We start from the raw sequence: 72,089 nt of genomic DNA on the forward strand, positions 1-72,089 counted from the left end.
ACCTGCCTCGCTTGATTTACTGATGGTTCATACGACAGGCGTCCGATGACTAACTGCAGTTAAATTATTTTACGCACAGACGCACGGTTATGTAGTCAGGTGGTCTAAATAAGAAAATTAAATACTCTCCATAGGATTATATTATATTATTAAAGTTTTAATTAAAATTAATGGGTAGGTACGTTTATTTTCAGAAGGTAAGCTTTAAATAGTTGCCTAGTATGAAGTATTTGTCACTAATTCGTTACTACGATGCAGTTCTCAGGATTAGTTGTTTTAATGCGAAAAAATATAAAATACTTATAGATATAATCATGGCCCACAAAGGGGTGGCTGACAGAGATCTAGCCTGGGGGCCGGGGCTCAGGAAGGGCCCGGCGTGGCGAATCGACCAGATAAGTGATTTAAACACACATCAAAAATTCTCTCGAATAGTAAAAAAAGTCGCCTGGCTATTTATCTTCAATATTAGTATTATTTTATATCACGTAGTTGTACGATACAATGTTTGATTGTGTATCGATACTCGACAACTTCATAATTCAAATAGATGAATTCAAATATACAAAAAACACTAAATATAGGTACACATTAATTTTTCCGCGTACACCATTTGCAAAACGTTACTGTAGAGCGTCACACTGCCTTTATCTTTAGCGATAGGTAGGGGGCTCTTCAAAGATCCTAGCCTGGTGGCCTGCTTCAGGATGTGGGGGCCATGGATATAATATATATTGGATGCCTTTATTTTACATTGTATAGAGATAGAATAGGCTGTTTAATTTAAATTTTAAATTTTATTTTAAGTTTATTTTAAATTTTAAACTAAATTAAATAATAACGTAAACAAAATACACCCGAGACTATTTGATTGTTTCCATTAAATACACCTTGAGAGGTGAGTTGTATCCTGAATTGTAAACTGACCACTGTATACAAAGAGGAATACAATTATTTAAAATAAAATTCCCAGAGAGACAACAAAGGCTAATCATGACATTCGCAGGCCGCCATTTCAGCTTTATGTGTTGCCATGCTGCCCGGCAAACAAATAATAATAAATATAAGTTATTTTAATGGTAGCGGTTGATCCAGTTTTCGATTTCAACGGGTAAGGAAACTAAAATTAACATTGAATTCAATGCGGGAGATCTTGGAAATGTAGAACCGGCTTGCACGAGAAGTTTGCGTTGATAAAAATCGTCAATTGCGTGAGTATTATTTTTCTTTCTCACCATCAACAAAATAATCTAATATAAATGGGTATTAAGCACCTCTATAAATATTTCTATTCCTCTCTAGGTTATAGGTACTCAGTACAATAACTATATAATATCTCTCAACTTTACTGTTTGCTTACCATTTATTCAAAAAAATAAAAAAGTGCCTCTTAAGTAGTTTGGTGTCTTCTATCTTAAATACCACTTTCTAAGAGAAACAGGCAAGAGATCGTTATATGATGACTAGATGCAGGTAATGGTTATATCTTTCTCAATTCGTATCGCATCAAAAACTCCATTTAAAGATATTCAGCTTCCTCCCATACTTATATGAAACTAAAACAAAAAATCGATATTAAACGTCCTTATCTATACTGATTTTCTTTCACCATGTCCGTCCCTTAGTTGGAGCATATGGACTCCACACGGCGCCTTCATAAATCCCTGTCGCTCACAAATGTCATGCCAGTATCCCCTAGCACCATTTATATTCTCTGTAAATGGTATTTAGTGGCCTTCCATAAGAAAAAGCAACTCAGTTGTTTTAGGGGGTCTAGGGAGACTCGGCGCCGGGACAACTGGGCGCCACGCAATCGAATGATTTCGAAAATAAATGGACGTTCGTGAATTAGAGATACTTTTAAAATATATCTTTAATATTATTATTTATATTTAAATTATATAATTATTTAAATATGCACACGTAAATAATGGTTTAATTGTGAATATGTTTATGTTCCAACGATGCGCGAGTTTTTTTTATTTTTATATAAAGCTTCAGGCATGATAATTCTCAATCCGCAATAAAAAAACATTATGTTAAGAGCAAAATTATTAAAACTACTAAGTATTAGATAGAAACTGATTAAGTATACTTTCTGTATAAAACGTCTATTTATTTCATTCGACAGTGCGGCAACCAATTGTCTTGGCACCCAATTTTCCTGGCGCCCAATTATCCTATTCTCGTTTTAGGGACATTGTTATTATGTATATTGTAAATTTACAATCGAAAAATATTGAAATGAGTGAGAGTGTGTGAGAAATAAGTAACATATATAAAGAGTAATGCAATGGTGACAAGTCGATTGTATGAAATTATTCCAAAAATTGTCTTTAAATATGTATGAAAATCATGGGCAGCAAAATAATAAAGGTAACAAAAATAATGAACTGTATGTAGAATGATCTGACAGTGTAAGCGACTCATTTAGGTGTTGTTCACCAATACTATTTCAAAGTGATTAAATTTTGACGTGACCGTAATGTCAGAAGATTCTGTCCCTCCTCTACATAGTCAGTTATCCACTTTTTAGATAACGAATTGTCGTGCAATTTTTTGTAAAACACAGTGAGCTATTTGTGAAATATTATTGTCTGTTTACTCATTCCTTGGCTGTTCAATTCGATAGTATTCACTCCTATACAACAGTTGGTTATATACTCATATATGCGTCCATACTTTGCGAGTGTTATGAGATCCAAACCACTAAGCATAATATATTGTATGCCTTCTCCGGAGGCGTTTCATCCAAACACCATTTCAAAATACTAGGCTATTGCATGGATTGATGCCTTACTGGCGTTATTGTGACCTATATAATTAGTTTCTTATTTTATTTACGTGGTTTTGTTTTCTAATGTCTTTTTCTTTTTCAACCAAATATCACTATATAATTATAAATGGTCATAAATAATACTGAATCACTATCATGTATTATGGAGCGCCCAAGACAAGTTCTGAAAAGGAGGAGTCAAATCTAATTTAACCGCAAGCTCCAAGACAATGGACGTTGGTATGGCGTCCCACAAGATACGGATATCGCAGTGAAATAATAATATACATAATAACGACTATGAAGAAATCCACACGTCGCGTTGAGATGGTCTAGTCACCAAGTGACCTTGCACGGGTTTTAAACCGCGGGCTATATTTAATTAAATTTAATTCATGCATAATTATTGGTTTTATTATCGGCATAATCTTTGATCAAATACAACCCTTTAAGGAGAAATTATTGAAAAAAAATAATCCGTTATTTATTTGAAATTTTCATAAACAACACGGATATAAAATAATATATTATATTGTCACGTTCTCACGTGGCGATTTTCATCGTTCAACTGTATGTTGAATGTTTAACAAGGAATGGAAATTAAAGTTCTCACATATCAATAGTCGCAGTCAAGATGACGTCTGGTGAATTTATTAGTTCGCGTGTCTCCCTAATTTTTGATACTGTGACGAAATAAAGAAAATATTACTAAAAACGCATTAAAAATAGCGTATATTATAAACTAAACCAGTATCAAATAATGTGTGCAAGTTGAGATAAGTTTGACGTGCCAATGCGAGTTGCTATCGCCTTGGTTACTCGGATAAGTTACCAATTGACTTGAATGTTGAACGACCGAAGGTAGAATGGAACTCGACTTTGTTGAAATATGGTCCCCATTTATCAATAAAATTGTCTTTCAACTGTCATTCAACGTTAATAATTGTTGAACGACGAATATCCCTACTTTAGAACACGATATAAGGGAGCAAAAAATGCCAGCCTGTGATAGAAGAGTGGTAATGTGTTCGCTTATGAAATCTTGGGGTTTGGATGTGAATCCTGGGGTTTTTAATGTGCGTTTGAATCTTGAACATGTACCTAATATGTTAGGCAAGTGACCAACATCCATTATTGAGTAATAAATCCAATATCGTCCAATATCCGAATATCTAAGATGCATTCTGCAGTTTTTTTAAATAATTATTATTCAGTGCTGACCGATAACTTGGAGTGACTGATAGACTTGAGCTTGCTAATAATTTTAATTAACTATTTCTACCTGCCTACACCGAACCTGCGTTAGTTAATTAAAATGATTAGCAAGTTCAAGTAAGTTACAATAGAAAATATTGGAATGTTCCGTGACGTCGGTTAGTAATTAAAGTAAAAAATAGTTTATTTATGTAAAAATAGGTAAAATTTGTCGCAATTAAGCATGGCAGTCGTAGCATAGTGCAACAGAAAAAGATTTTTTCTATTGGCTATAATTATTTTCTCATGAGTGTTTTCAGAATTATGTAGGTATGTTCAATTTATTATAAAAGCAACGATTGTTTCCCAATTACCTTTTTAACGCCAACATATAAGTTTTGCGATGATCCGTGACCTTTCTTATTACCGTAAAGTAGATTAGTCAGTTTTTCACTTTAACTGTTTCAATATTTAGATTCGTTGGTAAGGTGTTGAAATATTAAGATGCAACCAAGTGTTTCCCCCAATATAAATCGATAAAGTGGATTCAAACAAGCCACAACTGCTAATACTTGCTGGTTACATATTGTTAAAGATATATAAGAGTGCTTTTGGCCACCTGAATAATGTCTTCAAAAGTGACCTTCCACTGTGCTTAAAGCGCAAAGTGTTTAACCAGTATGTGCTTTCCGTGATCACATATGCGTGTGAAACATAGACCCTAAGTAAAAGAGAGATCCAGAAACTTAGAGTAGCACAACGTGGCGTGGAGAGGTGCATGCTGGGCATAACGCGAAAGGACAAGAAGAGGAATGAGTGGATAAGGAAGCAGACGATGGTTTGCGATGTAATAGAGTTTATTAAAAGCCTTAAACGCAGATGGGCTGGACACATAGCTCAAAAAAGAGGCAATCGTATGCAGTTTTCTGTATCACACATCACCGTGAAATGTTGTATCGGAAATATATGGTCGTATATTAAAAACCGTCCAACTTCTTTGGGTCGTATATTACTGAGATAAAATTCGTGTCTAAATAAAACACGATTCTTGTCGGTTTACAGGAAGCCAGCTGCAAACAAATTTTGAGAATAGCCGATATACTGTATTATTTGTTAGGTTAGCTTGGGTTAGATTTTCATTCTTGAATTTTGCCAAAATCGGCTATGAAAATGCTTCACGAACAACGCGTAATTTCTTCATTTCGGTGCTATAGAGATGACCGTATAGTATACAGTAAATGGATAAATACATACATTTACAAGCAACCATTCTTGCCCGCCTGCTTATATACCTACTGATTTCTTTTATGGTGTTTCCGCATTATGCCCAACTTGCATCTTTCCATATCGACCGTGTTTAAGAAAAAGGGCGTAACCCATAGAGATCAAATTTTACAGAAGAAGCAAAAAACGTTTTTTGAATGATTTTGGTTCAATATTAATTAAAAAAATAGGCACATACATTGGGTGTATGATGATTGATGATTTGGTGTAATATCTTTTTGATCTACTAATAATTAAAGAAGTTATTACAGAAAAAACAATAAAATTGAAGGTAAATTATTTTTCCTTAAATTAAAACTATATAAAGCTCAATTAAAACCTGAATTTAAATAATAAATTGGCATTTATGGCTTACTTCCTTTTTACAAAACGTGTATTTAGGGTACATTACATTAAGGGTCTATGTTTCGCATTTTTAAAAAATAAGAACTAATAAATGGTTTTTGTTAATTTATTTACCATACCTAACCTATAAGCAGATGAAATTAGAACCTATATTATACACTGTATTTTAAAAAAAATACATATGGGTTATATATTATAATTAAGTTTCTTTTGAAATTTTAATTTAAATAATTCCCCTAAAGAAGAGGCACAATAATTATTAAGTATATAATTCTCTACGCGTTCTGTATGATAAACATAATCAACTACATTGACTATATTGCTCGCAGAGTGTCGACAATCTAGAAAAGCTGGTAGTCATCAAAACAGTCAATGCACGAAAAGGACATGTATGGATCCCGACTCGCTAGCATAACCACATGAAAGACATCACTTAAGGAACATAAAAAAATAGGGTATAATTGTAAAACTGTGTAGTTTTCGAGTGTAAAAAATTTAGTATACATTTATATGTTAATTTCAATATTTCCGTCTGTATTATAATATACTCGAATATTAAAGTTTGTCACGCAAATGCAACGCATATTAATATATCATCATCAGCCGGGGTCAATCCACTGCTGGATGAAGGCCTCCCCAAGCTTCTTCCAACTCTCTCGGTCCTGTGTCTTTCGCTGCCACGTATTTCCGCCGAACTTTACCAGTTCGTCACTTCAGCGGCTTTTAGTGTGACCCTGTGGCCGTTTTGTACCCCTTGGGTACCACTGGATAACGGCATTTGTCCAGCGGCCGTCCTTTCGGCGAGCAATATGCCCCGCCCATCTCCATTTCAGCTGTTCGGCAACGTCTATTACATCGCGTACTCCTGTCTGCTTCCTAACCCATTTGTTTCTCTTACGGTCCTTTCGCGTGATCCCAACATACACCTCTTCATGCCTCGCTGTGCGACCCTTAACCTTTGGACATCTATCGTGTTGAGGGTCCACGTCTCGCACACATTGATTGAACACCCTACGCTTAAGACATACTGGTAGGTCATTATTGAAGATACTATTCAGACGTCCGAAAGCACTCCATCCCAACATTAATATATAATATATATATATTATTGTCATTGAAAAATATGTCTTTAAACACAAGTGGGTGCTATCTAAGGGACACAAAATAAATGGGAACTGGCTTACCCTGCTGGATGTGGTATAATAATATGCTTAAGCGGATGATGAGTGTAGAAAAGGTATGGGATAAACTTATACATGTATAAAAAAAGAATATGTTAATTTCAATATTTCCATCTGCATACTTATTAAAGCTTGTCACGTAAACGCAACGCGCATTCAATATTGAGTATTTAAAGATTTTCAGAGGATTTTGTATTTCTTGTATTTAATGGCTTATTCATAATTAAGTCATAAACGAAAAGTCTCTATCTATAGTGACTGACTTTTAAATTTATATTTTATTAATCTACACTCTTCTTTATCTATGAAACTTAGAGTTGAGTATTATGAAGTCGACTCTAGTAGTCCAGTGCGTAAGACACTGGACATCTGGGGTCCCGGTTTCGATTTCCAGTTAGGTCACAATATATTTAAGTGTTTTTTGTTCAGTCTGAGAAAAAACCAGGCTAAAATCCAGAAAAAGCTTCATGGCGACAACTATACCTCTGACAGTCCCACTTATAGAAGACAGACTATCCGCATGGGAGGCGAACCTAGCTTTTGAGGGTCTCGAAGATTGGGTAAAGCCAGCAGAGCATCTTCCACCCAGAGCCAGTCTCTGGTACCGTATATGGAAAGTCCTAAATAGACTGAGAACTATGGTAGGGCGCACCCGAGACAACATGGTGAAGTGGGGGGGATTCTCCGATGACCAAACCTGCGAGTGCGATGAAATGCAAAGCATGGAGCACCTATTTGCCCAGTAAGCTGCAATTTTGACGAGATCCTACAAGCCGAGAAAAATGGTGTTGCCTTCGCTAACTTCTGGAGCGACACATTGTAGCTATTTAAGACCCGATACGATGACGAAGAAAGTCTGGGTGTTTATGATTGTTTCACTTTTATTACTAGTTACTACTATTTCACTATATTACTGTCATTAGTCCTCATGGCTTATTGTAGTGTTAAAAAGAATATACAAAATATATGAACATAGAAAATAAAGAATAGATATTCCAAACAGAGAACGTTGTAACCATCAACTGTGGAAATACGACTTCAATGTGGGATAGATTAATAATATAAAATTTATAAAGTGATGTAGTTCAAGATATGGACACCTGGGTGTTTTAGTTAACCAGTTCAATTAACCAATTAAAATTCCGCGCTGTGGACGAAATAAAAATGGAATAATACGGTGTTATGTATGCAAAATTAAAAAAAGCTTATATGTAACAAAATTGTTGAACAAGGCCGTTTGTTGATCCTCCGATGAGACGAGATGTTTGCCACGATGATTATTCAAAATGACATGCCGAGTACATATTGGCATACTCTACGCTGCGAGAGACGAACGAGTTACTTTCTAAAAAATATAATTTTGTATTTTTCAAAAATATCGTTTGTAGATAATTAAAATAACTTATTTATCTTCCTGGTGCTACAACCCTATTTGGGTATTGACCTCCTTCATCCATCCAAAGCCGTTTTCCTCCTGTTTAAGACGGCCAATGTCTTCCAACTCATATTATCCCCAATTGTATGACATCGACCAGGTATTCATCCGGTTTCCCTAATGTCAGTTTTTTTTTATTTTCATGCGTGACTCATCCATTCTGTGTTCATGACTCAGCCATATAATACCAGTTTCACACAGGACACTTGTGTGGCACCACTGGCGTGGCGAGATTCCGCATTTGCACATAATTGAATGGCTGCGTTCAGACGGCGACACACGAGTGCCGCGTTCATTTATATTATGTGAAATGCCACGCCAGTGGCTTGCCATAGCTGTCCCGTCCCATATGCAACGGGTCTAAGAGTCGTTTCACACTAGACACCGGTGTATCGAGAGGCTGCATTTACACATAAAGACACTCGTGTCTCGCCACGGAGACACCGTCCTATCAGCGGTTCTTTCCTCGAGCCACCGAGACACTTTTTATTACCGCATAAGCTCGCAGCTCCATTGTTTGTATTGTTAATATAAATAAAACAGTAAAAGAAATGTGACTCTTCAGAGACAAATAAGCTATTTGATGGGTGCAATAGCCACTGCAGTATCAAGTGGCTGGATACTTCAGTGTCTAAGCACCAGTGTCCCGTGTGAATCTGGTCTAAAGTGATCCAATTTGATCGAATGTACAATGTGCGTGCTCCCATACAAAGCGTACAGCGTTCGCGTCCACCTCAACTGTGTGTCATTGATGGGCCCGAAAATACCACGCAGCATGCTCCGCTAAAATGAGCCCAACAATGTACATGCTTTTAGTCATGCACCAGGTGTCCGAGTCATACATGGTCTAATTAGTGTTTTGTACAAGATGCGTTTCAAGTATCGGTTCAATGCCCTGGAACATAGCATCTTCAGTAGACTAAAGCGACATTTATTACGTATTACTACTGGAATAGCGAGGTGAGATATGGATAGAGAGACATGAGCCAGAATCCAGTAGTTGTCAAGCTCTTATTCGATTGTAATGTTATTGTTCATGTCTCAACAAACCGACTAGTATTAGAAATAAGACTGTAGAATCGAGGTGGAAGAGGCTAAATCCTACCGTTGTTTATTGAATTTATGTAAAAAAGGTCAACATCTTCAATCTGTGTAGTTGTCTCCGTTTTAATTTATATATTATGTGGACGATATCGTGAGCAATTGGGAATATAAATAAATAAACAATTCAATATTGATGTTATAAATGATGGACATCTATCTACTCTCGTGTTTTAAATAATACTAGCGCACCACGTCCATCAATGGTACCAATTATCACCGTCACCATCTCAGAATTTGCCTACCGGTAAATTAAAATAAATACGACATGATACTTTTAAAACTCACCTGCAAAAATATGAGGGGTGTTACCATTAACCATTATAATATTATTTTTTAAACTGTTTTTAATTTAGTGCATAAAATACAAGATTGAAAAATGTGGCATTTTTCAGAGAATATAATATTATGTAGATAAATTGGAATACTTTAGAAATATACCAATTAGCGCACCACTCAGATTAAGATGTTTATGTTTAAGTCCCATTCGCTAATTTATCTTCTTTAATATTAGTGTTTGTAATTACAAACCCCCCCCTGTCCCCCACGATGCCCGCGTGCCTTAAGCGTCGGGCTGTAGCGTCGTGGGTCCCAGGTTCGAATCCTGGGTCTGACAAGTACACATATTGTTTTTTCAATTTGTGTATGAGTCAGAGTATGGATCTAATAGGTTGAGCAAGTGGCTGGCATCCATTTGTCGTAAAAAAAATCGGTTAATACAAACCTCCACTCTGTGGAGGCCCATATGATTATATTAGGATCGGACATGGTCGAAAGAAGAATTACAAATTATGTACATTGTATAATTGTACTTCTATGTTAATTCTATTCTATTATTATTCTATCTATTACTGTTCTTCTATTCTATTACTATCTATATCTTCTATTCTATAATTGTACTTCTTTGCTAAAGATATTGAAGAAACCCTTCTTATATTAAAGGAAGCTTTCTATGATTTCTCTCAAAATCGTTCAAACATCTTTCAGTTTCTCGTAAGTGTTAATTTTCTATGCATTAAACTGATTAAACAATGAGCAAGCTTACTATTTTTTGGATGAAAATTATTAGACATAGGGACCATTTTGTTATTTAAATTTTTATTAAAGCTTTTACTAAGGATCGCCCATAGCATACATAAATTATTATGGTTTGGTTAGGCAGGGTTTAATTTAATTTTAAAAACTAACCAAAACCATATGAGTATTGTATCATTCATTCAATGAAAACAAATACGTGTGACTGACACCACTGACCACGATGGCCGCGCGGCTTAAGCGTCGGACTATAGCGTCGTGGGTCCCAGGTTCGAATCCTGGATCTGGCAAGTACACATATTGTTTTTCAATTTGTGTATGAGTCAGAGTATGGACCTAATAGGTTGAACAAGTTACTGACATCCATTTCTCGTAAAAAAAAATCTTTTAATACAAACCACTACTCTGTGGAGGCCCATATGATCTTATTAGGATCGGACATGGTCGAAAGAAAAAGAAGAAAAAGAAGTATTGAGGTGACGATATGATATTTTCAATTTGTGTGTGTCAGGGTATGGACCTAATAGGTTGAGCAAGTGGCTGACATCCATTTCTCGTAAAGCAAAATCTGTTAATACAAAACCTCCACCCCGTGGAGGCCCATATGATCCTATTAGGATCGGACATCGTCGTAAGAAAATAAAGAAGAAGACAAAGTTTACCGTGCACTATTTATGTCGAATCTTAACAGCCTACCTCCACCCTCGCCACTAGTAAGTAGTAATTAAAGATGTCATACGAACGACATTTGTGTCAGCAGTTTTATTGATTATGAGCACTCATCCTGAAAGAGATACACATGCGTTTGAATACTATATAGTACAAGAAGGTCAGTTTCGTTTTACGACATTATCAATAATTGGAACAACACAAAACACTTTCATGTGAAATTGACCCAACCTCGGTATTCGAACTCACTACCCAACGAATATAAGGCAAACCATAGTAGGCGGACAAAGCTTCATAAGAAACGTTTGTTGCCTTGTTAAAATAAGGTTGTATCTTTAAGAACTGTTATGCACCCTCGTATTATGACAGGAAATGCAATAATTATTTTGAGATCATATCATTATTTTTAATAAAACATTTTTTTTAATCAACGAATAAGACACAAGATTTCACAGTGTAACATTCTTATAGTGAATATACATAATTTGAAAACATCTCATGCATATACACACTAGAAAAATCCTTTTTGCAGAAAACTACTAGTTAAAATCGTCGCAATTATCTAAGGCGTCCGTAGTTTAATGGTAAAATATACTGGCGCGTATCCAGCAGATACAGGTTCAAGACCCGTCGGGCGTCTTATTTTTTTCTGCAAAAACGACTTTTTCTAGTGTGTATATGCTTGGGATGTTTTCAAATTATGTATATCTTATCATTAATTAATTATAATATTATTGTATTGGTTATGGAATCTGAAACGTGTATTCTGATATATATGATAATGAAGTTGTTTTTCTTCTTTATAGCGTAGTAAAAGATAAATTTCTTACTTAAAATGAACCAATTTGTAGATAACACAGAAATCGATTGGAAGTGACCACAGAACCTTGGAGAATGCAATAACTGTTTTGTTTCAAATACAATATGAAACGGATTAGGTACTTGCAGCTTCGTTGAAGTGATCCGCGAGGGCGGAGTCGTTCTGCAAAAAGAAACTGACGAAAAATTGAAGATAATATAAAGGATTACTTTTGACGCATTACCGCCCACCGTGGAGCAGACGTTGAATTGTTGGAATTTTCATCGACAGATGACAGGTTTGAATTTACTTCAAATGTGATTATTTTAATCAATAACAGTGTATAATATATGAATCCAGCGCATATGATTACATATATTTTTATCTCCTACATCCACCAAGTTGTAACATCATTTAAAACATTTACCGTAATATAGAAAAGAGAAAAGCTCTTCAACGGTGTACTGCGAGCTTTCTAGAAAATAAACATATAACTTTGAATTGCGTGAAATAGAAGAGTACCTATGCGAAGCTTTTAGTTTGAATTCTCCTATTATTTTGGTTCAGCCTACATATATGTGAAGAGACATTTTTTATAATTTCTATAAAAAAAAAACCAAGAACCGTGAAGTTTAATTACGGTAGAATAGTAAGTAGTAGTGAAGCAGTAGTGTGGTAGTAGCAGTATAATGTCGTTCAAGCCCATATTAACATAAATAGCAGTGAAACAATCACAGAAAAATACAGGCTTTAACAAAACTGCATACGTGCATTGGCCAATCACTGTAATGCCATAATACTCTTTTCTAAATAAATACATAATATATTAATATGAATTCACCGGAAATCAGACTGAAGCTTTCGGATAAAAAAACCAGTGGCTTACGCATTGGACTACGAGGACCGTTCAAGTTAATAATATTAACCCTCGTGAAAACCAAGTCATTATAGTCAATCGGATCCACAGAGGTTTTGACAGACTTGAACAGCTACATTTACTATCTTTTAACATATTATGTCCAGAGAATGTGGTATGTCTCATGTATTTCTCCACCCCGTGGACATGTTGGTCAGGTAATAAGTCGAAGTTTGTAAGCGAAACCATCATGTCTAACCAAGAACTAACTGGTGTAGTGATCAGAAGTCATTGAGGTGAATGGTGAAATTCATCGGTATCTGCTTTACCTCTTTGAGGAGCATCGTTGAAAAAGAAGCATTTTTTCAGGAATTCAAGGATTCAAGGATTCAGGAATTCAGGAAGAAGCATTTCAAGAGTCGATCCAACCAACTGTATTGTCCATCGGGTCGATAGAACTGATCACCATAAAGACCAATCTTGTTGCTTTAAAAAGAATTGCAGCATCATCCTGCGAACGTGAAGATCTTTTCACTAAAATCATTTGGATGTTTAATATTACCTTTTTTATTAAATTTATATTTACGATTATTTTTCATTTATTATTGTCTCTCCTATAAGCAGGTACCTACTCTTTATTTAAAGTCATGTATACTTAGTCAAAGTGCACTCGAGTGCATGGTGACCTCAGTCTTGGGTAACTGTACCTGTGACATTCCCTGGCATAACAAATGGTGATTTGGATGAGTCAATGTTTATGTTGAACGGATAAGACAAGAGACGCTTTTAAAATGTGGTGATGGAGGCGGATGGAGAGAATCTCGACTCTTCAGTATTTTGGTCATATAACTCGCAGAGAAGATTAAAACCTGAAAATCTTTAAACCCAATACAAACACTCGATACATGGCTGTAGAGATAGTCGGCGTTCATCAAAGGACGATAAACGTACCTATCTATTTTTTTAGATGTGTCCTGCAGGCTTCAAGTAAGAAAATTAATCCCAATACATTGCGTAAGCCGGTTCCTGACCAGCCATGGTGACTTCGCAGCCAAGCTACGCGGTTTTTGTTTGCTAGACCATGGGGTGGAATGAATAAAAATACAAAAGAGGATTGGCAATAAGTAACGCAGAAAATATTGTAGAAACAATTAGTTAACCTCGTCGCAATTAGATAGGACACGTATAGCTTAGTAATCAATGCACATAGGCGTGAAGCCCGGGATGAAGGTTCTAATCCTGCTGGGTGTAGTATTTAAAAAAAAATATTTTTTTATAGTCGTTATATTATATTCCTCAGAAGTGTTTTCAAATTATGTATGTATGTATTGTATTTCAATATAAATACAGTATGGTTCACTTCTCGCGAATTTCTTAATAATCTAGTATGTGTATAAAATTGGTCTGAGTACAGGGTGACCAAGGTAATTCAATGACTTCTTCGTGAATTCGAGTTGATCGAATTTCTCGATAATGTATGCATAATAATCAATACAAATGCTCTCGTTTAAAGGTTAATTTGATGTTTACGAGTGTTGAACATTTGTATGGGACCGCTGATTGGTTATGGCAGTGATTACCAATATAACAAAATAATATATTTCCTTTTTAGATTTTTACACTGTATTACATTATTTTTTAAGATGTCATTATTATTATCCTAATTTTTTAACACTACAACCTTTGCTCGATATTCTTTTTTTAAATTTTATTAAAACGATTGTCAAATGTTGATTTTTACAATAAAGATTACATTTTACATATTAGGCATAGCACTAGTTTCTAGTTACTGCCGCCATCTTGGAAAACAGCGGACGATTTGAAATATTTATCCATTCTTTAAACTAATATAATATGTGAATTAAATATTCTCGTAACATACTCGTTACAAATGAAATATATATATTTAAAATTAAAACTTCGAAATATGTTTCGTATCCTAATTATCTCTACCCCGTAACCGTTGCAGATACGATATAAATAAGTGTGCATTTAAAAAAAAATATTCAACTTTTATTTAAAATATTTTTCGATATTTTCAGCTGTTAATGAGATATACGTAAAAAGACTATTATTAGTCGTCCGCCATTTTTCAAAATGGCGGCTGTAGTATTGCATGTACTAGTCCTACAAACTTATAAAAAAAACGGTCAAAAATGAAACTACGGACTATCACATGGACGCCAATTTGAAAACGTCACTCAAATGTCAGATTTTGTCCAGTTGCGAGTCTTGATTGGGTAGTTTTAGACAGTGGCTCCCCCATCCATTCTTTAGATAAGTTTGTAGGTCTGTACGAGTATTGATTGTAGATATCATATGTTATTATTGGGTACAAGTACTAAAATTATGTATAAAGTATTCCTATTAAATAATTATTTCCAGGTAAGGGGTGATATTGGCCTAAAATGGCTGGAATAGTGTCGAAAAAACCGTAGAAATCTGAAAGAACGTGTCTTTCCGTGTGATATCTTTCAGAACGGAAATATATTATGTACTTTAATCTAATGTCTCTTATCATAACGTCACTGTTCTGGCAGAAGACACTAATTCGAAAAAATGACATATTGAGTTAGTACCAAAATGTTCCTTATTTCAAACTTTACCGTCTGGAAACCTTCTTAATAAATAAACAGTCTTTATTTTAAAGTAATCCTTTTTAAGATTACTTAATAAACTCACATGATAGACCATTATTTCAAACATTTTAACAACTTCAAAGTCAAATTACTCAAAACTAGTATTCTCCAGTTAGTGTGTTCTGCCAGAACAGAGACGATAATGTGTATGCCTTAAAAAGTAATAAACATTTCGCTAGGAAAATCTTTTATATTGACTGGTCGAGAAAGCATTATAATTGTATACCGGTAAAATTGTCTAGTTTGGCAACATCTATTTGTACAAATAATTTCTTAAAAGTAAGAAAAACGTGGTCAATACAGTATCAATATTTTTGGTAATCACCACTGTAAAACTATAAAGAAATACAAAATATCCAAAACTTTTTTCCATGTTGTCATATATGTGTGTAAAAACCAAGGAAGTGGGTTACTAGGTGTGACTGTAAGAAGGAACAATTTATTGTCGAGTGTGAAAAAATATTATTATGTTATTTTCAATATTTATCGTCTCTATCAAATTACAATTATTACATTTTGTCACGTAAAGGAAACACGCATTTATTATAGGTAATATTTACGCCCACGATGGCCGAGCTGTTTACGCGTCTGCTTATAATTTCGTGGGTCCCAAGTTTAAATCATAGGTCTGGCAAATACATACATTATTCTAATGGATTCAAGCTCTGTACTATTCCATTTAAGTCGTTTTTTGCGACCCGGGTTTCGCCTTTCGGCATCTTCAGGCGTCGTGTACACTCACCAAAGGCAAACACACACTGACAACGAACACCCTTAACTCTACCTTATATAATAAAACAATACAATAAAGTAGGTAAAAACTCCATTACCTACCTATTTAGTCAGAAATTACAACAAAAAGTACAATAAACAAATTATGAATAGCTGAAGTGTCAGTAAAAAACCCAATTAGTAAAAACCCTATCTTATTAATAACAATACACTGGACAGCATATTATTATAATAAATCGTCAAACCTAATAATAGGTCAAAATTCTTTATAACAATAAAAAAATACTACACAATCCATTAGAATTTAAATTCAAATTCCATCAAGTACCTTCGGTCGAAAGTATTAATAACATACATTATTTTTCAATTTATGTTTGCAGTCAGAGTATGGACCTATTAGGTCAAGAAAGTGGCTAACATCTATTTTTCGTAATAAAAATCTGTTGATACAAACCTCCGCTCTGTGAAAGTTCATGTGATCTTATAAAGATCGGACATGATTTTTTTTTAAAATATTTGAGGACATTAAGTGGGTTTTGTATTTCTTGCGTTTTATGACTTAACTGTCAGTAAGTCATAAAACAAATTTGGCTTAAAAGTATCGGTAGGTATATAGAGACTGGATGTCGTGTTTAGGCCTATTGATTTTATGACTGCAGTAATTCCAGGGGGGAGTTACAAGGCTTTAGCCTGGGGGCCCGGGCATAGACAGGGCCCGGCGTGGCGGCTCGACCAGCTAAGTTACATGAACACATCACAGATTTACTCTAACAGTAAAAAAAGTCGCCTACGGCGCTACTTCACTTCAAGACTATTGGCTATTTTAAATAGGTATGAAGTCATGCGTTGCAATTTGTTGTGATATGATGAATGATATACTTAAATGATAATTTCCGTGTAGAATTTGGAAAACACTGCCCTTAAACTTAGCAATAGGTAGACGGGCCCGCCAAAGATTCTGGCCTAGGGGCCCGCTTCAAGATGTGGGGGCCATAAGTAATTGGATACTTAGTAAAATTTCTTTGCTTTCAAATAATAACATTTATTCTTCGATAATAATCTATACTATGACACATTAACAATGTATATCATTATTATCCAAAATTATTGGTATATATATGAAATTGTGGTGCACACTAATTGTGTTAAATGCAACTGTGTATTGACTACGCCTGCCGTTGACAAGTCGCAAGCTCAACGGATGGACGCTAAAAAAACAGCGTCGTCTGCATCGGGGAGACGCCCGCGTCGCGTCGGACGAGCAGTGATGCGCATGCCCACTATAAAAGGATCTGCCTCATCCAACACTCTTCAGTTGCTGATCATCCTCGTCGAGTTCCGGGGACACTTGTGGTTAATTCTTCTCCGCCCGTGCGCGTCTTCAGAGTAATTAAATAGTGTCCTGGTAGCGCAGAGTTGAGATCTAAGTAAATTTATTTTTACACAGCGATTTTCTTTCGAACGATATCACAGTACAAGGAAGAAGACGCTATGATGAAATTGGCGGTGAGATTTTTGATTGATTTTTTACAAGTATCGAACTTAATATTAGGCTGGTTTTAATTGGTATAATACAAGGAGTTGAACAAGTCATACAATGGTATAATCGCTAATAATGTTCAGAGTAATATTAATAACCATTTATTCACAATAAAAATAAATAATAAACAGATTAACTACTCCCAAAGTTATTCCTATTTCAATTAATTATAAAATAATAATATTAACGACACTAATAATTGCTTGATAAACTCTCATTTGATATAAATAATTATAAACAATAAAAAATTAAATACATAGTTCATTTTGTATTAAATTAAACTAGTCTAATTAAAATATACACAATATGAGCGATGTTCAACATTGATTCAGTTATGGTTCAGAACTTAAAAGTTGTCGGTTTGAATTCCGCGTCTAACAAAATTCGCATATTAATCTGTCAATGCGTGTTTGTTTTAGAGCGAATAGTCAGTCAATGGGTTGGGCGAATGGTTGACAACCATATTTAAAATCCATTTCGCTGAATAATAAATGATGATTTAAAAAAAATCTTCATTAAAAAATTAAAAAAAAAATCATTTATAAAGAAAATTGTTTTTGATTCATTAAAAAAATGGACAGAGCAATCTCAAATTGCGTTATATTGAAACTGTGTTTTTTTTAAATATACACACTTGCTTTTGAATAAAAGAACTTTTCATATACCAAGTTTTGAAATTTTCTGTTGAATCATATAAACTTGACAATTATATTATGTATTAATAAATACTTTTTTTTTGTACTTGATAGAAATACTGAAAAAATATAGAATAGGTACTGAAATGTTATTTTGACATTTCATATTGATTTCCATAGTAACGCACGTATATATTAATAATTTAGTTGCTAGGACCCCCTTAGCAACCAATAATAGTGTTTTACTTTTTATAAATTTTTTCCGAAATAACTTTCCATACAAAACAGAATTAACTGAAAATGAATTCAATTTTGGTTAAAGATGGTTAAAAGTATTAAAAGAAAGCATTGGTCTTCGTAATCTGATATATTCTAAAAGTTTCAAATGTCTAGCTAGTCGGGAAGTTAGTTAAAAATCTTTAATCGTCCAATACAAATCTTGGACAAACAAGAAAAAATTTGTTCTGGACAAACAAGAATACGAGCTAATAAAAAGATGGTAATAAGTTTATTTTAGTTAAATGTTTGATTAATTATTTTTAATGTAAACAGTTATTAATTAAGAATATTTCAGCTCATTTTTTTCAAATATATATTTCAAATATATATTTCAAATATAATATCAAAAAGGTACGGAATCAATTCGTGTATTTAATAATATCCAATCTAAACCTTAAATACATTCTTGGTGAATCATAGACATTAAGTAACCACAACCAATATTTTTTTTAAAACAAAGATGAATAACATGATCGACAAGCAATAACACTTATTCAAACAAAATCACACATTTTTTTGTTTTAGAATCGAGCAGTTTTTACCGTAGTGGTCACAATCGATAAAAAATGTGATATTATTTAATACCTACAGTGACCAAGTTGGGTTTTTTGTGCTAATTTTTTACCCGTTTGCTATTGAACCTGAAAAGCTTGCGATTGGTAAAAAAATACATCGCACTGTCGAAAGAATAATATTACTTTTCATTTGACTCATCAAAATAATAAGAAAAAATTGACGCTGTCATTTAGAATTAAATTTGACAGATTCAAAGTTTTTTGCCTCGCTTTTTTAAATATTGGTTTCATCTGAATTTATTTAAGGTTAATTGTATTTTTTCAACAATATCAAAAATAAGACACACTTGAATGATAATTAATTATTATGATAACATATTTCGAATTACAATAAAAATGGTTTAAAATAATTCATTTTTGCATACAGTTAGTTTTTATAGATTATTTTGTAGTTTATTTATTTTTCTTCAAACCAGAATATACGCAAGACTTTATAATTTATAGTACTCACTATTAGAAATACATATAATCGCCTAAAACAAACATAGGTACTTATAAGATTAGAAAAATCCAAGAACAAAAATCTTGGATCATGAAAGGTTTGACTATACACCTATTGCTTTACGGGCAAGTGTCTTATCGTCTAACTAATTAAGCTACGAGTACCTACTGATTACAGTTACAATAAATGTACATGGAGAAATTGCCATATAACTACACATCTGAGATGTTTTAAATGCTACCAATACTATTTACACTATTTCTAAATATTTAAATAACGTTTAAAACATACTAACGATTCAGAGATCGTGTCAGGATATCCTAAATTTGTTTAGTACGTAGAATGATTTTACAATTTATTTTGTATATATTTTTCCAAAAAATGAAGACTGAAATGCGCACGAGTCTTATGCGTAGTTTAAATTTAAAAAAACATTATCTTAAAGTCGATGATAGGTGAAAAAAACAAATGAAAATAGCGTTGCTATCATTTGCATTACGCACTGAAAATAAATAAATTACACATGCTTATTAGTTTGTGGTTTTGGTGGTTCCTAATGCCATTCGATGTAGAAAGGTATTATCTTTACAATTCAATAAAAAAAAGCCAAAAATTTCTTCAATGTGTCATAAAATCGAAAAATCCTTTTCTGAGATTAATCATTAATTCGGTTATATACTGAAATTTCTGAGTCAATTCCTTATTATATTGTGCATTGCTGAATATTGCTAAATACAAAAAAAAAACATATATATTCCTCAAAATCAAGGTTTCTTAATTAAAATGAGAATTTTTGCAAGAAAAATCAAACGACATTCATTATCTTGGAATAAGGTTTTTTTGAATTGTTTCCCTATTGAAATATGGTATTTTGTATTTTGATTTTATCACCCGCCACAATCCCAAACGTTACAAATTGAATCATGTAGCATATTAATTTACATTCGATCACTGGGAAGGTTAGATATATACATTTTTTTTTATATCGACGGATTATTTTAAAACTTATCGGTAAAAATAATAATGAAATTGAAAGTTATCGCCTATCCGGAATAATATTGTGTTTTTGTAAATTGTCAATGATATAGGAAACATTAAGATAAAAAAAATCCCAATGCTACAAAAGTATAAAATATAATATAGGTATATTAATTAATAAATAAGCCTATATAACCTTTGCTTCAAGGTGACACACCCGAGTTATTTAACATGTGATATTATTAAAACCACGTATATAATATATTGTTGTTCAGTTAGGTTGTTAAGTTGATTTTTTTTACTTGAGTCGTAAATAGGATAATTTATAAATGTACATAATAAATCTAATGCAATCAAGTATCAGGTAATAGAAAAAAAAATATATTGATAATTACTATTAATAATTACTTAGGTACTTATTGCACAAGAAGAAATGGCGTAGTCATAAAGGGTAAATTAAAATTATGACAACTGAAGATCCGGGATGTACATAAATTGTTTTCGAAATTTAAAAGTTGTTGAAATTGAAAATTATTTGCGACCCTTTAGGTTTTACGTTATATGTCATTTATTACCTACTATAGAGTTAATCAAGTTTGAATATTACATCAAAATATTATGTGATATTGGTATATGATAGAGTTTTGGGCAGTAAAATCTTAAGCCTTATTGCAATACTACAATGGAATTTCATTTTAATTAGACACCACCTACATAATATTAACTCATTAGGCAGCTCTCGTGGTGCAGTGCGTAAGGCGCTGGCCTTCCACCCGAGAGTTCTGGGTTCGATTCCTTGTGAGGAAACAATATTTATGTGATTTTCTCAAAATTTTCTCAATTTTGTGATTGTTTAAAATTATTAACAACCACCTTGTACAAAAAAGCAAGGACATGGTTATTAATAATTCTAAAAAAATAAAAATTATCTCATTAAATTGTCTATCGGTAGGGAATATTGGGTTTCCCTTCATTTTTTTTGCCAGTTATAACACAAGTACAGAGTTAATCCAGAAGTACAGTTGTTATATAGTTCGTTGATAATTTTGTTTTTAATAAAAAAACAACTGAATTATTTAGTTGTAGATTGCATTATTTGTGTAAGTATAATAATAATATTATAATTGATATATTCATCACCACCCACGGTGGCCGCGCGGCTTAAGCGTTGGACTATAACACTGTGGGTCCCAGGTTCGAATCCTGGGTCTGCTAAGTACACATGTTGTTTTTAAATTTGTGTCTGTCAGGGTATGGACCTAATAGGTTGAGCAAATGGCTGACATCCATTTCTCGTAAAAAACATAATCTGTTAATACAAACCTCTACTCTGTGGAGGTGGAGCAGGTTTTAAGGTTTAGAACCCCTAGCATTTGTCCAGCAGTTGTTCATTTGTCGAGCTATTTGTCCAGCCTATTGCCAATTCATATAATTAATACTTTGGACGCTGAAGACGCACATGCGCGTAATGACCGGGCGGCCGATAGATGTAATTAACGTACATTTTAAAGGTGCTAATTAATAAAATCTTTATATAGTCAGCAGCGAATGAGTTAATGACCTCAATCACATCGCGTACTTTTGGGTGTTTTCTTAGATTATATTTTGTGTTTTGTGGTTTTTCCGCGTTATGCCCGATATGCACCTATCCATGCCACGTTGGATGTCTCTTAAATACCACAGTTAAGTTATATTTATGTTTCAAATATATATGCGAGCACTGGTAGCACGAATTAGTTGTATACTTTACTCTTAAGATAAAATGGGAGGTCACTTTTGAAGAGACTATTCATTTGCCCAAATATACCCATGCCAGTTTTATTCTACACGCAATCTCACTATACATACCACATCATATTGTAATGTTTTACGTACAAATACTATCTATTACGAATACAGTTTTTAAAGAGAATAAACATATAATATCATTATCTCCTGATTACAGGCTTCTTAAATATATTAGATGTCATGTAATATAGTATACCCATATTACTAATCGTCTAGTCCCACGGCATGTCAGTTCAATTAAAAATATAATGCATCAATAAGTTGGACAGGTTTCGGTAGAGTTATTCAAAAATACTTTACTTGTGGCGGTCTAATAAATTTGAAAAGTGGTCCAATTATATCATTTAACATTTTGTTTATTTTTCTCCTAATAGGATAGGATTATATTTGATCACGAAATTAAGTATTTTATTAAATATTGATGTTATTTTTATTTGTTTATCGATTATATGTATATATTGTTATAATTTAGAATTCAGGGGTAGTCAACCTGGTCCCTACCGCCCACTAGTGGGCGTTCCAGCTTGCATGGTGGACGGTAGGAGTTTTAAAAATATTTTTATTATGTTTTCATAAAGTTCCCGGTGACAATTTAAATTTCGGATATTGGTGATATGAAAACCTATTGCAAAATAAAAAAATGTCTGTCCAAATATGTGGAAAATGAAAATGAAGGATAATGATATTGATACCTTTCCCTTCCTCATATCTTGTGGAGTCAGGCTTTAGTGTTGTTAATCATATTATGATCAAAAAAAGAAACCGCCCGAATATTTCCAAAAGAGGAGACCTTCATTTGCTCCTCATAAAAATTGAGACAGATATCCATTATTTAGTTTCGCAGCATCAGCCTCAGGGATCTTTTAATAATTAAATTAATTCAATGTAATTCATCAGACTTCATGCTTCTATGTATGCAAAGTATATATACAAAGATTATAAATTTTATAAAGTAAAGGTACTTCCCTACTTTATAAATCACCATTACTGTGGAACCGGTGGGCGGTTAGAAAAAATAACTTCTAACAGAGAGACAAAAGTGGGCGGTAGGTATAAAAAGATTGACTTCCCCTGATTTAGTTCGACAACACTGAACAGAATTTAATGATAATGTAGGTATAAACAATTCTGCCAAGCCTGTGATTTAAAAAAAACCTATTTGTATAAACTGTTAAAAATTGCCTTTTATGCGGATGAAATCGAATATACTGTAGTATATATTGTGTTTTATTTAAATGAATACACTTTTTATTATATCTTATTCCAAAATATTTTTGCAATGTACTTTGAGAAATTTTAATGTCAAAAACTGAATAACTGACATAGAATAGGATACGGGTTATCGAAGTATTTCAGGCGGGATATTTCAAATTTATTTTCATTATCAGGCAATATTGAACATACATAATTTTTGAAAACACTTCTGAGAAAATATTTATAACCAATAGAAAAAATATTTTTTGAAAAAAATAGGACACCCAGCAGGATAGAGCCTGCGTCTCTCGGAATTCGCACTACGCACATCGACCACAATGATATAAGCATCCTATCTAATTGAGACAATTTATTCTAACAATAGTCTCTGAAACGCTTTTTAAAATGATAGGATGCCTATAGCCATGACACATGGTGAGATGTTCTTATCATGAATTACAACAAACTAAATGCCAAATCTCTCAAATTGAATAAATAATTTCTATAATATAATATTAAGTTATAGCTATGGGCTTATTAATATTTTGCATTTGAAAATATTGAAACTAACCGTCACATAGTATCATTATCTATTTCAATAGTTTGGATTGATTAAATTAAAGATTTTATATAACTTTGTAAAGCTGTTAACTTAAATCTGAAAACCACCATTTTAATTTGTCAGACGAAAACCTGATTGCCAATGGTAACTCAATTTAGAAAAGGCTTTAGAGAGTATCATAAGAACCATTAGTTAAAAATCGTCGCAATTATAGATAAGATGCCCATTGTGGTCAATGCGCGTGGGCGCGAATCCGGAGAGATCTGTTGAATTCCAGTTGAGTGTTTTTCTATTGGTTATATATTTTTCAGAAGTGTTTTCAAATTATGTATGTTTAATAAATTTTATATGCATACGTAATTATGACCGTGTTTAGAAAACTATTTTTGTATAAAATTATACCAGTCTTAAATAATCTACAAAATTATCTGAAATGCAGTGCATACTTTTGTCGTAAAATATATCAAAGTCATTATTCTTTATACTGTGCGACAATAATGATTAATGCAAATGAGGAAAAAATACCTGTTGTTAATACGTCTTAGCTTAAAGCACTTTTTACAATACCTCCGAGATATCTAAATGCAATAAATTAAAACATATTTTTTATCGTATGATCTCGAAACAATAGTCTAATGAATCAAAAATTAATACTGATAAACTTCATTTCAATTCAGCTGATGCGTATTTGTTTTATAATATAATTATTTCAAATACATAAAATGACATACGATCTTAAAATATTGTTGATGACCGAGCGGCTTATAATGTCGTGGGTCCCAGGTTTGAATTCTGTATCTGGAAAATATACATATTGTTCTTCAATTTGTGTTTAAAGTCAGAGTATTGACGTAATAAATTGAGCAATTGGCTAACATCCATTTTTCGTAAAAACAAAAATCTGTTTATACAAACATCCGCTCTGTGGAGATCCATATGATCCTATAAGGATCGAATATGGTCAAAAGAAGGAAAACAAGAAAACAGATGTATATATTTATGGATTTCATTAATTAATTATTAGGGAATTTACTTGCTAGAATTCCATTTAATAAAATGATAATATACATTATATTAAATTCTATTATTCAATTATAATTTTTGACGATGCATTCCTGGTTTTCAATAATGAAATAATGACATTGTAAGATAAAAGGATAAAAAACCTTTTCATTAACTTATTTGTCATTATTGATTAATTTAATAAAACGCAAATTTTTTTAGTACTTATCCACTTTTAATAAATAATTCTGCACCGGTTTCGTCCGCCTCAGAGCAATATTTTCAACTGAATAATATTTATAAAACAGATTAAAAAGGCGACACAAATAATCCACCAATATTAACGCAATTAAAAAAATATTTGTCATTATTATTATAGTAACATTCCACCTATACTCTATTTTTTTTATCTTTCTCTATGGTTCAAAATAAGTATTGTATCTGAAATGTCCATGAAACTATAATAATATACAGACCAATAAACTTATCTGTAGAATGGCCTAAAATGGAACTACGAACTACCATAGGAAGCCATTTTGAAAATTTCATTCGAATGTCAAATTTTGTCCAGTTACGAGTCTTGATTGGGTAGTTTTCGACAGTGGCTCTCCTATTCCATTCTTAAGATAAGTTTGTAGGTCTGTACTTAATTTATAGTGTTATTAAAAAAACAATATACACTCAAGGGCTTTTAAACTGTGTGTCATTGGCGTCACAAAAAATATTAATAGCATATCTCTAATTTAATTATTTTATAATAAATTATTATATTTCTTCCAGATTTTAACCCTCTCCGTGTTGAGCGCTGCCACAGCGCGTCCCAGCGCTAGCATCTACGGCCCCTACGTGCGCGTCGCGCAAGATGGCGGCGCCTACAGCTATTCATATCAGACTCCAAGCTCGCAAAACTATGTCCAGGCTTTCGTGCAGCCAGCGCAAGTGTTCAGGAGTGCGTATGTCCAGTCGGCTGGTGTATCAGAGCCACATTCGGTAAGTACTTACCTAGCTAACATTGAATCAACACATATGACATAATAACTAATATACAAGATTTAAGAATACAACACTCTTTGTTCAATAAGGAGTATTTTCCGAAACCTACATGCTTATGTATAACCATTTCACATTCAAAATGCATAGTTCTGATAGCCATTCATTTTATACAAGATTTAAAAAAAAACAAAGGAACGTCCGATCTTATGTCACCTGCATGCTATCAACTTACTACAAGATTTAAAATAAATAAATAAAAAACAAACGAATACCTATTCCATTTTCTGACACTTGTATACAAACTACGTATATATTATGAACATTTATTCTCTAATGTTGAAAGTGTAATTTTTAAAATACAATTTTCATTCAGTGTTTTTCCGAGATCTAACTATTCTAAGAATTATTGCTTATTTAACAAAATCGCACGAGGACTGGGAAAGGTATAATTGGTTCATCAGAATAACTTGTGTGCCCACAGATTTAAAAAAATGTATTTTCTCTGTCAACTTGTGATACATTTTTTGGCCAATATTGATATAAGAATAATTGTCATCTAACAAAAATGCGTGTGAGGTAAGAAATCTTAATATTATTAACTGATTTACAAATTATAAAAGCAAAATTTACACAATACGAATTTTATTTTTCATTGTCTGATCATAATAAGATCATAATATGGGCCTCCACAGAGTGGAGGTTTGAATTGACAGATTTTTGTTTTTACGAGAATTGGATGTCAGTCATTGAGTCATTTGCTCCACCTGTAAGGTCCATACTCTGACTCAAACACAAATTGAAAAACAATATGTATATTTTCCAGACCCAGAATTTGACTTGGAACCCACAGGCCGACGCTTTAGCCGCGCAGCCATCGTGGGCGTAAATATTACATATTATACCTAATACGCGTTTCGTTTACATGACAAAGTGCAATTAAAATAATTTGATAGAGACGGTAAATATTGAAAATAATATTTATCCACATTCGAAAATTGTATTTTCTTACAACCACACCTAGTAACCCCCTTTCATTAGCAAATAGTAAATCTCACACTACACTACATTTGCTCCAATTGTCTATTATAGACGATTTCATAATTTCAGTAATACTTCAAAGTTATAGATACATGGTCTTGTAGAGTATAGACAGCGAATAAACTAAAGAAACACCCTTGATAATATGTAGTATTAATTTCTGCAAAATTAAAAATATGCAAATCAAATCGTACTAACGAGATTATAAATATAATTAAGATCACTACCGATTACGTTAAAGTCATTAAACTTTATCACACGCGTAGGTAATAATTTGTAATTATAATATGTATTTGTAGTAACAAAATGTGGAAGTAATTATTAGCACAATGTCGACCTTGCTTTAATTCGATTACAATACTGTCACACCCATTTTATGATATCAGATACGCGTGAGATTTTTTATTAGTAACATTATTGTAAATTTATTCAAATCTTATGGTGCTTAATTGGCGCTTTTGGTTGAATTCAATCCGTGATTATAGGTAAGTAGATTTGCGCAATTCATTTGAAGCAGGCGCACACACAGAAAAATGGTTGAGGGGTGGGTGGGTCTGGATCTGAAACCTCCCCCATGTTATAAAGCTTAGTTAAAGACTTGATTTGATTATTTTCGATGAGTATTATCTTATACTCTTTAACTGTCGTCTCCCATACGAAGATTTTCAATGATCTAAGCGATCTTCACATTTGAGATTGTTGACCAAAACAATGACAGTTCTACTCTGGAATTCATAATATTATTAACCTCTCGTGATATGTTCCCTTTTTATAATTGTAAAAAATCATTCGCGTGTTTCCAATATCCGAACAAAAAAATAATGTAGAAAGTAGTTTACGATACTAGATTTGACGAGTTTATTTATCTACGCAAAAAATAATATTTTCGCACATAATTTTCTCTGTAGAGAATTAACTTCTCAGATGAGTTTGTGATTCGCAGTCACATTAGAACAATAATTAGCAGTGGCGGGTTTACGGACTTAAGACCCTAGACACTGACTGGCTGATAAAAATAAAATAAGAACCATAAACTCCATCTACCAACTTATCTAGTAAAAATAAAAATGTAAACATTTCTTCCCTTTCCAATTATTATATAAGATAGAGAGTTCGACACATAATAATATTAGTATTTTTATTTAACCTAATTATGTTATGACGTATTTGAACTGTTTAGAGGCCCTTTTTATATTTTCTAACAAATTGATTGTGTCATTTGCGTCAAAGAAAATTGCCGCTGACAGTTAAAAAGAATGTTGATCACGTATCTAAAATGCTTTCTCTAAAATAGTTTTGTTTACTTTAGTGTGTCATTAATGATTTGTCTTCTCCTTGTACCAACCCATCGATATTGAAAATGAAAGCCGTAAAGTACGTTTTTAATAAGATAAATGTCTTAAAGGTAAAAGTAACCATAAACTGCTTTGGTGACCCAACATCGGTCATTATCAATTATGTGCATATCGTGTAGATCACCAATGTAGTCTATTTTGGACAAAATCTATTGACAGAGGTTAATATAATATTACAATATTGCTTATGAAACCCAACCAGCACGGGGCAAACTCGGATGCTTAAAAATTATCTTCAAAAGTGACCTCGCATTGGGGCCAAAACGAAAAATGTACGCGATACAAAATACTTGATAAACTGACACATATTAAATTATTGATATACTTAGCTAACGTTTTCAAGAAATTCGAGCAAATACTATAAAAAATCAATCGTTATGCTTCCTAGTCAAGAGTTATTTGTTATAAGTAAATTTATTACTTTAAAACAGAATATAAAAACATACGCCAATCTATTCCTTTTATCGTGTTATAAACTAATTACTTCCTAAAATATTTGAAATTAAATTCACCTTATTATGTAAATGGAATTAATTTCACATGTCTATCACAGTGTTACTAGCGTAAAAATACATTTCCTGTATTAATGACTTCTTAATATAGATCGAGTGATACTTAATATGGACTAAATATTATTAGACTCAATTAGGGATCTTTGACACCGGCTGTTATTAGTTTGATTCGCGAGAGCGATGTGCCATTACACACACTCCAATAAGGCAATTAAAAGGACGTAACATTTCCGCATTTTGTATTATTAAAAATTAAATTCAATCACTCTTGATTTTGACCGACTGCTTTTGGACAAGATCAACAACTGTGCCGACCGGTATAACCGGTTTCTTGATCTGATTCGGTTAAATATTTTATAATGTGGTGGCCTTGGATTGTTTTATTTTTTTTTATATGGTGTTATTTTTTATTTTAAGCTTCTGCAGTTGTTATAATTATTATAAAATGAATTGACGAACTTTTGAATTTGGAATAATTTTATATTTTCTATATTTTTTTCTTTATTTAAAATGATTTAATAATATTAGTGTATATCAGAAAAGAAAAACCATTTATTCATATTATACTTTTGATAATGGTGTACCAACCAAAATGACTTTGATATTTGTAGAATTTAATATTGTAAGTACCAATGTCGTAAATTAAAATAAAACACAATAATGTTTATTTATTTATTTAAAAAAGACACATTGAGCACATAAAAAATGATTAATTCAAGACGTTCACAACATGACATTTAGAATAAAAAAGTACAGGTAAATCAACTTAGTAGAGAAAAAAACAAAGCAAAAATAATGTTATAGGAAAGAAATAAAATAAAAAAAACAACAAAAAAATAAAAATTAATCAAAAAAATAGAATTTTAAAAACAAAATCCTTACATAATGTATCGCTAAAAATGTCTACATTTTTAAGAAGTGCATTAACCAGCCGCTAGCCCTCGCTATTATGGAGTACTTGCTCCACATACTTTAATTACTATCTGTTAAACTGTTTCAATGGGACATCGTTAACTGATACAACATATACAATATTATAGACATTTATACCAAAAAGATAATATGGACTGTAATTAAATATAAAACTCTAAGAACTTGTACTACAAATTGCGTTTTATTTTAATTATTTTTTTACACCAAGAATTGACAGTTAACATCGTTAAAGAAATAAATAATTTAAAATATTATTTAGGACTTTTGGATAGGCAAAACGATCAATATGCATCTAAAGCCTTAAATGCTGAAATATGGTCTTTCATTTGTAAAAATATATAAACAATAAAGCTTTGATTTATAACATACTTTGTTTTGCGTAGTTTTAATTAAAATATATATCAAAATAGCGTTAATGTCATTCGTATTAAGTACTGCGAAAATAGTTATTGATTGAATTATACGCAGGTACATATTAATATAATATCTTGTAGTTGTTTCATAAAATAATAGACATCGTTTTTCAAAGCCCTAAAAGATTTTTTGGAAGGTTTTAGAAGATATTCTGGTCATTTGGATGACTTAGGTAGTTAATTATTAATTGTAGAAACAATATTTTTACATAATATTTGAGGCATTTTTCTTGGGTGTAGTATAAAAATGGCGATGGAATTGCGCACCAACGTAATAGCGGTACTTTAGGCGATCCTTTTTTGTTATTGTATATAATAACACACGTGGATACACTATAATATAATTTAAATATTTTTAGAATATCCTTGCATAAGATTTCCATCTTGTATTGAATAAATTCATTCAACAAACATTGAAAGAAACTGATTACAAATTTAATAATTTACAATATATGGTTAGTCTAAAACCATTGATGTATCAACACAACAGTAGGTAAACATATCTAGTTAATTAGTTTATAATATATACTCAAGAGTTATGAAAATATGCAAACGTAACGATAAAGGGGAGTATTATTTGAATCAAGTCACGTATCTTGATACTGTTCAATTTGCGGTTGATATCTGATAATAAATCCGGTGCCATAACATGTAGTTCTTTTAAGAAAAAAGTAGATATTATTATTATGTAGGTAGTTCATTAAATATACAATCTGTGCCTACAGTATTAAACTATTGAGTTATCGGATGGAAGTTTTGAATTCGTATTACGATAGGGAAATAATTATTAATATAATATTATAACATTTGAATAAGGAAAATGGATGTGTGTGATATTATATTATTATTTTGGAGTCAAAACGTATGTTTTTTACCCTATTTCTTTTTCTACCGATATTATAGTCTCGTTAGATAGGCCATTTTAGAGAGATAATAAATGATATCGTTCTGCAAATGGCAATATATCATAACCCACCAATTTGGATAAATTGACATTTTTGTGGATTCCCGTGAGGAGTTTTAGTAATATAAATCTGTGTAAAATATCAGAAAGTTTTGATGAATAGTTTTCTTTTAAATTAAAAAAAAAAAAATTGTCATATAATTCTATAATTACAGGCGTAAAAACTTATTCTTCTGACACAATTCTAATCTTAATCTCATGGTCTGGAGTTGAGTTTTCATATAAAGAACAACCGAGGTATTTAACATGATCCACTCTCTTTACAAGCCTGCCCTAAACCTGAATATGGAAATCTCCAATTTTTTTTATTTACTTTTGCATATTGATACGCAATTCAAAACCACAGTTAAGAGCGTCCCGAAGATACGCGCCTATCTTTAGGAGGTCAATATTAACAACTAATAATAATAACATAAGTACGTTATATAGCAGGTAGTAAATCCAAGGAAAAAGCCAGAGGACTAAAACGAAACCATCTAAAATAGGTCTAGAGATGCCTAACTAAGAAAATAAATTTAAAACCCTGGATGGTGTTTATTGCTAAGTTAATCCAAATGGTTTTGCTTTGCGCCGTAAGTCCTTATGTCTCATTTGAGGTATTTTTAACAGGCTAATGATCAGGGAACTCAGATTATCTCTCTGAAGACTCTTATTATCTGTTCTGTGCTAATGATATATTAGAATCCGAAATATTTAAGTATATAACTTAAAAAAATGTATATATGTGTTTGGATAAGTCACCGATATATTACATTTGTTGCGGATATTTTGAAAAATAATATATTAATATTAGTAAAATGATATAGGAAAAAGATAACATAAATCTTTATAATATAGAAAATAACGATTTAAAGGACTCGAAATAAAAATATAAAATGAATCGATCTGTCATATTTTTAAATATCAACATTGAGTTATTATTTCGGTATGACATATTTATGTAGGCCAGATAAGAATGTCTCAAATGTGTCGTATTTATCGTTTCCCATTCCGTTCATTTCAGATTTAAATTTATAATAATATTATCTTATTATTTTCATGTGTCGAAATATCTCATGATAAATAAGTCAACAATTTTTATATTCAGGGTCAAAGTTGTGAGATGAAATAATAGTTATTCATCTTGCCACCTTATTATTGTCAAAATAAATTTATTAATATAGTAAAGATGACTCACTGGGACGGTTTTGAATATTTGATTCATAAATAAACAGAATTATTACGAGTCTGTTTTGCATATGTGATTATTATATCATTAACGTCCTACAGTTTGTAGACCTGAATATATCGTGAAATTTTATTACAACTGCGTTTGATAAATATACGTCGAAAATAGTACTATGTACGATCATAAGAAGATCGTATGGGCCTCCACAGAGTAAGGGTTTATATTAACAGATATGTTAACATCACATGTGATCGTATATTATATGACTGCATGAGTCTACGGTATAGACATATTTATACTATACGTCTTATTATAGCGATATATTTTTATTTATTACAACGATTTTATTAGCTCGTATTCTAATTTGTCCGGTGGTTGTTTGTCCGGTACAAATCTTGCAATCGATTTTTAACTAACTTCCCGACTAGCTAGACATTTGAAACGTTTAGAATATATAAGAACACGATGCCAATGCATTCTTTTAATACTTTTAGCCATCTTTAATTGAATTGAATTCATTTTCAGTTAATTCTGTTTTGTGTGAAAAGTTATTTCGGAAGAAATCCGTAATCCATTCCACTATTATTGGTTGCTAGGGGTCTGGGGTCCCAGAAACTAAATTATTAATATATACGTGCGTTACTATGGAAATTAATATGAAATGTCAAAATTACATTTCAGTATTATTTCTATCAAGTACAATTTTTTTGATCGTTTAAGCTAGTCAAGTCAAGTTTATATGATTCAACAGAAAATTTAAAAACGTTGTATATAAAAAGTTCTTTTTATCTTGTAATTATTTTTTTAAATATTTTTACACATTATGCATTTCACGCATAATAATATATACTATGCATAATTAATTATATTAAGTATATAGAGAGGTATCTGAGATTTTTTTGTGAAGGATATAAGGAAACTTCACAAGATATAGAGTGGTATATAGATGTGTTATGTAATATTAAAATGAATATAAAATTACAAATTATTTTATAAAACTTACAACATCATTAAGGTGTAATAAAATTTTCCTTACGCGATCAAAATAATAATCTTTAGTCACTCGCAATTGTATGAAAAGACTTCAACGCGCGGTAAAGCTAAGTACCCAAACCTTCCTACGAAAATAACTTACACGACACAATGAGTCCTAAATTAATAATAACGTATGCTTGAATGAATTCCAAAGTTGGGATTTAATAAATTTATAAGGAAGTCTTAAAATAGTAAACTAAATTATGCACATAATAAAGGAGTGCTAAAACAGAGGCAGGGTAATGATTTAGAGCTACTACAGATTGTATTGTTTACTAAATATGGTAATTAATTCGAAGTTTATTACTTGCAGTCTACAGTTGTTTTAAAATAAATAGTATTTGAGATATAAATTAATAATCATATTATACAACATAATTAGTTAAACGAATTTTAATTCTTGTATATGGGCACGGTCTAAATATAACTCTCCAATATATCAACAGTCACCAATATTAATTTACATAGGTATCTCCAATATATAGATTAATATACTGTATAAAATTATTTACTGTGAAGCAATGGATGTAATTTAAATGGCAACATGTCCACTTCTGCAATTATATGTCATTGGTTTGAGTCCACTGTATGATAATAATAAATTCATAGAATGCTTTTATATGTGGTGAATACCAATGTTAGAAATTGTCTATTAATAATCAGTAGCCGGGGTCGATTCACTACTGGATGAAGACCTACCTTACATCGCTCAACTATTTTAGGCCTCTAGTTCTTCGCTGCGACGTACATCCACCGAAGTTTTTAATTTCTAAATTCAGCAGGTTTTTGGACACCCCTGTGGGAATTAAGTGTCCCTTGGGTACCATTATGTGACAGCATTTGTTCACTCGCCAAGCGACATGTTCAGCCCATTGCAATTTCATCTGATTAGTGATCTCTATCATGTCGCGTACTCTTGTCGGCTTCCTTAGCCATTGGTTTATTTTGCAACCTTTCCGCGTTGTGTTTAATATGCATTCTCATAATTTTTCAATTTCTCTTACAATAAGAGCCATGTTTCACACGCATACATGAAAATTGGTTGAATAAATTACTCTTAACAATTTGTTTACGGGCCGAACAAAATTGTGTTTTTGCTAATTGCTTTTCAAATGCAAATTAACACGTTAATTACAAAATTAATTAAAAGGGCCCGTAAGCATTGTGTTAAGACATAATGGAAGGTCGCGTTTGAAGACACTATTCAGGTGTCAAATGCACTCCATGCCAATTAGGTTCCGCGAGCAATCTCATCATACATAGCACCGTCAATTATTGAAAAACTACATAGTTGAATTCAACTACTAAGTGGTTAGTTTGATCATTCGGATCGGATATATCTATTTATATATGATATATACCTATAACTTATATTAAAGTGTGATTCACCTGTGGATACATAGTCACTCTTGAGAGATTAATGCAGTAGAAATTTGAATAAATGAAAACCTTCTTAATAATTGAATGCACTATGAGCGAATTTAAATTTTATCATCCCACTTTAAATGAATATGTATGTATAATTAATATTTCACAACAAAATCCAGCCCACCTGCAAAGTTGCGAAACGATTAAGCATAGTAATTATTTGAATTGCTCATGGTTTGATAGAGCTGTATTAATTTTACAGAACAAACTTGTAAGACAAAATGAAATTCCTAAGTTATTTTTTTATAATATGTGGTGTATTTTTCAATTATTTAGATTTAGATCAACCGATAGGATCAATCACAGACGAATAAGTACTGTATGAGAAATAAAATAAATGAACAAGTGATGGTCCCAATAAAAAATCGAGATACAGAAAACATAATTAAATCAAATTATATTTTATATTAAATACAGTTATAAAAAATACATTAAAGATAGCTATTAAGAATGATTTAAAGAAAAAAAAACACAGGTACCTAGTGTACTTATAAGAGAGTAAAAAATAAAATAAACTGAAAAACATTAAAAAGTATAAATGAAAAAAATACAATCAAAAATATAGTCGTCCTGTTACAATAAGTGGTAAATTTTGGAACAACTTAATATAAAAGAGGCAAGACAACAAGATAGTTCCACTCAATTATTCTGATGATTTAAAGTCCTGCAGAATCGAGCCACTAAAAAATAGTAACCTTGATTGATTTATTCTATCTCGTCGATGCAATATATCTTTAATATTAATATCAGTAACAAAAATTGCGTGGTGGACAGAGGTCAATGATGAGTTGAAAAGAGAATAATAATTATCAACAGTTTAATATAGTAACGAAAATCTATCATATTCGGCTTAACTGAAAAATATCTAGATGAATAATTGAAACGTTTGACTTCTGAATCATTTTTATTTCACTAAAATCCAACGCTGGTTGTATACACAATAAATGATGTCGTTTATTTTTTACATTGTAATCTAAACACTTATGGATGAGATAATAAATAGTTTTGCACTATTCGTGACAGATCATTCACATCGTGACAAGCCGTTTAGCAAATTAAGGTATTTTAAATCATTTTTACGAGTCATGATAAACGTTATTAGTTAATATTAAAGTAAAAAAAAACACTGCCTTTTACGAAGTAGCCAGTGGGTAATATAATTGATACTTTTCACTATAATTATAATTTAATCACTGATTGAAAACTAAATCACAAAATTCCTTATAAAAATAATTTTATCACCTTTTTTATCAATAGAATATAAAAAAAAACACTAAGGTTTTAAACAATATAAAAGAAAATGTGTACCTATAGTTTTAAATTAATTGATTATTTATTACTTATACCACGAACGTTAACTGTCAAAACCTGGTTTTGGTTATATTAGACATAGACGCATCTCGAAAATATAATATGTCATAACGTATATACACGAGTCAAAAATACGTCGTTTTGATATATACTTAAAATTCTAATTGATTTGAGTTTTGGACTATTCCTTTTGTGTCATTTTTTAGACCCAGGTTTCGCCATGCGCATTCACCAATGGAAAATACATACTGACAACAATCCAGTTAATTAACAATACAAAAGGGTAAAAACCTTATTACCTAAGTAAAGAATAAGGTATAAAAAATTATTTTATAAACAAAAAAGACCATTTTCAAAATGGTAAAAATTTTATGTGAAACAATCAGAAAATGCCAGTTTTGGTTCATTCGTTCTTATGATTCTTAGACCTTGATAATATAGTATTTTAATCTGGAGAGTACCATAAGTAAGATAACTCATCAAAGTTTATTTACATCTACCGTCAAGCCACAAGCGAGTTTACTCGAACCTTCTTTTCAACGGTTTTTTTCTTTTCATGTATATTTTCAAAACAATATTTATTATTTATTATATGAAAGAATTCTTAAATAATTTTTCATTATTCTATACGTATTTATGTTAATGTTAAAGTGATTTACTTTATTCTAAAAATAGTTACCGCCCTAGCCGTAAAAAGGTTAAGCATATTGAATTGAATAAGGCTTTGCTTATTTATCGATTGAATACACTACCAATGAAATCAAATACATTACATAGGTACTCGTTGAACCTGACTGCCCGTTTCATGTGCTTGCATTCCATTAAATTGCTTCGCAGCGTGTATCGTATAAGAACAATATTTATTGTAAGCACAAAGTCTAAAAACTTGTTCTTGTTTTTGCAATCATTCCATACAGGGAGGTCTAGCCATTTACTGTGTAAAATATTGCGTTATTATTTAAAATCGTAGAAAATATCTGTCAAAGAAAGCTCGTGAAGTTAATTAAAGCTCAAAGGGAGCGTAGATAATTTTAATCGATTTGTATTATACTATATATTAATCTACTTTTATCTTAGTTATTTAAAGATAAAATTATATCATATTATAATGCGTACCTTCTACCACCAGCAAGTATACTTCAAAACCAATAGACAGTAGATAAGTTTATATATCTGGGATTGACTATTAGTGGATAAGGCGGATGTGAAACAGAAATAAAAATACGCATATAGATTTATGCAGATAAAGGAATGGCTGTCAACAATTTGTCTGAGACTCATTCAGCAGTTTTTTGATCTGATAACCTGGAGAAACTGGTGGTTTTGGGTAGTATCTAGGGAAAGCAAATCAGAAAAGGAGCTACAGCGACCGAGTAAATGAGCTTAGTGGATGTAGCCTTCACTCTGACCTGAAAAGCAGATGGACGACAGGAATGAAGAGTTAAAAGATGATTAAATTTCAAGGTGGTTACGATTATCAGCCACGAAAGAACGACCAAGAAGAAGATAGATAGAGATAAACGGTTTTAAATGTTGATTTATAACTTGTATAAGTTATAAGGTTACTCATTGTTCACGTCCATTTAGTCATATTGCTTGATATCATTATAAAACGATGAATTTTCTTTATTTCAGTTTGTCGTTGGCCCACAAGTGAGTTATTCTTTTGGACGCGGTGGACACGCTCTTGGCCACGATTCCCTTCGTACCGTTCATGCCCCAGCCAATATTCAGGTAATTAATTCTCTTCATTTAATCTTCTTCTTCTATACGAAATATGTCTTACAGTTGCAAATCCAGAGTGGGCGATCTAATCATCTATATTATTTTACAAAACGTATTCTTAAATATAATATAGAAACTAGTTTTGATCTTCAAGTAAACATTAAATGTCAAAACTATTTAATATATATATATTAAAAAAGATGTCGACTGTTGTCTGTCTTATTCTCATTATTTTAAAATGAAACGGTTCAATACTACTCACATATCAATTAGTATTGTTTTAAATATTACTTCGATCAATCATTATGTATATATATATTTCCAAGGTTGTCATTGAATTTCAGGTAAATGAGTTCAATTATTATTGTCTAAGAAAAAATATTAATTAATAATAATAACTCTGTATGGCTGGAGATCTAAAGCTTTGAGTGGTGTATTAAGGTCAATATAAGCTATTAAACTTGTAAATAATTGCTCCTACTTAGACCGGGATATTTTTATAAATTAGGTACCTACCTATTTAAATTATCTAACATCATTAATTCGAAAAATTGACGGTGTTCTTTTGTTTTGATAATAAATCTGTCATTAATGTGACAACTGGAAGAACAACTTTTAAATCACAATATGCCATCACAAAACTAAGCATTGCCAGTTACTTATAATGAGTTATTTTAGTTTTATTATTGGTATTAGTCATACAAATCGTTAATCTAGATTGTTGTCGATGCATGGTAGCAAAATAAAGAAACGAAATGGAAGCGAAGAGACCGCTTTTTAACGAGAAAAACGACCTTGTCCTTGTCACATTGTTAAAATAATGACAAACACGTTTTGCTGCAAGAGATATGCCATGCAGTTGCATTATTGTGACTACGCCTTTACGATTTTTTTCGCATTTATATTGCAAACTGCATTTGATGATATACGAGAAGTCCACCTACTATAACCACTGAAATTATTTCAGCATTCTAGTTTTATATGGTATGTTACAACACGATGATCGAATCATTTATTGCACACTTGATATTAAATATGATAATATTTCCTGTGGGAAGAGTGATTATTTTTCGATGGGAAAATAATAAAAAAGTTAGCACAAACGTCATACAGCCAATTCCGGGTTTAGGGTAATAGAAAATGGAGACACTAATAATTGATTTTGATCTAAAATAAAAACCATAAAATCTAACCACTAAAGCATACAGTTAAATTAAATAAAGATCTTCCTAGAATTACATCATGTAACAAAAAATAATTATTATTATAGATAATAGTAATAATACGTAATAATATTAATTGTTTATTATTTGTGTACAAGTAATCTTTTTCAAATTTTGGTATATTTTAGAAATAATTGTATGACTAGTTTAAATTATTTCAAAGCCTCTTTTTAAATCTTCTGATGAATCAATTGCGTCATTAGCGTCAAAGAAACTCGCAGCTGCATACAGCCGTTCTATCTCATAAATGGTATTATTTACATTTTTACCATGTCTTTACATCCTTTTGAGCGTATACCTAATATATCTTTCTTTCGACCATGTCCGATCCTAATAGGATCATATGGGCCTCCACAGAGTGGAGGTTTGTATTAACAGATTTTATTTTTACGAAAACTGGATGTCAGCCACTTGCTGAACCTATTAGGTCCATACTCTGACTCATACACAAATTGAAAAACAATATGTGTACTTGCCAGACCCAGGATTCGAACCTGGGACCCTCGACACTATAGACTGCCGCTTAAGCCACGCGGCCATCGTGGGTGTAATTTATACCTTAATATATTATTATAATGAAGGAAAAACATCATTAAAAGTTGTATTGTATGTCCCTGGAAAAACTTCCCAAGGCAAGGAACTAGAGTCGGCAGGATTATTAATGTTAATAAAAAATTATTATTTCGAGCGACCTTTGATGGAAAGAGTCATTCCCTCTCACTTAATGACGCCGAAAATATACTAATTGTAAAGAAATTGAAGATCCGTTTTGATTTTATTTAGGTACTAATAACTATATGAATGTATGACTTGAATGCAATTGGTATGTATTACAAGGATTAGGTACTTATGCCGTTCGTTAAATTATTTCCAAACATTTGTCTAAGTAAAATATCACTACATTAAAACAGTAATCAAGTAAATAATAATTATGATAAATATGTGGTTTTTCTTTTACAGGTTTCCTCTGATGGGTTTGTTCTGGACACAGATGAAGTTGCACAAGCCCGCGCCGAGCACCTCGCCGCAGTCGCCAGCGAATCTCAGAGAGCTGGTGCATCAGCCAGCAGCTCTGACGATGACGGTTCCTACGATGATACTGTTGAAGTAGGGTCACCTGTTATTGTGAAGACATTCGCCCCAGCCAACATCCAAGTCGCAGCCGATGGCCATGTTATCGATACTGCAGAAGTTGCCCAAGCCAGAGCTGAACATCTTGCAAGATTTGCCGCCGAATCTGCTCAGGCACAATCAGGATCTGTAGCCACTTTTGGATTCTCTCAACCAATCAACGTAGTCGCTCATAATGCAGGATATTTTGCTAAGTCGCATGAAAATGCCAATATCCAGGTTGGTGCTGATGGACACGTCATTGACACAGCTGAGGTCGCTCAAGCCAGAGCTCAACACTTGGCACAGTTTGCTGCTGAATCATCTAGAGCAAACTCTGATTCTTCATCCTCGTTTGGCTTCGTTCAACCTATTAGTGTAGTCGGACACACCTCTGGAAACTATGCTAAGTCACACGAGAATGCCAATATCCAAGTTGGTGCTGATGGTCATGTGATTGATACAGCTGAGGTAGCGCAAGCCAGAGCTGAACATTTATCTCAATTTGCCGCAGAAGCATCTAGAGTAAAATCCCGTTCTTCAGACATTTTTGGCACTAGAAACTATGCCAAATCACATGAAAATGCCAACATTCAAATTGGTGCTGATGGGCATGTTATTGATACAGCTGAAGTAGCTCAAGCCAGAGCTGAACATTTGTCTCAATTCGCTGCAGAATCATCTAGAGTAAAATCAGGTTCTTCAGCCACTTTTGGATATGTTCAACCAATCAATGTCGTCGGACATAGCTCTGGAAACTATGCAAAATCTCATGAAAATGCCAACATTCAAATCGGCGCTGATGGACATGTTATTGATACTGCGGAAGTAGCCCATGCCAGAGCCGAACATCTTTCTCACTTTGCTACCAAATCAGCAGGTTATTCCTCGGGATCAGGATCCGTGTCCACATTTGGATTTGCTCACCCAATCAATGTTGTTGCTCATAACCCAATTCAGTACGTAAAATCTAATGAAATTGCTAACGTCAGATTATCTGCTGATGGACATGTTTTGGATACTCCAGAAGTTGAACAAGCCAAAGCTGCTCATTTTGCTCAATATGCAAGCGATGCGGCACGTGCAGCAGCTGCCGGAGGAGACACCCAAGATTATTCAGATAGTTCTTCTGACGACGCTGAATCAGTTGCAGTAGAAGCTTTTAATGCACCAACAGTTAACAACGTGTACAAAATCTCAGATGCCCCCGCCGATATCAAAGTATCTTCTGACGGATTCGTTTTGGATACTGCTGAAGTAGCACAAGCAAAAGCTGAACATCTGGCTAAACTAGCTGCCGCTGGATCATCTGGTGACGACTACTCAGAAGATACAGGAAACACTGTCGCTTTAAATTTTGGTAATCCATCTTACGTAGCGTATACATCTCCTTCGGTAGCTTATACATCAGCACCATTCGCTTATGCTCAAGCCAAGTGGACTGGACCTGAAGCCGATATACAAGTAGGAGCTGATGGTTATCTTTTGGATACTCCAGAAGTACAACAAGCAAAATCCGAGCATCTGGCTAGTCGTAATGCTTTTCTTGCTGGGTCATCCGGATCTTCATCCTGGTCAGGCGTTTCTTCCAGATATGCACCAACGCAAATCACTCCCGGAGGCGAGTTTCTTTTGGACACACCAGAAGTAGCAGCAGCACGTGCCGCCCATCTCATCGCACATGCCAAACAATCTGCAAGAGTTTCATCATCATCTTCTTCTGGAAGTCACTCTGAAACTTATGGACAACTGGTATATAGCGCCCCTACAGTAAGAACATCTTTTCCAAGCTTCGGGTACTCTTTTGCAGCCCCCGCTTATAACTTGCTGAGATTCAGATATGCTCCCACCGCTTCTCCAGTGGCTTTGACCGCCGATGGACAGTTCTTGTTGGATACTCCCGAGGTCGCCTCAGCTAAGGCTGCCCACTTTGCCGCACATGCCAGAGCTCGAGGATATTAAATAATGTTACCAATTATTACTGCCATGACCAAGCTAGCGATAGATCTATGCTGTAACGCCTTGAATAATTATTGTGATACAAAGTATTAGGTTTAGTAACGAGATAAGTAATATTTAATTTTCGATGCTTATAGAATGAAGCATGCAGATTTTTGTCATAATTTAAAATAAATATTACAATAAAATACGATATGTAGTTAGGAACCTAGTCTTCCCAACGATGTGTTCATTAATTTGTCTTTCGATTGGTTCATCCATGGCTAATTATGATATTACCAACTAGTTATCTATATATATATCATATTTTTCTAACGACAAGTTTTTTTTTTTGAAATTACTTTGTACCCATTATAATACATTATAAAATAATGACAGGTTAAGAGCCATCTTGAGAAAATGTTACCCATACTATAAATATAACGCTACGTAGTGTTTAATATCGTTTTGATGCCGGGATCTCAGTTTCATTGATTTTTTTTACAAAGCAACGGGCAAGTCTTATATAAATGACAGTAATATGTATTATTAAAAACAAATATGCAAAATAATTGTACTTATATAATCTATACACATACCTATTATATATATATTAAAATTTTTCAAAAGTAGTCACATTCCAATTCTTCTTTATTACCTATGTTTATAATAATTCAATATCAAAAAGTAATATTTTAATATAAGTATTTTTTCATTTTAGCAATTACGATAGCATATACATAAAACGGTGCATTTTTTTGTGAAAAGTGTATGCCAAAAAAAATTATAAGTACTTACTGTGCAATTCGTTCCAAGGAATGACTAAAAAAACTTCGAAAAAAATAAATAAAACTGAAAATGTATTAATTTGTTTTATTTTACTGGAATGTTAAACCCTTAAGAATATTAACAGAGAATTATTAGGGTGACCTGAGACAGGTATGGGAAATTTTCTAGTCGATTACTCAAAAATAAAGAACAGTTTGTAATAAACAATAAATATTGAATGGCTCGTAAGATGATAAAAATGTAATAATCACAATACGACAAGGCACTAAAAAGTATCTCATTCGATAGTTATTTCAAATGCATGTGATCTCATATTTGGAATTACATACGGTATTCATGATTATTTGTAAAATAAAAAAGAATTGCTTCTGAATAATATATTCTATGTAGAGAAAATAAATGCGTAAATAAATTGTAATGCTCAATAAAGAAAAATATTATTAAGTCATGATTCAGCCCCTTGTCGCATTTGAGGTGAAAATACGATATTGAAGTTGGCTTGACGATATGATACGAATGTGTGAAGAGAGTCTTAACCTTTTCTATCTTCATCATCTTCTTCTGGTGGCGTCTTTTGTCGAATGTTGGTGACCATCTTGCAGTACACCAATCTATTCCGAACCAGTTATATCAGACCCCTCACTCCTTAGACATCGAACTAATTACAGAGGTTGCATAGCCAAGAGAATCTCTTTTTATCTACGCTTCTGCTAAGCTCCACCCCCTGCATTGGGAGTTAGAGTAAATCATAATTCTAATTGCGGAGAATATCGCCGTAGTATACAGTTTTTTGCGCTTGATAATGAAGTAAATGACTCCACCAAAGGACACTAGGTTTTAATGAGCGTACCATGGGTTCCTACGTTTGGTGTGAAACATATTTTTTTTAATGACTTGGAATGACTTAGAAGTTTAAGACTGAGGTCGCCATGCACTCAAATGTGCTTTTATTGAATTTACATGACAAAATTAAGAGTATCCATGGGAGAGAGGAGCACGTAAATTATAGTAAGTAACAAATTAAAAGCAAATACAAGACTTTTGAACAATCTGAGTGAAGTATGACATAAAGTGGGTCTCGGCTACTATCAAGAAACTTCTCTACTCCTCTCTATTTGACACACAATATCTCCACAACTTAGACTTTTTGATCCTCATTTTTCTTTCGGATCTATTAAAGATCAGTGTTCTTGGTGTTTGGGTGTCTTCCATTCTTGATACACATCCGGAGTAAAATGGTAGGTACTATAGTTAGCCTTTATGTAAATAATATACTTACAATAGGTTTTTCAAAGTTTTTTTTTACGAAAAATGGTTTCCATTCATCAGCTCAGTCTTTTTCGATATTCGATATAATTAGCATGCTATTTAAATGTGGTAATTAAAAAGTAATTATCTAGTCAGCAGACAATGTGTTGATTGAAAAAAAAAATAACATGCAAATTATCCAGGTGCGGGAATTGAGTCCGTGATTCATATTCTGCCACTCGTCTACTGCGAGCGCATATATCTGTAGGTTACATGTAAAATATTGTAAGTATATAGGTCACTGTATCACAGTACACTATGCGCCGTATAGCATTGAGATTTAAAAAATGACACGTTTCACGTGGATCATTTCACCAGCACCTACTTACTAGCCTAGTTTTGAATCGTTCAGAATTCTTTATAAATATGTAAGTACATAAGATTACGTATTTTGAACTGTTTTATTTTGACATGAATTTGATCTCAATGCTACGCGGTCACCTGTTTCCGATGCAATAGTAGATAATTTTCGGTCCAAATGCTAAGTAAGGAAAATAATTCTCGTTACTCACCGGAAAAAATGAATTCAAATAAAGACACAGGAAGCGCATAAAAACCTCGAAAACTATCAAATTTGGAAAACAATTACGAAATACAATCAATTTGCTAATCAAAACATGTCAATTATTACGTTGAGTTATTTTTTTATTTTTGTGGGAAATAAAAATGATCACGGCATGCTTCATTTGGATACAAACGAAAAAAAAACAAATATTATTAATTTTTACTACGTCCTTGTTGGATGACAAATTTGACACCCTATTATTAAAATCATTAACATGTTAAAAGGAATCCAGTGGCGTACCTTATAATAATTGAGTAATATATAATTATGCTTGCAGAAATATATAGGTATGTATTAAGGGGGGACATGCTCGTCGTAGGTCAAAATTGAGTTTTTATTGTATTTTCAAACCATGATCCTGGACACTCCTTAAACGTTGTAGATAATCTATTTATATAATTTTAAAGCCTTATTATCCTTTATATTTATTTTAAGTAGTTAATGACTGCATAAAGTATTTTTGTTACATAAAATAGTATTCTTTTAAACCTCTCGCTCTATTGTTTTACAATATAGTCATATTTCGGTACATGAATGTGCAGTGGTGTTAAGATTTTTTACATTTATTAATTTTTAAACGCATTTACAAAACCATTAGTATAATTTATGACGAGATAATTTTAGTAAAATATTCACGATAAAAAATTATATTGATAATCTCTGTGATCCCAAATTTGACAAGAATTAGGCAATTTATTATTCAAAAAATCGGCAAGATTAACACATTTAAAGATAATTCTAAAGATATTTATTATAAGCTATGTTCTTGACCATTCTAGTGTGATAAACATCCTATGAATAATGATTGCAGTCGGAAGCCAACAGCGGTGGAGTGAGGTTGTACAACTTCGCTTGCGTATTCGGGACGATATTCGCCTGGTTACTCGCGAACGGTTATAAATACGGGATACAACAAAAATAATATTGTTTGTAAATGAATTTGACAATAAACTCAACATGTGTGGTCCCATGTGATTTTGACAATCAGTGCCAGTGCTTGAGAAAAAGTGAAAAATATTTATTGTTGCACGGATAGTGCACTTTATGCGGGGAGTGCGTCAAACGCTGTGAAGCGAGGGGTTGTCCACACTGTTTTTTGTTCACACTGTTGCGCGAATTCCAAGACCGCGTGAACGGCAAAAGCAATAAAATGGAAAACACCACGATGGAAGTGAATGAAACCAAAAAAACGAAGAAGAAAAGAAACGATGATGAAGAGGAAGTGGTTGGAGAAAAAGAAGAAGAATGGCAGACGGTGACCTCTGGAAAAAAACCCAGAAGAGACTCTGGGGTCACTCCAAAGGGAAACCAAAACATCGTCATGATAGCGACGGGAAGTAAAATTCCATTAAAATTGAAAATAGCGCAGATGCTGCATCAGGCAGGAGTAAAAGTACAGAAAATTTACAATAAAAATTTAAAGACGTACATCCAAGTAGAAGACGAAAAAGAAGCAGATAAAGTGAAACAAGCTGGAGAACTCAAAGATCTCGGTTTTGTGACCAAAGAGAATGACTCCTGCTCTTATGGAGTAATAAGAAAAGTCGATATTGATATGGACCTCCAAGAACTGCAAATGGAAATCAAAAGTGATGCAAAAGTAATCAACCTTAAGAGGTTGACAAGAAAAGGTGATACAGGAGAGCTGACAAAGACCTCGTCAGTCAGTATTAAATTTGGGGAGAAAATATTGCCGAGAACAATTTACATATATGGAGTCTCTTTTGCTGTAGAACCGTATGTATTCAGGGTTATGCAATGCTACAAATGCTGGCGATATGGGCATATCGCGAACAATTGCGGACGTACAGTAGAAACGTGCCCTAAGTGTGGTGAAAACCACAAAACCTGCGAAAAAAATGAGGAAATTACGTGCATCAATTGCAAAGGTAACCACGCGGCAAACAGCCAAAAATGCCCAAAGTGGCAAGAGGAAAAGAATTGCAAAGAAGCAATGAAAAAAATGAACATACCTTTCAAGGAAGCAACAAAAAATATGTTAAATAATAGCTATGCTGACATATTAAAACAAAAAAAAATCGTAGGAAGAGATGAAAGCGAAACAATTCAAAAAACTAAGGAAAACAAAAAGAAAGAAGAAGCGGTGGTAGAAGCTTCAGGCTCAACAATAATATCTACAGGTAGTAGCGTAAAGCCTACAAAAAATAAGAAAAATTCAAAGGGGAAGACAGAGGTTAACGCGATGGGAGAAATTATGAAAGTCTTGCTGAAAGGGGGAGACTGGCAGCAGATCATTAAACAACTAATAATTAAAGCAGTGGACTGGGTATGCAAACAATTCAAAGAAGGACACTTAAAGGAAATTCTAGGGGAGGTTCTGGAGCAAAATGGATAATAAAAAACAAATTAGGATTTTACAATGGAATGCCAGAAGTATGAAGCAAAAAAAGGATGATATAGAACTCTACTTAATAAGACAAAAAATTTCAATAGCATTAATCTCAGAGACTTGGCTGAGGTCTGAATTAGACTATCTGAAATTCAATGATTACACGATGTATCGAAAATACAGAAGGGATGGATACGGAAGAGAGCGATTCTGGTGCATAAAACACTGGCGTCTAAAGAAGAAAGAAAGAAAGACGGAAGAGCTAGACAAAATAATTATAAAGCCATTTAACAGAATAGGAGTGAGGACCTGATCGAAGGATCCCCTTCTAGAAGAGAAGAGGCGATATGACAGCGAGTCGCAGTCAAAGCCTCGGTAAAATCACAAAAAAAAAAAAAAAAATAATGATTGCTTTATAATAATTATTGACCTAAGAATAAGGTAGTGTTTTTTTGAAATACGCCATTTCTTTTGGCATTCCCCAGTGGTTAAGCTACAACATACGGCCGTAGCCATACATTGACAAACTATAATGAAAGTAGGGAGTAAAATTATGTTAACGCGCGTGTTTGAACATGTACCTAACCGAATTTTTTTTATTTTTTTTTAAACGGTACATGTTCAAACACGCGCGTCAATATCATTTTACTCCCTACTTCAATTATTGTTTGTCAATTTATGGCTACGGCCGTATATTGTAGCTGAACTACTGGGGAATGACAAAAGAAATGGCGTATTTAAAAAAAACACTACCTTATTCTTAGGTCAATAATTATTATAAAGCAATCATTATTCATAAGATATTTATCACACTTGAATGGTCAAAAACATAGCTTATAATAAATATCTTTAGAATCATCTTCAAATGTGTTAATCTTGCCGATTTTTTTGAATAATAAAATGCCTTATTCTTTTCAATTTTGGGATCACAGAGATTATCAATATAATTTTTTATCGTAAATATTTTACTAAAATTATCTCGTCATAAATTATACTAATAGTTTTATAAATGCGATTAAAAATTAATAAATGTAAAAAAATCTTAACAACACTGCACATTCATGTACCGAAATATGACTATATTCTAAAACATTAGAGCGAGAGGTTTAAAAGAATACTATTTTATGTAACAAAAATACTTTATGCTTTATGCACTTGTATGCACCAAATATTTAAAGTAAGTTTTACACAATTCTAATTTTATTTATCATCGTGTAAGCTGTCGATGTTATCGAGGTATACAAGAGTTCGTCTATATAAAACAATATTGCGCCATGCATTACAATTTGGAAATTAACTGTCAGTAATCAATTCACAAAAGTCCCAGGTATTTTAATGTAGGACCCTGTGAAAGATCTTTAGCCCTGTTGGCAAGGATTTCATCTGACGATATCGCTCTAATTATAAGCTCTTTAAGTTCTATTATGAGTCTGGCGTGTTCAGAGCTATTAAAATCCAAACTTTGAAATAGGTCGATAACGTGGCACATAATGATGTCTCTATTAATATAATGATTCACGCAGACAGGCATTAGAGAAGGGATAAATCAAAAAAAATAAATGTCACAATATTTAACGTTAAAAATTTTATTATGTAAATAAAATGTATAACAAAATGGTTATCTACTGCACTGACTTTAAGCCAAATCGTGGGCTTAAAATATGCACCTAAACGGAATACAACGGGTGTAATAGTTACGCCACCGCTTGGCGATATAAATAGCTAACCTGCACTATCACCATTCATCACAATAGAATGCCATACTATTACAGAGGTGTTCAAATGCGGTCACATGGTTTATTTTGTTCTTGCATTGTGATAAACGTCGCGTGAGTGGATAATGTGCTGTTCAATAAATTGCGTCAACTAGTAAAGTTCGACTTCAAATTTCAAATAAAAATTCAAATTTATTTATTAAAATATTATAGTGAACATTCTTAATTACAAATTCAGGAACATGACAATGAAAAACAAAGACATAATACTACTACTTCATCATGTTCATTCCTTAGACTCTTAGAGGATCATATGGGTCTCCACAGAGTGAAGGTTTGTATTGACAGATTTGTTTTTACGAGAAATGGGTCTTAGCCATTTGCCCAACCTATTAGGTCTAAGTATTATAAAACAACGTTCACCTGAACATTAAACTTATCCTCACGTAGGTACCAAAAAATGTGAAAATCTATCATGTGATCTGGTATTGATATTCTTAGAAATTGAGTAACTGACACAGTATACGTATTTTTTCAGTCAATGAGCAATGTTTGCTGTTAATCAAACAAACACCTTTTTAGCACACTTAGAACGGCGTTCGCATTCATACACCTAATAGTACATTTAGATAGTTTTGTCTTAAAAATGACCACTGCAATCAGCTCGAGATGTTGAGGAAAGAAGAAGAAAAAACTCCCGATGATAACCTAAAAATCTATTACAATCTTTCACTACTGTTGAAATGGGTATTTTTTTAAATCATTCCGTCTATCCGGATCCATGTTTTGACCTCACAAAAATACAAGTATACTCATATACGAACTGTGTGCAACATCGCAGTTTCATACGGTCCAAAAAGTAAAATATGTTTGAAGTGCCTGCCGTAGTGTCAAAGTTGTTAATGAATTGTATGAGTCAGAATTATTACCAGATATTTACAAAATAAAGTACCTTTTATTGTCCATCTGTCAATGTAAAGGAACTCACCTATGTGCAAGTAAACCAGATGTATCAAATACAAATTGTAATACCAATTGCAATAACAAAATATTTCAAAATATAAATTTTCTACTGCATATTTCTGACTTTATTTATTATTTCATCTACCTTTGTTTTAAAAAACAAAAACATTTCCTTCCTTTATTAAAACATATGACGAGATCCATTTTATTTTTATCAAATCGAGCTTCAATATTATGATCAATGCCGTACCGTCAGGTTAAGCAGGTCATGCGGGTGGAAAAATGTAAATAGAGGCAAATGAAGGAACGACTGTGATTATTACAACTTTTGTAAGCAGTAGCAGTTTTCTATGAAGCGGACGGATGCGGTCGTTTCGTTTGAAAGTACTGATATCTTAGTTTTATTCAAATTCAAATTTTATTAATTTTTACATAATATAGTGAACATTACAAATTATTAATTTAAGACATTCAAACTATGATTTTTAGAAACAAAGAAATATTATTAAAAAACTTAAGGGGACGACATTCCTAGTCTGATCAAGGGCTAAACTTTGCCTAAGGACGTCGCTGATTATGATCATCCCAAAATTGGATTTGATATATTTTTAACTTTAGATAGAGAAATATATTCATTCATATTTAAAATTGTTTCGAATCGCAAACTACGTAGGTATATTCTCGAGAACTAATAATACTAAATACTTATACCCCGTTTACACGTGCATAGATTTACTGCTTACAGTATGTATTATCGCGTCCATAACAAAAAATAATGCACTTGTAAACACGTATTATCGTGCAAATTGCAAGATTGCATGCATGGATTAAAAAAATTCAGAAGCTTCTGAATTTTCACGCGACAATTGGACTGTGCAATATCTGCGCCTGCGCAGTAGAACGATAGTGGCGAACCTGCCTGTAAAAAAATGAACTATGCCGCGCAGTGACTCATTTAGAGGTTAACCGATTTACACGACCTGTCAAATAGTACCATAAAATGACAGCATCGCGTCTCGCTTACTCTTGAAGAGTGAGATTGGTGAGACACTTTTATGTGTAAACAGTTATTGTCGCGATTGTTTAAAATACCTAAACAACATTGGTGTAAGTAAATCCATGCATATGTAGGTACAAGCGCTATTATGTTATAATAACATATTATTTTTAGAAAGAAAAATTGTCACGTTGTGGATACGTACCTATACGTAATTTGAGAGTAGGTAAATTCTCACCGATAGAAGAAGAAGCAAGATCGATTCTCTTTCACACAAACCCCCACCCTGCGGCCGTTGCTGATACCTACTTGTACTTTGGCGGACAGGAGGGTTGCACCTTTATCGATCTCGTTCACTTTTACCCTGACTTCTCAACTGGATGGATCTTTCAACTTAACCTACTTTTTGTACATGGCCGGACGGATGCCGGCCACATAAAAATCAGTTTTTCTTTCACTTTATTGAACTTTTATTAACATTAATTTCTAAAATTCAGTGTCTACAATTTGAAGGGATGCAGAGCAGATGAGTACCCTATTATTTTTATTTATAATGTTTTTTTGTAGAATAGCATGTCTTCGCATAAAAAAGATCACCGAGTCTCCTTAATTTCAATTGTTATACTTGTCAAAATAAATTTAATGTTTTTTTTGCCTATAATAAACAACTATTGTTATCTCTAAATCTAGTGTTTTCTTTATTTACATGGTATTTAATTATGTACACACTTAGACAGCACTTGGCGCCCTTTTTATCAATTCAATTTTATCACACACTTATAAGTCTCTTTCATACGTAGTTTTCTTAGTCTATTTAAATTCCCTTTTTCATGATATTCTATAGATGCTAGTTCTCTGATAATCACATACATTTGTCAGCGCGATCTCATGGCCCTGAATAATTCAATTATCCGATTTTACTATTCACGCTTAAATCTAATCATGCTCTACCTTTAACTTGCAATTTCTACAATTTATATTTTTATTCACACATTCTCGCCTCTATTTTATTCAATATTTGTTCACCATTTTTACGAAAATTACAATTGGCGCTACAACATAGGACCGATTGTTGAACTATTTTAACATGGATTGTCAATTGTGTGTGATTTTTCAGTGGAACTTGTATTTAATTTAATTGAGGCTTTGTCAATTGTTTTATTCTCTTAAATTATTTCTTTTATTCTCATAAAACGGATGATACGTGATCTTTGGCTTGCGGAGATAGATATTTTAATTACTATGTTAGGTTATTTTGTAATCTATATTTTTGTATATTTATTTCAGCAGTGCTAATTTTTTCGCTTAGATATTTTCTATGTTGTATTTTTTTACTAATGCATTATTACATGTTATCATCATACTAGTTTTTTAATCAGTGTATATATAATTTTGTTGGGAATATTGTAGTTTATAAAGAGACTTATAATCTATATTGTTAGGTTTGTTAGTCAGAAAATTTTCATGTCCGACGGCATTTGACTCTAGTTATTAAATCTGTTATAGTATTTTTTCATAGTGAATTGTTTGAATTATGAATATTATGAAAGTCCGTTGAAAAATGGAATGTTTGACAGCAAATCCTATCTAAACATAGTTTTTGGTTCTGTGTTTTCTCAAATTTTGGTTAGAAACTATTTTATAGATGCATTAGTTTGTATTTTATAAATAATGCTAGGTTTATATATTTTTTCTTAGCCAAAAATACTTAATTCATGTTATGTTAAAGTTAGTGCATTGTATTATCTTCGCTTGATTATTTATATTAATTACATTGTTCGTTTATTTTCTAACATCCAATTAAATATTGATAGAGGATATCAATAATTTGGCGAAATTCATATAGTTTTGTTTGTTGAGGCCGTAGATGCTTCGAACGCAGATTTTTAGTTTCTCCACATGGCACTGCATTTTTACTGTATATTAGGTACGGGGCAGTTTGCATCTTTCATTTCAGTCTTATCTTTCGAAGTGTCAACATCTCAGAACTTAATTGTGTTATACTATCTATACCTACTCTATAATATATTTTCTATACTAGCTTCCATTGTCCTTAGTGTCTACAAGTGGTTTGATTTTTGGTAAGTTTTTGAACTATTATTTTAATCTTATGTTTGAACTTTATATTCTTTTCAGTAATTATTTTTCATAAAAAGTGTATGGTTTGTGGATAGCTTGCGGCATTGTTCATTGCAAAATCTGCTTAGTGGTTATTTTTCTGGTTATTAGTTATTATTTTAAATCAGTGATTGTTTTATATTATTGAGTGTCATATTAAATTAGATAAATCTTCTGTTTGAATAAGTTTAATATTTAAAAGTTTCAATTAAAACTTAGTTATTAAAATTTTAATCAATTTTAGCGTCAGTGAGGGTATTGTTTAGTGATTTGCAGATAAGAATATCTACTAGACCTAGTCTTTTCTCAATTAAATATTAGATGAGGTTATAAACAGAATTAATTTCATCGTCTATTATCTTTTCTTGCTGATATTCTATTATAGGGCATGATCAGTAGGTATTAATATTTTTTTTTTTAAATATCCAATTTGTTATAAATGTTTCTAATTTGCTTTTTAGTAAGTTTCAATTTAGTGGTAGATTTTTCTACATTTAATTATATTAGGAATTATTATTATCGCAAACTTTAATTAATATAATATTATTGTTAGTTAATTATTCTATTTTTCTGGCGGATTGTTAATTCATTTTGTGCTAGGTAAATTTGATTATTTTTGCTCTTATTTATTTCGACTGTAATTTTTTAGATAAACTACGTAGGTAGGTATATGAACTTATTTTCCCGCGTAAATTATTTCCGTAGATCTCATTCTATTTTTTCATAAAGTTTTTGTTGTTAAGGCAATGTTAAAATTTAATAACCGTCATTTTTGTCAAAATGTGTAGTTATGAAAACATTCATGTAGGTATATTCCTATTACTTCCAAAAACCCATTTCAGGTATAAAACCTTCTTAACATTTTGTTGCAAGTAGTTAGGCAGGGACAAGATAGAATTATAGAAATATAGTGAACAAGGTCGTTACCTACTTTATGCATTTCAGAGTAATTTGAAACCGTCATTATGTATTTTACCCTTGGTTTTTTTCCACACTTAACAATTGTTTAGTTTTTGTATCTCTCACTTAAATAATATTATTTATCTGCTTTCCAATTATATTTACGGCACTTCGGAGAAAAATTCTTTGAATTCACCGCATTTATTTGTTATTGTTTAAAATCTTTACCATTTCTAGGTAGTGGGTTTTATTTTTATTAGCCTATTGTCACATTTAGCTCTAGACCCTCTTAATTGCACCCCAATTTAGTTTTGGGACTTTTACAACTTTATTGTTATTGCTTTCTCTAAATATTTGAAACGGATGTGTTTTTATTTAAAATGCAGTTTATTTTGCACAGAAACACATTAACTCAAGGTTTAAAACCCTCGATTTTATTACGGGTATTTCTTAGCATTCTGGTTTTGTATTTTTTTTATTGCAGTTCGGAGAAATTTGCTGCATTTTTATTGTTTTGAACCACTTAGTTTTGGGTATCGATATTTTATTATATTGTTTACTTAGACCTTTTTTAATTACCCCTATTTAGGCATTCGGTTTTTTCTTTTGACCATATCCGATCCTCATGGATGTTATCGGTTTTCACAAAACCCAGTTCTTGTAAATGCTTTATTAATATTCTTTTGAACAAATGTCTTTACATTTAAAATACATTGATTTTACCTACCTAGTGTATATACATAAACCTTTGTATTATTCTGGTTGATTTCAATTTTTTTTTTGTAAACTTTAGTAACTTAAAATAAGCAAATGGTTATATTATATATACCTACTGTTCAATAGAAACTGCTCAGTATAAAGTTTCAAGCATTCTCATTGCTATTACAAAAATATAATTATAGTATGCAGTGGTTATACCTACTTTTTAAACTACTATAATCTGCTTACAATGATTCTCACGAGAGTTTTTTTTTCTCTTTTCTCTGCATTCTTATTAATTATCATTTAAAATACAAGCATTTTATTTAATTTGCTTATAGTTTATTTCTCAGATGGGAAGCTATATAATGCTACAACATTATTACTCGAGCACATCTTTTAATTTTTGTCAATTTAGAATGGAAATAACATGAATATTTTTTCAGATAATTATTATGCCGCGTGGGCATACATACCTACTGACTCGATTGCATCATATGGGATTCTGATGAATGCTTCAAAGAGGATTTAAAAAAAAAAAAATCAAGATTGTCTTCTTCAATCTTGGGAGGACAATGTCTGGTCTTCGACATACCTTCTTCAATATATCACAGAGGGTATAATTGAAAAGCTAAGTAACTGGTTAAATCATCACTATTTCTTTTCAGATGTTATTAATTCGTTGCCAGTGATTAACTTTCACTATGTTAATCTTTAAAATAAAATAGTCACAGTTTTAATCTTAAACCTGAGATTCAGCACTACTTCAACGACTATTAAAATAAATACTTACTGTAATTTTATTACGTCTGCTTGATTTTTTTAATATTTTCATCTTTTGATTAAATTCTATTACAGATTATTATTCGTCATCTTTCATACTTGACTTTGCTCATAATTTTATCATAATTATTCTTTCAATTTCAAGTATCGGAGATTTTTTTTTACACCTAAAGATTCGTAAATTTCTCGTTCATTTTAGACAATTTTACTTATTATTTCAATATTTTTTAATTTTTTATTGATTATCTCGATTTTTATTTTTCGACATTAATTATCATCGATTAGAACCTCGATATAATTTGTCAGTAATATTCCAATATTAATTTTTTCTATCTAGATTTTTATAACTTGAAAACGATTGTCAATTGTCTAGGAGCGAGCTCAGTATTAATTTTTTTTTCAGTTTTTTATTTTCGCACATTTTCTCATATCTCTACAAGCTTATCTTGTATATTATTTTGTTTTTACTCTTTAGCACTCTCTGTGCAATTTTAATATTTTCACGTAAAATATAGTAGAGCTCAAATCGTAAAATTTGAAATAACAACTTGTTATTTGTTTATAAAAAGTTAGATACTTATAAATTAATATGTATGTCCACTCGTCACAAAGAGACATCATATACAGAAAGGACCTTGTGCAATCATCGGCAGCTAATTATTTTTCTAGCAAATTGGCGCCGAGATTCGTGGAAAATGTTGTTTTAAAGAAAATTTCGCCTTTAATCTACTTGCTTGGAGATAAAAATCTCAAACCAATAGGGAAATTTCATATTAAAGATATTGCCAAATCAGCATAATATTTTTTAAATTACTATTAATCTTTTCATTCAATCTAAATATAACTTATTTTAATTGCACATTACTTTTAAATTTCACTTTTATTAAAATTGTACAATACAATTTAAATGATTTTGACAAACTACCTTACTTTTATTTTTCTTAAAACTGAGAACTTATTTGTGTGCTTGTTAATATTGCTACCCTTGTTTTTTCGTTTTACCAAAATACTTTTACTTTAACTTGGCAAATCACCAAATTTACATTTATTAATTTTGGAATAACATTGTCACTCAAAGACAATAGAAAATTCTTTTTTTTGTGAAACTCATTTCGAAGGGGGTGATTCTACCCATTATCATGTCTAGAAACTAAGTTTATTCTTATCTATATCCATGTTAATGATTCTAATGTCATATATTTTTTTTTCTTTTCGCAAATTTTCATGAATCATGATTAATTATGCTCTTATTATATATCGAAACTGATATTTACAAATTTGTTACTCTATAAAACTTGTGTTTAAATTAGGTATGATGATTTTGTAATTTTGTATTGTAAATAATATACTTAAATGACGTATGAATTACTTAAAATATTGCATTTAAGATAATACATTTTCTTTTTTTCTCTTTTCCAATTAGTTTTATCTTTTAGTATTATACGTTACATCTGATATCGAGATTTCTTTTGTTCAAAATTAAGATTAAAACAAAATCTTACAAATTATATTATATTTTTTCAAATATTCTTTCAACATGTTGTGACAATTTTAATCTACATAATTGTTTTATCTCATTCAAGGTTCACAACTACAACACTGAAAAGCTTTTATTGGATGAAAAGCAATGTCGGCTTGCAGAGATTTGTGTCGCAGTATTCCAGTGGTCAACAGCCAAATGCAATCCTGTTTTTTTTAATTGTGTCTATTATTTTATGGTTGAGGACGTTCAACATCTTCAATTTTAAGTTTTGCTAGGTTGTGGTCATGAGGGCTTTTACGCAAATGCTTGCAAGGACAATTCAGTTTTCACACTAAAACATGTATTTTTCTTTCTTTTTTATTTCTCTTTTTACAACTGTACTGTGTACAGAATTTTTCTTGTAATTTATTGTTACTTGACTATCTTATTTGTTAAATCAATCTGCAAAATGGTTTGGTTTCACTTTAGGGTTATATTTTTTATTCTTAGTATTATTAATTATTTTTGTGAAATGAAAATTGAGCTTGTTTTTGATAGGGATGTTAGTGGCTATAAGTTCGGAGGTCTAGTTTTTTTTCAATCTTACTCTATTGTGGATGATTGCTATGCAAAACTTTTATTTTCATACATCTCCATACTCTCTTTAATTGCGAAGTCGCGGACATTTAGGATTGGTCCTTTACTTTGTAGTTTATCTGTGTCGCTCACAGATACTTTGATTTGGGTCGGGAACATTTAGTGAGGAGCTTTACCCAATCACTCTATTTAGTCATTAGTCTTATGGCATGAGTTTCATAAGCTATTGCACTACTATTCTTATTTAATGTTGAGAAGAAGCAGATCCTATGAATGAATTTGTCACGGAACGGGCTCTAAATTCAGAATGTTTTCCTTGCATGAAAGCATAGTGGTGGCTTGTTTAGCTTAATTCTCGAAACATGAGTAAATTCTTTGTTTTGTGATGGATTTTACTTGAATTAGTAATTATCCATGGATATCGTTGGTGGTATCTAACAGTAATTTCGCACTAGCTTTCGATGTAGTTTTTGATGTAGCTGTGTTGCAACTCTCGTTTATTATGGTTTCTCAATAGATTTGTTTATTTCGCAATTCTCTCACATTTGTGTTCATGAATGGTCTCACGTTAGGTTAATTTTAGTTAGTAGGAAAGTGAGTCCAAGAAAGTATATATCTGTCGTAATAGAGAAGTCTCTTTGTTTTCCTCGCGATGTTAATTGTCTGCTAAGGCTCTGTAGTAATTAAGTTAGAATTTAAAAGGGAACTGACCCTTGGTTGTTTCATGTAACTTTCTAAGGATTTTTTATATGGAACTTCTGATGGTTATACAACAAGCAATAACCCCCTGTTATGCAAATTGTATTAAAATTAGAGTACATGAAGTAAGAATTGTCGAGGCAGGATATTGACAGTGCTGGGAACATAAATAGCAGACATTAAAATTAGAGTTCTTTTAATTAGCTTTTTGTTTTTTGCCAACAGTAATCGTAATGTCCTTAATTATTAGTACGCTAATGAGCCTAATATCATTTGTTAGTAGATTCATGTAGAGAAATCGTGGTAGGCAGATTTGTGACTGGGTGTGTCTTAGTGCATCATTTTTCTAAATAACGTTTCGTAGAAGATTTCCACGCATCATCACGCTGGATTAGTATCCTCGTGGGATAAACAGAAAAGTCTGCATACTGATCTGAAATTTCAATTGTATTTAGTTTAAATTATAAATGTACGGACTGCTTACAAACAGTGAGATAGTATTATAACTGTTGAGTGAAAACCTTGAAGTGAACACCATTCCAGCAACTAAGAAATTCATGGGAAGTAGGAATTTTATTTGTGGCAGTGGCTTGTATTCTTTTTATGCATTTCATTGTACTGCTTCAATCTTTTATGTTATTATTTTTTCCACCTGTTATCCTTATGTGCTTATCGCAGGATCTACTGGTTATTAATAACTAATCTTTAACGCAACAATTGACTTGGTCGCTTTCTGTTTTCTTTTATACCAACACAATTTTTTGCACTAAATCTTACTAAATCAACTTCCCAAGAGTTATCTTATCTTTATCTAAACTTATCTATGCATTTCTCTTTGTAAAATATTACTTATATTATCAAAGAATTGTAACTTGATACTTTACATCTTTAAACTTTTATGTTGTATAAGTCATTATTATTAAGATGTTGCTTGTGCAATACTAGATTTTGTATTATTTTAAATATCACATTATCTACTTAATGTAATGTATTTACCTAAGCATTACCATTGAACGGTAAGCTATTTTATCAAATCAGTTTACTTAATTGTAAACATATTTTCCTTTTTTTAAAGCTATGTCAACTCGATTAAATGAGAATGTCATAAATTATGGCGAGCTTAAAGATAAATTAATTAATGTTCTCGATATCACGTAACGGTAATAAACTGAACGGAATTAAAAATAGTATTTTTTTTAGTAGTTTCCAATTTGGAAATGGACATACTGATAGATGTTATTTTAAATTGCTTATGTATCTTTTTTTTCTTTCATTTATTTGATAACTAATTACTACGCTTTAATTTTATCTTTGCTTGTTCTTCATAAAGCTTTTTATTATTGACGAATCATTTATCATCTTTTGCAAATGTTTTCTATTTGAAAACTTAAAACCATTTTTTTTTTGCTTTGCTGGCAGACTTACAACATGTATAACTTGTATTGGTATTTAGCATAAGTTTTTTAATTTTTGTATATTTACTGTATAATTTTATTATTATTTTTTCTGAGACTTTTTGAGACTTCGTGATCAATTTTATTTCTGGTATTTGCTATCATTATCATCAACATCAAGATTTTTTTTTCAACGTGAAAATGACAATTTTACCTTTGAAGAAACATTCAGTGAAAGTGAAAACAAGGAACGTAATTTCCTTTAGTGAAAAAATAAGGAACGAAATTTCCTTAAGTGAAAAGAATCCAAAGTGAACAAAACGCCTGTGTTGCGAAGTGTTTTTCTCAAACGATGTTCAAAGATTTTCGAGGAAAGACAAGCCCTTGGAACAAACCACTCTGCAAGATGAGGAACTGCTCTCCACTACTGATCTTGGGTCAGTGTATCACACGATGGTCTACTACTTAGCTACTCTGGCAGAGGCAACTGAACTTCAATGGTCGAGAAGCTGACGAGCTGTGGGCAAATTCAACCACGATAAGTCACACCATGAACAGCTGACTGCCAATGGAAACCCTAGGAGGAGTTCAATCTTTTTTTCTTTGAGTGGAAAAGGGGTGTTGTCACGTTGTGGATACGTACCTATACGTAATTTGAGAGTAGGTAAATTCTCACCGATAGAAGAAGAAGCAAGATCGATTCTCTTTCACACAAACCCCCACCCTGCGGCCGTTGCTGATACCTACTTGTACTTTGGCGGACAGGAGGGTTGCACCTATATCGATCTCGTTCACTTTTACCCTGACTTCTCAACTGGATGGATCTTTCAACTTAACCTACTTTTTGTACATGGCCGGATGGACGCCGGCCACATAAAAATCAGTTTTTCTTTCACTTTATTGAACTTTTATTAACATTAATTTCTAAAATTCAGTGTCTACAATTTGAAGGGATGCAGAGCAGATGAGTACCCTATTATTTTTATTTATAATGTTTTTTTGTAGAATAGCATGTCTTCGCATAAAAAAGATCACCGAGTCTCCTTAATTTCAATTGTTATACTTGTCAAAATAAATTTAATGTTTTTTTTGCCTATAATAAACAACTATTGTTATCTCTAAATCTAGTGTTTTCTTTATTTACATGGTATTTAATTATGTACACACTTAGACAGCACTTGGCGCCCTTTTTATCAATTCAATTTTATCACACACTTATAAGTCTCTTTCATACGTAGTTTTCTTAGTCTATTTAAATTCCCTTTTTCATGATATTCTATAGATGCTAGTTCTCTGATAATCACATACATTTGTCAGCGCGATCTCATGGCCCTGAATAATTCAATTATCCGATTTTACTATTCACGCTTAAATCTAATCATGCTCTACCTTTAACTTGCAATTTCTACAATTTATATTTTTATTCACACATTCTCGCCTCTATTTTATTCAATATTTGTTCACCATTTTTACGAAAATTACAAAATAGAAATAAAATGTTTAATAATATTTTGAATATATAAAAATAGTTTGGCTTCCCTGTGAAAATTAAAACACGTGGGATTTTTGTTTATTCATACATCATTGTTAAATATTTTGACATCTACACTAAGCTAAAATTTTAAAACAAGTATTAAATAAACAACGTACATTATATTTTTTAGCTTGTTGTTATTAATTGTTTATTATTGATTATTTTCATAGACGCACATCAATCTGGTTATATATTATATTATTATTATTAAGCTTGTACGTATTAAAATTCTGTCGGCGTTCTCTCCTATCGGTCGCTAGTACTTCGCTGCTACTGATACAACTGGTGAATCTGATGAGTTCGTTATTTTAGCGATTGTTAGGGCGATACTGTGGTTATTTAGTGAACTTTGGTTATCCTGCACGACTGCATTTTGTCGAGTATATTTCTATTTGAAAGCTTGACGACATATTTATCACATCGCGTAAGTACAGTGATGACCCGTGTGGGTAGACAGGTCATATGTTGCATATGGGCTGCAAATAAAATAAGGAATTTTGATAATACAAACAGTTTTCCATGAAGTGAACGATGCGGTTGCTTCATTAGAAAGTATCGACATATGAATAAAAAATAATCAAAGCGTAAAATATCCGAAAAATATAACAATTATTGTATTATAATACACATTGTACATAATACACACTGTACGCGTAGTCAAACTTTTCACAAAGGTTCCTCCAGAACTGTCAGCGCCTCAAACATCCACTTACCTAAAGCCACCATTGTTTAAGAGTAAGTCTCAGTAGACGGTGCTTATGTCAATTAATATTTTTCTGATATGACAATTTGAAACTAAAAATAAAATAGGATAGAATTCTGGGTGGCATTTTACTTTGGGACGTCAATGCTCTGTTTGTCTCCTAATCAATTTATTTTATTTTATGGTATTTGTGAATTATACCCAACATGCACTTTTCCATGTCACGTAACGATACTCGTAGTTTTTTTTAATATACCTTACATTGTGGGTCTATGTATGACGAGATTGTATTGTTGAGTAGTTGAGCGTATCTTCTGTGAAATTAAAATCGATATTATTAAAAATAATAGGAAATACGCACCATTTAAGTATAGATTTTGATATAATTCTCGGCCCTATTTTAAATTTTCTGACAAATTGACTATGTCATCTGCGTCAAAGAAAATCACCGCTGGTAAGAGGGGAGACTATGAGAAGAAAACGAAGACTTTTTGCAAATAACAGATTAGATTACCCTGAGACACATGTCACATTAGCACAACGAGCTATATATTATATTATGTTCAACAGTGAACGATATTTTATAAATTTAATGTTAGTAGTAGGTACATAATAAAAAAACTACCTGTAGAAATAATTTTAAATTGTATGATTTTTTATGGAAGTAAAATACATTGCCATCTAGGAATTGTATCGCAAAACGATATCAGTGTATTTTCTTTGCAACGCCAATCGTGTCTAGATGTCACTGTTGCGTATTATTTTCCTTGTGTTTTTCACACATTTATTTTATTACATACTTACTTACATAAATAATATTAAAAATTTAAAGTACTTTCGCGAATATTTTTATAATCTTAATCGAACTATTTTTTTATATTTTTCTAATCTATTTTCAAGCTTTTTTTATCGGTTGATACCATTTCAAAACTATATTATATTTACACCTATTTAGGGTGGTAAGTTTACAAATGGTAAGAAGACCATTATAATACAATATAATAACTACACACCCTTGCGCTCCTCAAAGACATAGACATTCTCAGTGATGTGCTATGTATTTTGTATTTAAATAAATTTTTTCTATATATTATGTAAGTTTTTCGCTTTCAAAATTTTATTTTTCTGTAAGTTTAAAATTGTACTTTTTTAATATTATTATATAGATTCATTTATTATCTCTTGTGAGGGAAATATTTGTTATAATGTAAATCTCATATTGTGAATGTCTTGAATTTGATTTGTTATGTCCACAATGTTTTGTAAAAACTGTACATGAAATTCTTACATGAGCTTTAATACTTTAATATACTAACTTGTCTAATATTTTATGGAGTTTTTTTTGTTATAGATAATTAATAATTATGTTGTATTAATTCTCATAATAATTTAATAGAACGAAAATGAAGAAAAAGAATATAATTAGCAATTGTTGAAAAATACAGGAAATGTAGTTTATACTTATATAATAATATAAGCCATGAGGTGAATAACTTGGTTGTATAATGTACATCAACAATTGGGAGATCCTGTAACTCAATCAAAAATTCCAGACGACAGGATGCTGAAGATTCGGGCTGTAGATTGACTCCACAGAGGAAGACAGCACTGGAACATATTGGCGAGGGATATAAGCTATCGATGCGCATGTGGAGGAGACCAAATCCCATCCAAGAGTGTAGAGCTGAGGAAAAATGGCTATACAATTAATAATTCATTACGTATGCTGTAAATTAATCTAATTGAAAAAGGAAGCATTTATTACTTAGCATTTCAATACCTAGTATTGACTAAAATATAATAATATACATCTTCATACAAATTATCCAATATTTTGTAAACTTTTACCGTTATTTATTTGAAACATTTCCTCACATGAAAACATTGTTATAAAAATGAATGCAGTTATTTTAGCGCCCTTTAATTGAAAAGACATTCTAAAACAGGGGAGGGCAAACTGCGGCCCGCCGGGTATTTTTTTGCGGCCCGCCATCATTAATTGTACTTCTGATTACGAATAACTTTTTTTATAATTTTTTAAAAAATATTGACAATAGATTAAAATTTGAAGAATTTGTTGTTTCGTTAATGTATTATCTCAGTGCGTCTTCCTTGCGTCTCGTCTCACACTGTGTAATCACTATTTTCTATGTTGAACATCGTGACACATTTAAATACTTTTAACTCTGCGTTGCAAGGAAAAAAATATATGCCCACGATATGGTGAAGAGTTTGAATGGATTTCAATTAAAACTCAAGTTGTTCCTTCGACAAATATCAAATAACAACGTGGACCACTTTCCAACTTTTAAGTAGCTGAATATACCAGAATATAAATTTGAAGAATATGGTAAAATTATTAAAGCTCTGAATGACGATTTTTTACAAAGATTTGGTGACTTCCGAAAAATTGAGACAAGTTTAGCAACAGTACGCGATCCATTTTCAATAGATATTGATAGTGTACTGACAGAGCTACAACTTGAGATTATTGGTCTGCAGTGTGACACTGATTTAAGAGAATTGCATCGTCGTGAAGATATCTCCAAATTTTACAGTGCCCTTAATTCAGACAAATTCGACCAACTTAAAGATTATGCAAGAAAAATGTTCGTTGTTTTTGGAGCAACCTGTATATGTGAACAAACATTTTCGATCATGAACCTCAATAAAAATTCTTAACGATCAAATATCTCCGATGCCCATTTACAAGCAGTTTTGAACCACAAAATTAACACCTGAATTCGAAAAAATGTTGAAAAATGTACAACACTTTCATTTTTCTCATTATTTTTTTTGTAATGTTTATTTTTCGTGATAATAAATAGTGTATATCTAAAAATTATTTTTTATTTTAAATTCTTGAATTTGGCCCTCCATCCAAAAAGTTTGCCCGCCCCTGTTCTAAAAGACCACACGTTGTTATTTCCAACGAAACAGGAAAAGTTCGTCCTACATCAAATAATGTAGGATGAACTTTAGCTATAGCTACCCTTGTTTATTTGTCAGAATACAAAATGGAACATGGGAGGAATACAACAGAAATATTAAATAGCCATATGTATAAAAAACGTTTCAAATATATTTATACAAACGATTGTAAACAATTTTATATAAGATTGAGAAATGTATGCTAGCTAGAAAAAGTATAAGAATTAAACTTAAACTCTGCCACCAGACAATCCGTAACATTCTGGCACACTTTAACGATTTCGTCGTCGCGGCTGACCGTCACTAACTCTGCAGCGGTGCTACAAAAGCGATCTATGCGCAGCAAGTCTCACATGGCAGGAGATGTTAACTATCGACTGGTAATGGACTGAAAGAAGTGGTATGACCACGTATTTCCCTATGTTTTGATGCTGAAGCGTAATTGGGTGCAGTACATAGGTAAGTAAAATCAATCAAAATATATCTGCATGGCGATCACAGTGTTAGAGTGTCTTGAGGCATTCCCAGACTTAAAATACTGCAGATGCCTCACTTCACCTATTTGTGGTTTGTGAGATTCTGGATTTCCCGAAATGATGAAATTTTCAATTTTCGAGATTCCGGATTTCCAGAAAAGAATTCTGGAGAAATCGGGAAATTTCAAAAAACTTGTTAAAATCCTAAAATCTGTGTAAAAACAGACAAATTCCAAAAAAAAAATATGATTTTTTTTGTTTATGTAAGAAGACAAACAAACTAGAAGTAGGAAAACAAAAATAATTTAAAACATTACTTATTAAAATAGAATTTCAAAAAACACAGACTGTCAATCGCTGCGTCTGACAATCGTATACGCTTTTGAGACACGAAATTCCCTGATGTTGCAAAAATTGCGCTCATTTTGATTCGACGTTGGCTTAATTGTTTTTGTGTTTTCTGTCAACGTTTTTCATATAGAAAATCGTTTTTTCAATTAATATTTGATAATAAAGAAATCCCGAATCCCGAGAAAAGATTCTCGAGATCCGGGATTTCCCGAAACGTTAAAAATTTCCATTCTCGAGATTCGGGATGGAAAATCCCGAAAATTTCTCGAGAACTCCCGTCGGGAAATTCCCGAAACCCAACTCTATTTGTGACACGTTCCATGAAGAGGTCGTGATTACGTGTACGGGGTAAATTAATCGGTCCTCGTAGTCCAGCGCGTAATGCTCTGGCCTTTCACCTGAGGGCTCCGGGTTACGTATTGCTTAGCCCTACAATCAGAATGCAAGGAAGAAGATATTTTCGCACCTACATCGACGTAGCTTTTGGCCACCGCATTTGAACGTCACTTATAAAAACGATTATTTTTTACTATTCATTAGAAAATGACTATTGATATGTCGACTACCTCATGGAATAATACATAGTCGCCAAAAATTACATTGACGTAGGCGCGAAAATTGCCTTGCTTTCTGATAAGTTGTGTTTAGCAAGACGCTTCCGGGTTCAATCCCGGTGAGGTCACAGTATTTATGTTATAATCTCTAAGTCTGGGTGTTTGTGATTGTTTCACGTCTATTACTAAGTTCACCACTTAAAACTGTCATCGGCACATGTCTCGTAGTAGAGTTAAAAAGAATATATCGTCACTGTTCTGGGAGAAGACACTAATTCGAAAAATGACATATTGAGTTAGTTATATCAAAATGTTCTTTATTTCAAACTTTACCGTCTGGAAACCTTTTCAATAAATAAACAGTCTTTATTTTAAAGTCATCCTTTTTACGATTACTTAATAAACTCACATGATAGACCATTATTTCAAACATTTTAACAACTTCAAAGTCAAATTACTCAAAACTAGTATTCTCCAGTTAGTGTGTTCTGCCAGAACAGAGACGATATTATACATATATAAATATATTAGATGTTTAGGTAATACTGGTGTTAAAAGGTTGTATCTGAAATTCATTTATTAAATAATTTAATAAACAAATTTAGCAATATAATATAATAAATTACCATACCTGTAGACTTTATTTCATTATTTTTCATATCAAATGTTTTCGTATCTCTCTTAGAGCATATTGATAGATTAATCTCTTTATAAATAATTGTCTAGCGTGTAATTCTAAGGTGTGTAGCGTGTAACGGTTTTTATCGCCGGAATAAATGCATTTTAAACATCTGTTTTTAAGTCTTGATATACATAAATTATCGACCGTAGTTATATTATTGTTTTTGATTATTTTTTTATGCCAAGGTCTGCTTTTTTAGTCCTGCAAAAGTTTGATACATTATTTTTTAATATTGACCTTGTTCCCAAAGTGACTTAGTTTTGTTTTTGCAATTCATATCCGATCCAGACGTAGCATAATATCGTCGTTGAGCTATTTGTAATTTTGTAAATGTCTTTATATATTTTCTGTTGAATTATTATTACATTATTTTTAACACTACAACAGGCTATGAGGCCCAATGACAGTAATGTATTTAGTAATAGAAGAGAAGGATTTGATAATATCACATATACTGTGACCTCACCGAGATCAAACTCGGGGTACCCGGATTAAAGGCCACCACCTTACACACTAGGCTACGAGGGCAACAAAAAGTGATACTTTCCTCCTTCGCACAAAAAACTGGAAGACAGTAACAAATTTGCGCCACAAGCGACCATTTTATTGTAGACTCAGTACAAATTTATAAGACGGTTTTGTGTAGAACGGCTCAAAAATAATAGTTTAAACTAAAAGATTATATTATACAATAAAATTTATTTAAAATAACTGATAATACTGACTATTTATATCGACCAATGGGTAGCCAGACTGCACATATACATATAGAGCAAATTCTATCGGATAACAAATATTATGTTGGTGTTATTGACCGTCTTAAATATTAAATTCACCTATACATGAAATGAAAGTTATTAAAGAATATTGTAAGAATATAATTTATTATCAAAATTTACAATTAACAAGTTATCACTCATACGGTGATGGTATCCCGATATCGAGATATACATTAACAAAAGTACAGTCACAGTAACACAAAGTCATATTGTCAACAGGACTACAGAGGAACTGGTAAAGTCTCAATCCATGCCAGCATGTTTTCATTAGCTTTGTGTGTCCTCCAGAGAAAGAGTATAATATATTTGGAAAGGTTTGGATTTATCTGCATTCACACAGAGGACAATGATTTAATTACTACTTATGCATGGTATTATTGAATTCATTTATTAATGAATATTTTTACTATCAAAAATGCGCAACAGGCGACTTATTATTTACTGTACACTTTTAAAAACATCTTATTAATATAGGTATGTGTAAGAAATTATGATTGCGGAAAAAAATAACGGGGAAAGACTATTTTTATCAAGTATGGTAGACATATTATTTTGAAGTCAAAAAGGTGGAAAGATAATGGGCATCAGTTGAAAGATATAATGAGAGATGCATGATATGCAACTGCTTTAGTACTGGGGAGAGACTGCCGAGGAGGAACCGGAATCGCAAAAAAATCATTGCGTAGTCCAGGACCAGCGGCGGGTTTCCTTGACGCATATTACGCAACCGATTCGCCAGAAAATATAAAAAGGGGCCTCGAAACAGTTCAAACCAGTTGCTAAATTAATAAATTAAACTAAAATCTTAAACCTCTCACAAATTTAGTATTAAAAATATTAAACAAAGCATAAAAAAATCTTGCATATACATCAAAGAAGCCCATAATGTAACCACTCAAACAGACACGTACTTGCACACAACAAATAGTGACTAATATTATAAGAAACGAATACAGCAGTTTCCATTTTTAAGAAATATTGGCAAGTCAATAAAACTGTCTTATTTTACTCTTATTGGAATAATTTCTATAACAAGGATTATAAAATGCTATATATTATTAGTATTCAAACAAGATTTGAAAATATTGTTTACATAAATTATACCTAAGAAAAATATGTACCTATATGATATTTTTAATTACTTGCAACACCGATTTTATTTCTAAGCCATTCACAATCAATCTTAATAATAATTATTCTAATTGAAGCATGTAATTTATGGTTTTTATTGATTGATGCGTTGGGCCTCCAGGTTTCTAAATCCGCCAATGACCAGTATCGATCAAGGGTTATAAAATGGCGCCACGAATGTGAATATAATTAGAAATGATACTGCCTGATAAAACAGTTTCCTTCATTTATCAATGTGTGATAAAATATTATATTATTATGTAGGTGTTAAAATAATATATGTTTAAAAGGTCAATACCGACACTACATGACTGTTTCCGTAATGAAATTATGTCCTCAGGGGCTGATTTTATATTTAATCATAATTATATCGATTTGCGGTGGAAAAATATCAAACATAATAATATCATTAAAAGCAAAGGATATGGTTATTTACTAATAAGGCCATACGTATGTCCAGTATATTAGATTTTTTTTGTTTTAAATATTTGATTAAAAATAATATTGTGTACCTAATATTTTTAACCACACCCGATATACAGCGAAATAAAAATATCAGATAGGACGTACATGAACTATGCGCACAAATGGATTTATTTTACAACGATAGCTCGTATTTTTGTTTGTCCGGTGTTTGTTTATCCAGTACAAATCTTGCAATCGATTTTTAACTAACTTACCGACTAGCTAGACATTTGAAACTTTTAGAATATATCAGAACACGATGCCAATGCATTTTTTTAATACTTTTAGCCATCTTTAAGTAGAATTGAATTCATTTTCAGTTAATTCAGTTTTGTATGAAAAGTTAATTCGGAAGAAATCCGTAATCCAATCTACTATTATTGGTTGCCAAAACGGTGGTCCTAGCAATTAACTTATTAATATATACGTGCGTTACTATGGAAATCAAAATGACATTTCAGTATTCTATATTTGTTTGTTTGTTGCAAAATAGCAAAAAAAATGATTTGTTGACAATTGCCTTATTTGTCCTAAATTATTAATTCATAGAATTGTCAAGTTTATATGATTCAACAGTAAATTTAAAAACGTGGTGTATACAAAGTTCTTTTTATCTTGTAATTATTTTATATCATATTATGTAGTAGGCTCAATTTTTACATGGTTTGATTTTGAATTACATACCAACACAATTAAAAAAATAAATATGTATTTTTTCGTATACGAACAAATTGAAATATTCAAAATATTTGCCAATTAATGCTCAGTTTCCTTTGAAATCTAACTTAATTACTTAGGCTTGAGCTACATTATATCTATCGAGATATTATCCAAGTCCATGGCTGACTACAAAACCAGGGTCTCTATCCCGAGCCCGATTGACGATATCTACCCATCTCCTCTGGGGTCAGCCCAGTTTTTATCTTTTATAATATGATATGAAACTTTCACTGTGTCTTAAATGTTAAGTGTTCAACCAATGTGTGCTACCAAGGCTCACGCATGCTTATAACACTGTTAATGTAAGAGAAATAAAAAAATACGTTAAATCATCAACGTGTCACGGGATGGTGCATGTTAGGCATATCACGGAAAGATCACAAAATATAAAAACGGATAAGGAAGCAGAAAAGAGTACGCGATGTGATAGAGGTCGCTAAATAGATGAAATTGCAATGGGCTAGACATGTCGCTCGGCAAGTGGATAAACGCTAGGCAAATACCGTCATACAGTGGTACCCAAGGGGCACTACACGTCCACAGGAACTGCTTAAAACTTGCTGAATAGACGAATTCATTATGTTCGGTGGATGTACGTAGTAGCAAGGACTGAGAAGGGTGGAGGGAGCTAGAGGAAGCCTTCATACAATAATGGATCGAATCGGAAAGTCGTGTCTCCAGTCGAAATTTCGGATGGGAAAAATTTACATGTTATTTTTAGTATCTAGTTAATATCTGTTAAGAAACCTCTTCGTAAGGCGGCTAAGAACCACATTGAATTATGGAACCAATGAAACAATCGGTGTGTGTACTTATGTACGCGCGTTAGAAGTTATACTTCTTTGGCGTAACAAAATAAAAACAAAACTTGTGATTAACTAGATTCTTTGACAAGCTCTTAATAATCTTGTTAAATTACACAATCAAGAAAAAAGACCGCTTATTGGAACGCCGTTGGTTTATTTCTATACGCTTTAACTTATATTAGTAAATTATATAATGATTTATTGTTGTTTTTATTTTTAAAGTACCAACTGTCAATCTACCGTTTAATCGTTTGTTTACGTAAGGAATTGAAAATTCGCTGCCTAGGCAACGGAACCATTCTAAACTATAATATTATACTGTGTAATCGTCACAATTTTGGTATCATACTGTGGCGTAAAGGTAGTGCGTTCGGCTGATAACCGAACAATCGGTGGTTCGAATTCAATTGAGTGCGTTTTTTTTCGTGTGAAAAAATAAATTATGTGTTACATGTCACACGCCAAAAATACGCTCTGATCTGATTTCTCAAACGCGCCCAAACTTCAAACAAATACTCTATGTCATGGTTTCCCAAACTATGGGTCGTGACCCACCAGTGGGTCGCGAGCGAATATTGAGTGGGCCCTCGCCACTGTATACATGAATTAAAAAAATAGGAAGTGATAAATTTGATATTTCATTCAGCTATTTATAAATCCTAAAAATTGAAATAAACTTAAGTTACAGAAAATATTGTGATGTTATGTCAACAAAAGCAAGTGAAGAACTCATTGATTTATCAGAAGATACGTCACTGAAAAATAGTTTCAATCGTAAACAGTTAACGAAATTCTGGCTCTCAGTTGCTGATAATCATCCTTGCCTGTTCGATGAAGCTATGAAAGTCCTCCTCCTCTTTACTACCTCATATCTATGTGAGGTCGGATTTTCGGCTATGGTTAACATTAAAACTAAATACCGAAATAAATTGGATATATCAAACTCACTGCGATTAAAAGTAACTAAAGTTGAAGTTGATGCTAAAACTGTAATGAAGAAAAATAAGAAATAATAATACATCCATCCCATTGAAATAACTTTGTAAAAAAACCTTGCAGGTGTAGGTATTTAAGTAATTATTTTTTTTATTTAAGTTGTGTTTCTTATTTCAACAGTCTTTGATTCATATTGGTAACACTTATAAAAAATATTTTTTTTTATTTCAATTAGAACAAATAAGACAGCATTAAGTAGTTCCACGACTCGCCACTAGGGAATCTGAGCATTACCAATATTTATGACCTCTTTTCTCTAAGCCAGCTAAGAGGTGGGTCCCAAGATTGGAAATTTTTGTTAGATGGGTCGGAGCCCAGTCAACTTTGGGAACCACTGCTCTATGTTATAATATAGCTGGCAGTTTACAGTAAACTGCAATGAAGTCCGTCATGAACATGAGATATAATGGAATTTATTGATTTATGATTTATAAC

At 32.0% G+C, this 72,089-nt stretch overlaps 1 protein-coding gene across 1 annotated transcript; it reads left to right on the forward strand.

Moving 5' to 3' along the window:
- The first annotated feature begins 17,395 nt into the window (after positions 1 to 17,395).
- Positions 17,396 to 43,017, forward strand: LOC147069519 (uncharacterized). Its single transcript, XM_085950719.1, has 4 exons — positions 17,396 to 17,552; positions 25,822 to 26,031; positions 37,827 to 37,925; positions 40,100 to 43,017. The coding sequence occupies exons 1-4, from the start codon at positions 17,538 to 17,540 to the stop codon at positions 42,209 to 42,211; spliced, it is 2,436 nt and encodes an 811-aa protein (XP_085806845.1). The 5' UTR covers positions 17,396 to 17,537; the 3' UTR covers positions 42,212 to 43,017.
- The last annotated feature ends 29,072 nt before the right edge of the window (positions 43,018 to 72,089 follow it).

Source organism: Rhyacophila brunnea, unplaced genomic scaffold (assembly GCF_057557595.1).
Source record: "Rhyacophila brunnea isolate RB1 unplaced genomic scaffold, BYU_Rbru_1.0 scaffold_23, whole genome shotgun sequence".
NCBI classification, from domain to species: Eukaryota; Metazoa; Arthropoda; class Insecta; order Trichoptera; family Rhyacophilidae; genus Rhyacophila; species Rhyacophila brunnea.

Excerpts from the sequence above, each read along its gene's own strand:
- LOC147069519 (XM_085950719.1), top strand. Across the intron at positions 26,032-37,826 it reads GTGTATCAGAGCCACATTCG|TTTGTCGTTGGCCCACAAGT; the intron begins GTAAGTACTTAC and ends TCTTTATTTCAG. Across the intron at positions 37,926-40,099 it reads ATGCCCCAGCCAATATTCAG|GTTTCCTCTGATGGGTTTGT; the intron begins GTAATTAATTCT and ends TTTCTTTTACAG.